General features: G+C 49.3%; 1 protein-coding gene across 2 annotated transcripts; it reads right to left on the reverse strand.

Moving 5' to 3' along the window:
- Window positions 1-10,790: 10,790 nt before the first annotated feature.
- Window positions 10,791-33,283, reverse strand: PPM1G (protein phosphatase, Mg2+/Mn2+ dependent 1G). 2 transcript variants are annotated; one of them, XM_066594335.1, is made up of 10 exons: window positions 32,992-33,283; window positions 28,247-28,316; window positions 27,988-28,073; window positions 27,482-27,614; window positions 24,074-24,486; window positions 22,786-22,914; window positions 22,057-22,291; window positions 21,840-21,969; window positions 21,665-21,767; window positions 10,791-11,383 (listed from the first exon to the last, which is right to left on the reverse strand). In XM_066594335.1, the coding sequence occupies exons 1-10, from the start codon at window positions 33,100-33,102 to the stop codon at window positions 11,186-11,188; spliced, it is 1,608 nt and encodes a 535-aa protein (XP_066450432.1). In that variant the 5' UTR covers window positions 33,103-33,283; the 3' UTR covers window positions 10,791-11,185. The 2 variants fall into 2 exon arrangements, with proteins under 2 accessions (XP_066450432.1, XP_066450433.1); XM_066594336.1 differs by lacking the exon at window positions 32,992-33,283 and adding an exon at window positions 32,855-32,865.
- Window positions 33,284-72,089: the final 38,806 nt, after the last annotated feature.

Below are 72,089 nucleotides of genomic sequence, written 5' to 3' on the forward strand. Positions count from 1 at the left end.
CTTTGATGGCAGAATTTGTGGCGCTGGAGACGCCAATTCATTTTACCAGTATTGATGCTACCCCTCTCTCTACAGGCCTGGTACGATGGAGGACCCCAGGATTACAGTTCACGGTGGGGGTTCTCCACTCGGAAGAACTGTCTTTCCTGGTTATGGAAAAAATGTCGGTGGATGTGGTGCTTGGTATGCCCTGGTTGGCACTGCACAACCCCCAATTTGATTGGTCCACCCGGGAATTGACTCATTGGGGATCATCCTGTCATAATCACCTGTCTACCATAGCTGTGCTCCGCAGATACTGTGCTCATTCCGGAGTATTTGTCAGACTTTCAGGATGTATTCTCCAGAGAACTGTCTAAGGCTCTGCCTCCTCATAGGGAGTGGGACTGTGGTATTGATCTGATTCCCGACAGTCCCATCCCTAAGGGAGCCATTTTCAATTTGTCAGGCCGTGAGCATGAAGCCCTCAAGTCCTATATCTCGGAGGCTCTGGCCAACCGACATATCCGGCCGTCCAGGTCCCCTGCTGGGGCAGGTCTCTTCTTTGTAGAGAAGAAGGACGGGCCACTAAGGCCTTGTGTGGATTATCGGGCCTTGAATAAAATAACAGTGAAGAACCAGTGCTCCATGCCCCTAATTCCTGAGTTGTTGAATCAGGTGGTAGGGGCCCACTGGTTCTCCAAACTGGACTTGCGGGGGGCTTACAATTTAATTCGGATTAGAGAGGGAGATGAATGGAAAACGGCGTTCAACACCCCGTTAGGACACTTTGAATGTCTGGTCATGCCGTTCGGACTTTGTAACGCTCCCGCTGTGTTTCAGGGGTTTATGAACGCTGTCTTTCACGATTTCCTGGGGGTATTTATGGTCATCTATCTTGACGACATTCTGGTGTATTCTCCTGACTGGGATACACATGTGCAGCACCTGAGGTTGGTTCTGACCCGTTTGCGCGAGTATCAACTTTTTGTCAAGTCAGAGAAATGTACTTTTGGTTCTAAAAAAGTATCTTTCCTTGGTTATGTGATTTCACCCACGGAGATTCAGATGAAGTCTGATAAAGTATCGGCAATCTCCCATTGGGTCAGACCAGACAACCTTAAGGCTCTCCAGCGGTTTTTAGGTTTTGCAAATTTTTACCGCAAATTCATTAGAAACTACTCTGTTATTGCTCAACCCCTGACCGACCTGACTAAGAAGGGGGCCGACTTGGTAAAATGGTCGCCGGCAGCCCTTGAGGCCTTTAGTCAGCTAAAGAGGGCATTTACGACTGCCCCGGTGCTAATACAGCCGGACGCATGACTACCTTTTTTCATTGAGGTAGATGCGTCTGAGGTGGGGACAGGAGCAGTATTGTCGCAGGAGGTCAGTGGGAGATCTGGGTATAGTCCATACGCGTTCTTCTCGCGGAAGTTTAATTCAGCAGAACGCAACTACGACGTAGGTAACCGTGAATTACTGGCTATCAAATGGGCTTTGGAAGAGTGGCGACACCATCTTGAGGGTGCTAGACACCCAATTACCGTGTATACTGATCATAAGAATCTGGTATATCTCGCCAATGCTAAAAGACTCACAGCTCGTCAAGCCAGGTGGGCGTTGTTCTTCGCCAGGTTTAATTTCGTCGTGACATATATCCCAGAGGAGAAGAACGTGAAGGCGGACGCCCTATCACGGAGTTTCGGGGTGCCGGAAAGTGAGACTATGACTCCCGAGAATATCTTGGCACCTGGCGTGGTGGTGGCCGCTGTAGAGTCTAACTTCGTCCCCCAACTACAGAATGCCCAGCAGGACGCTCCTTCGGGGGTGCCGAAGGGCAGATGGTTTGTGCCAGAGACCTTACGTCTTCGAGTCATGGACGAATCTCACTCGTCGGTTCTCGCAGGGCATCCAGGGTTTCAGGGGACCCTGGATCTTTGTTCCAGACACTTCTGGTGGCCAGGCATGGCTCAGGAGATCCGCAACTTTGTTAGGGGATGCTCGGTCTGTGCCCGCAACAAGAGTCGACGGCGTCCTCCGGAGGGTCCCCTGAGACCGCTACTGGTTCCTTCCAGTCCATGGTCGCAGTTATCGGTAGACTTTATCACTGATCTACCAGAATCCCAGAAGTGCACCACTATCTTAATGGTGGTCGACCGGTTTTCAAAGATGGCACATTTTGTGGCGTTAAAGAAGCTACCTTCGGCAAAAGAATTTGCCAAGATTTTTGTAACAGAAATAATTCGTTTACATGGGGTTCCCCAAAATATTGTATCTGATCGCGAGGTTCAGTTTGTGTCGCAGTTTTGGCGTGCCTTCTGTAGAAACCTGGGAACGTCGCTTTCCTTCTCGTCAGCATTCCACCCGCAAACTAATGGTCAGACTGAGCGGAAGAACCAAGATTTAGTGCAATATTTATGGTTATTTGCTAGCGAAAAGGCTCATCAGTGGGCAGAGTTCCTGCCATTGGCAGAGTTTGCACTAAACAACCGCCCTTGTTCTTCCACTGGGGTATCTCCATTCTTTTGTGTATACGGTCAGCATCCTCGTTTTCTTACAGCAATACCTACTCCTTCGGTCTGTCCGGCAGCGGATGTCGCCACAGATACGCTTCGGGGAGTATGGGAAGAGGTACAGAAAAACTTGGAAGCAACGGGGACTCGTATGCAGTTGCATAGTGGGAAGAGTCTGTCTGTATCTGAACCGTACAGGGTGGGACAGAAGGTATACCTGTCTTCTAGAAATCTCAAATTGAGGGTCCCATCCTTGAAGCTAGCGCCACGTTACGTGGGTCCGTTTGTCATCACACGGGTGGTAAACCCGCTCGCCTACGAACTGGGTTTGCCAACTACATGGAGGGTACACAGGGTGTTCCATAAGTCTTTATTGAAACCTTTTGTCCCTTCAGTGAAATTCCAACCCTCATTTTAAGTGATTTTAACATCCCCACTAATGACCCCAACTCCCCATCTGCCTCTCAACTTCTATCGCTCACCTCCTCCCTTGGTCTCTCACAACTCACAGCCTCTCCCACTCACAGGGATGGAAACACTCTGGATCTGGTCTTCCTCTGTCTCTGCTTCCAACTTCGCTAACTCCATTCTCCCGCTCTCGGATCATAACCTCCTCTCTTTCTCTGTCATGCTCCCTAACATCTCTCCAGACCGACCTACCTACCGTACCTACAGGAACCTTAAGGCCATTCACACCCAGGACTTTGCTGAATCCCTACAGTCCTCCCTGTCCCCTATCTCTCTCCTCTCCTGCCCCAACCTGGCTGCCGCTCACTACAACACCGCTCTCAAACATGCCCTGGATGAAGCGGCGCCCCCCATGACCCGAGCCATCTCTAGAAGTGCTGAACGGCTGTGGAGGAAGTTGCAAACATCCGCAGACTTCCTCCACTACAAATTCATGCTCAGAACCTACAACCTCGCCCTCCACCACGCCAAACAAGTCTACTTCACCTCTCTCGTCTCCTCACTATCACACAACCCTAAACGGCTCTTTGATACTTTTTACTCCCTTCTCAGCCCAAAACCGCAGCCCCCTGTGACGGATCTCAGTGCTAAAGAGTTGTCTGCTTACTTCAAAAAGAAAATTGATGACATCCGTCAGGAAATAACTTCCCAATCCCAGACCAGCCCTGACCCTAGTCTTGTCAGCACTGCATCTAGCTCCTGCTCACCGTCTGTACTCAGACCAATGAGAGGAAGTCTCCAAATTGCTCTTCTCTGCTCACCCCACCACCTGCGCTAGCGACCCTCTCCCCTCACACCTCCTCCGATCCCTCTCCCCAGTGGTCATCTCCCATCTCACCACTATATTCAACCTCTCTCGGACCTCTGGCTTCTTTCCCTTTTCTTTCAAACACGCCATCATATCCCCACTGCTAAAGAAGCCGACTCTTGACACGACTGATGCTGCCAACTACCAACCCATCTCTAATCTCCAAACTACTAGAACGCCTGGTTTACTCCCGCCTTGTAAGCTATGTATTAGAGACCTCTCCTTGACCCCCTACAGTCTGGCTTCCGACCTTAAAACTCCACAGAAACTACCCTTACAAGGGTATCCAATGACCTACTGACAGCCAAATCGAGGGGCAATTACTCCCTACTGATCCTCCTCAACCTCTTCGCAGCATTTGACACTGTTGACCACAAACTCCTCCTCAGTATGCTTCGCTCCATCAGCCTAAAGGACACTGCTCTCTCCTGGTTCTCCTCCTACCTATCTGACCGCTCTTTCAGCGTCTCCTTTGCTGGCTCTACCTTCCCTCCTCTTCCCCTTGCTGTTGGGGTCCCCCAGGGCTCGGTCCTCGGCCCCCTCCTTTTCTCTATCTACACAGCCCCTATTGGACAAACTATCAGGAGATTTGGCCTCCAATACCACCTGTATGCTGACAACACCCAGCTATACACCTCTTCCCGTGACATTTCTGCACCTTCCCTTCTCCAAAACATCACTGACTGTCTGTCTGCTGTCTATGTCCTCTCTCTACCTAAAACTAAACCTCTCTAAAACTGACCTACTGGTGTTTCCACCCTCCACTAATCGACCTCATCCTGACATCTCCATCGCAGTGTGTGGCGCCACCATAACTCCCAGCATGCCGCTGCCTTGGGGTCATATTCGACTCTGATCTATCATTTACCCCCTACATCCAATCTCTGGCCCGAACATGTCATCTGCACCTCAAAAACATCGCAAGAATCCGCTCTTTTCTCACTGTAGGCACGCTAAAAACGCTTACTGTGGCCCTCATCCACTCCCGGCTTGATTATTGTAACTCGTTGCTGATCAGCCTCCCCTGCACCAGACTCTACCCCCTCCAATCCATCCTGAATGTGGCAGCCAGGCTCATCTTCCTGTGTAGGCACTACTCGGACGCCTTTGCCCTGTGCCGGTGACTGCACTGGCTGCCCGTTAAATACAGAATTCAATTTAAACTTGCTACCTTCATCCACAAAGCCCTCCACAGTGCAGCGCCCCCCTGTATCTCACTACCTTCATCCACAAAGCCCTCCACATCGAAGCGCCCCCCCTAATCTCAATCCATCACCCAGCCCGGGCTCTCCGCTCTTCTAATGAAACCAGACTGAGTGCCCCTTTAATTCGAACTTCTCATTCCCGCCTCCGAGACTTCTCCAGAGCAGCACCGGTCCTCTGGAACGCACTACCAAAGGCTACCCGAGCAATCCAGGACTCGCAGAACTTCAGGTGTGCTCTAAAAACGTCACATGGCCAAATGTCTGACCATTGTCTATGTGTATAGAATCCCTCACTCTCCATCTCGCCATACCCTGCACATCTCTAGCCCCATTACCTTCTGTATCCCCCCCATTACTTGTAGTATGTAAGCTGGTTGGAGCAGGACCCTCACCCCTATTGTTTCCATTACTGATTACTATGTAACTGTGGTTCTGTAATGTTTGTACTTTTGTCTTTCTGTATTCCCCCTCTCTATGTAAGCGCTGCGGGATATGTTGGCGCTATACAAATAAAGTTTATTATTATATACCCAGTTCGGGAATAAAAGTGTAATCAAAGGGGGGGGATTAGATTTGAAAGCAGTAGGGTGCTCTAAAACAGGCGTTTTTCTCTTGCACACCACAAGCGTGTGTCCCGCGCGGGGAGCACGCAGCAGTACACAATACATTGCGTACTGACAGATCCCCGTACACCACCTTGGTGTGTATGCACATGTAATACGTGCTATGTCCTATTTTTTCCTGCACATTTCACACACTGTGTGAGAGCCCTAATTGGATGCTATACTTGTCATTCATCTTCTCACTGAGGCACTCAACGTCTATATGACCAATATATTAAGCCCGTCACAGGTATAGACAATTCTAAAATACAATTCTTTATTGAATTTATATTAAAACAAAATTAGGGCCGGCACGGACTAACATAAATAAGACCTGTCATAGCAACTGTGGCTTCACCACCCAGCCCACCGCTGTTAGATAGCCTGTGTCAATGGCAGGTCCCCGTTCCTGCAGATAGTAACTATCTGTAATAAGGACTTCCTACTTAAAGGTCTAGATCTAGCATTCACAGATAAATCTATTTGCCTTCGATGACCCACAATCATTACCCCACTCCCCTTTAAGTTTTCAGAAAGGCACAAAAAATAATAAAAAGATGAGATAGATCATAACCTCCGATCTACCATCAAGGCCGGAGGCTCTATCTCTAATCTCAGCTTATAGTTGTATTAACTCGAATGACATGGACACTTGTCATTCAAGTTAATACAACTATAAGTTTAAAACTTAAACTAGTTATTGCGTCTTGCAACACAGGCCAAAAGCAATAAAAAAGGATTTGGGGGGTCAAAAGCAAAAGAAAAGTCAAAGATGCTATTGGATGCTTACAAGATGAAAATGGTGAGTTGGCTAACAATGATGTTGAGAAGGATGAACTTTTTAATTCCTATTTTGTATCTGTTTTCTCTCAGAAAGTAGATGTAACATCAACTGGTCTTCCTGGTGCTATTGTGGGAATAAAATGCAGGCTATCTGTAAGCAGAGAGATGGTGAGGGAACACTTAGCTAACGTACATGAATCCAAGTCTCAAGGTCCAGATGAATTACATCCTAGGATATTAAAGGAAGCAGCAGAGGTAATTGCTGAACCACTGGCCATAATCTGTGAAAATTCCAGGAAAACAGGAGAAGTCCCACAAGATTGGAAAAGGGCAAATGTCCCTATCTTCAAAAAAGGGGAGAAGGTGGATCCAGGAAACTACAGGCCTGTGAGCCTAACTTCTATACCGGGAAAGATCTTTGAGCAAATTATTAAACAGCATGTATGAAAGTACTTGGATGAGAATGGAGTAATTAACCAGAGCCAGCATGGGTTTGTAACAAACAAGTCATGCCAGACTAATCTAATTTCTTTCTATGACAGAATCACCGACTGGGTTGATCAGGGAAATGCGGTGGATATAGTATATCTTGACCTTAGTAAAGCATTTGACAAAGTATCTCATACCATACTTATTGATGAAATGACCAAATCTGGGATTGACAAGGCAACTGTTAGGGGGATTCACAACTGGCTGAGTGATCGTACTCAGAGTGGTCATAAATGGCTGCACATCCCAGTGGGAGAATGTATCAAGTGGGACCACAAGGCTCTGTCCTAGGCCCAGTGGTGGCCAACATTGTTATAAATGATCTGGAGGAGGGAATTGCTGGTGAACTGATCAAAATTGCCGATGACACAAAGCTAGGAGGGATAGCTAACACTAGGGCAGAGAGAGAGAGTATTCAAAAAGATCTAGAAAAGCTTGCACAGTGGGCGGCGACTAACAGAATGGTATTTAACAAGGAGAAATGCAAAGTCCTACATCTGGGCAAGAAACATGAAAAAAGCACATACAGAATGGGAGGAATTGGGCTAAGCAGCAGCAAATGTGAAAAAGACTTGGGTATACTAATAGATCATAGACTGAACACGAGTCAACAATGTGATGCAGCAGCCAAAAAGGCAAACACAATTCTGGGATGTATGAAGAGAAGCATAGAGTCTAGATCATGTGAGGTCATTATCCCCTCTACTCTTCCTAAGTCAGACCTCATCTGGAATACTGGGTCCAGTTCTGGGATGTACTAAGAGAAGCACAGAGTCTAGATCACGTGAGGTCATTATCCCCTCTACTCTTTCTTAGTCAGACCTCATCTGGAATACTGGGTCCAGTTCTGGGCACCCTACTTTAAAAAAAGACACAGACAAACTGGAGCAAGTTCAGAGAAGAGTTACCAAGATGGTGAGCGGTCTGCAAATCATGTCCTATGAGGAACGGTTAAAGGATCTGGGAATGTTTAGCAGAAGAGAAGGCTGAGAGGAGACTTAATAGTGGTCTACAAATATCTGAAGGGCTGTCACAGTGCAGAGGGATCAGCCCTATTCTCATCTGTACAAGGAAAGACTAGAAGCAATGGGATGAAACTGAGAGGGAGGAGACACGGATTAGATATTAGACAGTGAGGGGGATCCATGAGTGAAACAGGTTGCCACGGGAGGTGCTGAGTTCTCCTTCAATGGAAGTGTTCAAACAAAGGCTGGACAAATATCTGTCTGGGATGATTTAGTGGTCCTGCACTGAGCAGGGGGTTGGACCAGATGCCTCTGGAGGTCCCTTCCAACTCTACCATTCTATGATTCTATGAACAAGCCACATTACTATTCATTACAGCCTGTCATGATTTGTTACATTCAGGAAGGTGGTCCGCCATGATTGGCCACTAGCCGGTCTGCTCGCACCATAAATAAGGCTAAAACTGGGCTAGGCTCTTTAGAAAGAACACAGCGGTGACTTCACACGGTTGATGTCACTTGTTCTGTCTCCAATGATCATTGTTAATTATTTTGCACACATGAGAAAACCAACATCCTGGTAGCCTTACTGCCGATTCTAAAGTTAAAGAAGTACTCTAACAACGGTGAACCTTCTGTCCAGTCTTAGCTCCCTTGCACACTGGATCAGGTTTTCGTTATCTCCATATTTTGCGCTATTCAGCTTTTCATCAGCCTTGACTGGTCTTCGCTGTGCCTGCCTCCCCCTACCTCCCCAGTGTGATGCTGCCACCACGCTTCCCTGTAGGGATGGTATTGGGCAGGTGATGAGTGGCGCCTGGTTTCCATCCACTCTGACCAGTCTCCCCTCCCCCACCTGATGCCCCACCACCAGGCTTCACTGTAGGGATGGTATTAGGCAGGTGATGAGCGGCGCCTGGTTTCCATCCACCCTGACCGGCCACCTTCTTTCCCCCAGCATGATGCTGCCACCACCAGGCTTCACTGCAGGCATGGTACTGGGGAGGTGATGAGCAGCACCTAGTTTCCTTCCACCCTGACTGGTCTCCCCTTCCCCCCCAGCATGATGCTGCCACCACCAGGCTTCACTGTAGGGATGGTATTGGGCTGGTGATGAGCGGCGCCTGGTTTCCTCCAGGCAGAACACTCAAAGGCCAAAAAGTCCCATCTTAGTTTTATCAGAGAATCTTGTTTCTTGCAGTCCGAGGAACCTTTAGGGTCTTTTTGGAAACTCCAGGCAGCTCCTATGTGTCTTACTGAGGTGACTTCTTTCTGGTCCCTCCACCATAAAGCCCAGATTGGTGGAGGCTGCAGGGATGGTTGACCTTCTGGAAGTTTCTCCCATCTGCATACAATAACCATTGGGTTCTTAAGTCACCTTTCTCACTAAAGCGCTTTTTCTTTGATGACTTAGTTTGGGGGTCAGCGGCTCTAGGAAGAGTCCTGGTTATTCTTCCATGTAAGTATTATGGGGGCTGCTGGACTCTTGGTCACCTCTCTTACAAGACCCTTCTCCTCCTTCGTTTGGGGGTCGGTGACTTTAGGAAGAGTCCTGGTTATTCTTCCATGTAAGTATTATGGGGGCTGCTGGGCTTTTGGTCTCCTCTCTTACAAATCTCTTCTCCCCTTAGCGTGGGGGGGTCGGCAGCTCTAGGAAGAGTCCTGGTTGTTCTTCCATGTATTATGGGGGGCGCTGGGCTCTTGGGAACTTTCAGGGCAGCAGAAATGTGTTTGTAGCTTCTCCAGATCTGAGCCTCCACACAATCCTGTCTCTGAGCTCCTCATAGCTTGGTTTTGGCTCTAAGATGCATTGTGAGACCTTATTTAGACAGGAGGGGGGGAGGTGGCATCTTTTACAATCAACTGACTCCAATCAAGGTGTAGAAACATGTCAGATGACCAAAAGAGGAACGGAATGCCACTAGAGCAACACATGTCATACCAAAGGGTGTGAATACTTATGTCAGTGCAGAATAGTAGTTTTTTTTCTTCCTTTGTATGATGGGAAAAACACAAGGCCACAAGATGTAAACAAGTGAAAGGCTCTGCAGCCCGACAGCCACAGAGCAGAAGGTTAATGTCAGGAGTCAGATGGCTAAACACACAGCTCAGGGTGCTGGCAGCAATGACCACGGAGGAGACCCATCCTACTGCTGCTGTTTTACCCACCACGACAACGGGCATCACTGGTGGAAGCGGCGAGAAAGTATAGTAAGAATACTTATTGATCGTATTACAATCATCATCAACCTGAGCGGTGAGCCGGTGTGTGAGAGGCTTATAAAGTCACCACTAATTACATGGTACTCATTTTATGGCCAAAACCTCTCATTCTCCTAGTTTCTTCTTCTATCTCCTCTGCCCAAGGTACATGGGTCACCATCTGTCAAAAAGTTAGGTTTTCTCTTCTCACTGACAATCTTTAAGGCTTGTGGTTGAGTGGATAGAAAAAATTAGGATAATGAGCGATTTTAGGCATCAGTTTAATGCCCTCTGATCACTGGCGTATTTATAAGCCTATCAGAAATACCCCCACCGCTGAGGCTGATCATTATAATACGAAACAATGGGCAGCGGAGAGCAGGCAGCGCCAGGCTGCAGCATGCTCCCTACTCCGTAGTACCTGAAGACTCAATAACCCAAAGAAGTGGTTTTTAATTTGCACATGGCGATAACATGTTAAAAAAAAAAAGTGAGTGCAGCCCTGGAGTATAATGCCACAAGAGGAGGAGACGGATGTGGAGGGCACAGTAGGGGAGTATAGAGAGTTTAGGGCAGGCAACGGTCATAGAAGACATGGTTATATGGAGAGCAGAAGTTCATACGGACTAGGCGAGGTAGTGGTCACACTATAGAAGAGTATATAAAAATCTATCTCCGTGTCTCCGCCCCTCTCCTGGATCCAGCAGACATATGAAGTTGGATTTTAGAGTCTCCCCTGCAAGTTTTAGGTTATGAAAGGTTGTAAACACAACAGGTCTCATTAACTATTTAATATCTACTACAGTCCCAGCCCAGGAGCTCACACCCAAAATCAGGAGGACAGTAGATAGTGCAAACCAGTGACTGCTCCACCCAGCGCTCCACCACACCACAGTGAGCCAGGCCACACGCTTCATTATAAAAAAAAAAAACCTTGTTAAAATTCTTCCACAGGTTCCAGGGACCAAAGGGAAGGGGTCATGGAATGATTACAAAATTATACACAAAGTGAGAGCTCTCCTCCCCCCACGAGCACCATCCCGCAGCTACAACTCAACAGGTTCATACATAGGTCGGCAATAAAAAAGAAACAAAAAAAAAAATGACAATACTCGTAAAAGTCTGAAGACCGCTAGGTCAAAGTTCAATGTGGGCAGTAGTGGGTCCGCCACTAATCCGTCTTTGCCTTCTTGCTGCTGTCGCTGCTGTCGCTGCAGTTCTCCATCGTTGCCTCCTCTACATCCAGTTTCCGCTTGTTGGCCTCAGTGTTACTGTGAGCAGCTGGTTGGAAGCGGACGATGATGCAAGTCATGTTGTCACATCCAGTCCCATCGCCAGAGGTGTCGGGAGCCAAGCACTGGTCCAAGAGCTGTGAACGAGAACCAGAGCGAGAACCTCAGGATCTACAGAACCAAGACATTCTACCAACAGCAGCAGGTAACAAAGGAATCCTTCATTTGTATATGGCACATCATCGAAGAACAAATAACCTACAGATCTATGGTCCAGACTTCACCCTAAACATACAGTACAAGTGCATGATGGGCCCCGTCCTCAACCATCATCCCACCTACACAGTATAACCACCTCCATGACCCAAGCATCAACCCATCTATACAGTATAACCACCTCCATGACCCAACCATCAACCCATCTATACAGTATAACCACCTCCATGACCCAACCATCAACCCATCTATACAGTATAACCACCTCCATGACCCAACCATCAACCCATCTATACAGTACAAGCAACTTCATGACCCAAACAGTCAACCATAACCCCGCCTACACAACAGAGCCAACTTCATGACCCAAACAGTCAACCATAACCCCGCCTACACAACAGAGCCAACTTCATGACCCAAACAGTCAACCATAACCCCGCCTACACAACAGAGCCAACTTCATGACCCAAACAGTCAACCATAACCCCACCTACACAACAGAGCCAACTTCATGACCCAAACAGTCAACCATAACCCCACCTACACAACAGAGCCAACTTCATGACCCAAACAGTCAACCATAACCCCACCTACACAACAGAGCCAACTTCATGACCCAAACAGTCAACCATAACCCCACCTACACAACAGAGCCAACTTCATGACCCAAACAGTCAACCATAACCCCACCTACACAACAGAGCCACCTCCATGACCCAAACAGTCAACCATAACCCCACCTACACAACAGAGCCAACTTCATGACCCAAACAGTCAACCATAACCCCACCTACACAACAGAGCCAACTTCATGACCCAAACAGTCAACCATAACCCCACCTACACAACAGTCAACCATAACCCCACCTACACAACAGAGCCAACTTCATGACCCAAACAGTCAACCATAACCCCACCTACACAACAGAGCCAACTTCATGACCCAAACAGTCAACCATAACCCCACCTACACAACAGAGCCAACTTCATGACCCAAACAGTCAACCATAACCCCACCTACACAACAGAGCCAACTTCATGACCCAAACAGTCAACCATAACCCCACCTACACAGTATAGCCACCTCCATGACCCAAGCATCAACCCATCTATACGGTTCAAGCAACTGCATGGTACCTGCACTTTTACATTTAGAGTACTTCTGATCTGTTGGCGTTTTTCAACTCCGTTGCACAGTTGAAGACGGCCCCATATAGCGCTACATGGGCCATTTTCAGCTGCTGGAAGGAGCTGAAAGAGGCCATTGGAGAAGCACTCAAGGTGAATATGCAGGTACTAACTATAACCCGACCTAAACCATACAGCCAACTCCACATGACCCAGTCGTCCACCATCTGTTCCACAAAGTCCAGCTAACTCCATGACTGACTAGTCCATCAGTCCATCCAGTACAGCCAAGTTCAAAACCTCATCATCATCCGGTTTACATTACAGTAAGCTCCCAAGATGCTTGGATCATGGATAACAGCAGACACTTATGAATTACAGGCAAGAACCTTGAAGGCTTATTAGAAGTCTTCAGCTGTAGACCAGGCAGCATTCTGTCCTTTACCAAACTGGAGAGGAGGATGCAGGACCAGCAGTCACCACCGGAGGTGCTCTTACTTGCTTCATGAAGGGCTTCAGCCTAATTACCACTCTGGCACCAGTGTGAGCGACCGCCTCCCCCCGGAGAGGAAACTCAAACCTTCCATAGCTCCTTAACCCCTTAGAGACTACTTATTTTGGCATTCATTTTGGGGAGTTTTCATTGTCACTTTTCAAAAGCCCTAGTCTTCTGTCTCCCCTGGCCACGGCCGTAGGAGGGATGTTTGCGCGGCGAGCTGGAGTCTTATGGTGGCCATTTGGGTGTATATGCAGTACGGAGGAGCTCTTCATGTTATTATGAGAGCGGGGAGAGAACACGTTTGTTACATTGATCGCGCAGCACCAATGAGAGGATACATTCTTGCTGCAGGTCGGCGCGTTCACAACGCTAACTATATATTTTTTAAGGTTTTTCCATTCACAACCATTTTTATTTTCTTACATTGCTGCATGTAAAGTCCATTACCGTTTACTTCTGCGCGGCCGCGAGGGATGTTATGCAGAACGAGCGATAGATTTTATTGGTACCATTCTGATCACTTGTATTGCTTATTTTGGCCCCCGTTTTTACAATTTATCGCCCGTCACTGAGGATATGAGGGTAATTATGTGGAGGCGGAGAATTTTATATTAAATTCTTTAATATAAAACAGGAAAGTTTTTGTTTTTTTAACTCCTTTTTCTTCCCCTTTGTATGTCCCTGCAGGGGCTTCAGCCATAGCAGCTATGATTGCTGTGATAATGCACTGCAGAACCTCTGTACTGCAATGTGTTATTGCTCACAATAGCGATCACAGGCCATGACACACGGACCAATGACGCTCCCTCTGTGAACCCTTTACATGCCATGATGTACATTGATGGTGGCATGTAAGGTGTTAAGAGCGAGGATCGGTGGTCATGGATGCAGGAGGCCGGCTCCCGCTGCATTAACTACCAGCCTGCCAGGACATAAACTTACATCCTGTGGCGTTAAGGGATTAAAGGCGGGAACACCCTTCACATCCGCAGATCTGTAGCGAGATCCAGGCACCAGTTGAGGACTACTCCTATTTAAACTTAATCCCTTAACGCCACAGGACATCCATTGACGATGTGGCTGGGGGTACTTACTGCAACAAGATGTAAGCTTAGACCCTCAGAAGTGAGCCCATGCCATCTGCAATGAGAGTCGGCTGTGACTAACAGTCAGCTCCCTGCTGCAGCAGCCAGGAATCTGAGAGTTCTGATCGCCGCTGTTAAGCCCTTACATCAATATAGATCACAGCATGCAAAGGGTTCGCAGAGGGAGTGTGCTCCCTCTGACGTCATCGGCCCTCCTCTATGTAATCGTGGAAGGCCAACGGGTTGCCATGACAAGTGGATGCCAGTCAATGGCGTCCAGGTCGGCTGTGGCTTGTAGTCGCTGTTGTAAGTGATAATGCATTGCAGTAAAGACGTACTGCAATACATCATAGCGATCAGAGTTGCTACAGGGGCATAAAAAAGTACGAAAAGAAAAGTCAAAAAATAAAAGAACCTAATTTCCCAGGGAGTCTCCATGACAGCACCACCTGAGAGATTGCCTCCTCCTGATAGGACAGGAACACACCGAGAGGTTAAAGTCCCCCCCATCCTCCCCTCCTCAGTGTTTTCCTGTCCTGCCAGGAGGCAGGGTCACCGAGAGGGGCTGGTGGAGACGCCAGCCCGGAAAGAAGCATACCGGCAGATCGGAGGGCAGTGGTCCAACCTGTCCTCCCTTCTTGCAGAGCGACTCCCGGGACGCCACATGGGGTGGTCCCCCCGGGCCAGGTTCCTCCTGCAGCGGCCCATGGGGGGTGCAATGCGGGGCTCCAGCTCTCCCACGCGCCGGCTTAGGAACGTGCGCGGCGCCTCCGGCTTCCCCTTAACGAGCAGGGGAGGGGGCGGGGCGCCGCGGCAAGCATGATGACGTCATCGCGCAGCACGGCCGGCGCTCGGAGGGGGCGGGGCTAAAATTTAAAGGCGCCAAAATTCAAAAAAAAAAAAAAAAAAAAAAAAGAAAAAAAAGAAAGAAAGGATTCAAAAGGAACCTGACCTGAGAGAAGATGGCGCCGAGCAAGGAAGCCACTCAGTGAGTATTGGCTTAAACGCCCCAAGAGTGTCTGCAGCACCAGTAATAAAGCAATGAGTGCTCCAGCATCGGAGGTCGCGGAATGTTCCACCGCGGCGGCAACCGTAAGTAGCCAGTGGGGCAAACAAGGCATGCATATTCGTGTACGTTATTGGTGAATGTTGCATCCTTACACGCAAATTTTGTTGTCTGCCAGGGGGATAGAAGAGATGCCCCTCCCAGAGCCAAAGCTAAAAAGTGCGCAGAATGCGGCGCAAGACTATCGGCTTCGCATGCCAGGCCATTATGCAAAGCATGCATAGCCAAGTTGGTCAAGGAGGAATCGGCGGGATTCCTCGAGGACGTCAGAAAACTCGTCCAAGAGGAAGTGCGGTCAGCGCTGTCGACCCCTAAAACTCCACCCAGAGGGGCATCGGGGACAAAGCGCCGAAGAAAGGCGCATACCCCGCAGGAGCTCTCAGACTCTGAGGAGAGTTCGGGATCTGAACCGGAAGAGCTGATGCTTGAGGAGTCCTCAGAGGAAGAGGAATACAAAAAGTACCTCTTCCATAGAGAAGATTTAACGGAGCTGATTAAATCCGTTAGAGCTACACTGAAAATGGAGGAACCCAATTCAATGCAGGACGAGGTCTTTGGGGGTTTAGGAGAGAGGAAGAAACATACCTTCCCGGTCCATAGCAACGTAACAAAATTAATACTTAAGGAGTGGGAGAAGCCCGACACGGGATCCTTCTCGTCTAAGGGGGTGAAGAGGCGCTACCCGTTTGAGGAGGGGGTATGTGCGAATTGGGAGGAAATACCCAAAGTGGACGTCCCAGTGGCTAAGGTGGCTAGGAGGACAACATTGCCCTTCGAAGACGCCACACAGCTTAGAGACCCAATGGATCGCAAGGCGGAGGGCCTACTAAGAAGATCCTGGGAGGCAGCGGCCAGTACGCTCAGGCCAGGTGTGGCAGCCACGTGCGTCGCCAGAACCCTGGGTGTGTGGCTCGAACAACTGGAGCTGCACATCTCGAGCAAAACACCGAGGGAGCAGATCATAGATTCCCTCCCTATGCTAAAGATGGCCACTAACTTCCTGGCAGACGCAGCAGCGGAGTCAGTGAAGCTTTCAGCAAAAGCAACGGCCCTAACCAACTCGGCCAGGAGGGTCCTCTGGCTGAAGTCATGGTCGGGCGACCTAACATCCAAGAATAAACTGTGCTCGCTACCCTTTCACGGCCAATTCCTCTTTGGTCCGGATCTAGATAAAATACTAGAGAAAGCGTCGGATAAGAAGGGATTCCCGGAAGAAAAACAACGTAAGGGGAGGACCTTCTTCCGAACCCCAGCACAACAACCGGAACCCTATAAAGGCAAAGGCAAGATGGGCCGATGGAGTTACCCCAAGGGAGGCAGAGGGCGAAGCTTCCTCTTCAACCCGCACCAGGGGGACCCAGCCAAGCAGAAGCCCTGACGCCATCCCAGTGGGGGCGAGGCTGCAGGGCTTTGCGGATCGGTGGGCCTCGATTTGCAGGAGCCGGTGGATCCCGGAGATCCTGCAGCAGGGATACAGAATCGAGTTAGTATCCCCCCCCAGGAGAAAATATATCATCACGCGAGGTCCAGTACAACAACTGTACCCGCTTCAGCAGGCGGTACAGGACCTAAGACGTCTAAAGGCAGTGTCCCTCGTGCCACAGGAAGAGGAGACCTGGGGGCATTACTCCAGACTCTTTCTAGTAAAAAAACCCGGGGGAGGTTCACGCCTGATAATAAATCTAAAACCCCTGAACGTTTTCATAAAATATCGAAAATTCAGGATGGAGTCCATCACATCAGCGGTAAAGTTGATCCCCAGGGGGCCTACATGGCCTCGATCGACCTGAAAGACGCCTATCTGCATGTACCGATCCACAGGGACTCAAGGAAGTACCTAAGGTTCGCGTTGGAAATGGGCAGGAAGACAAGACATCTTCAATTCAGATGCCTGCCCTTTGGAATCTCCTCAGCACCCCGCATCTTCACGAAGATCATGGCGGAGGTTGCAGCCTACCTAAGGCAGAGGTCGATCCTAATAATCCCATACCTGGACGACATACTAATCATAGCCGAGTCCAGGGAACGTCTAGTAGAGAACTTGGCAACAGTGCTCAGCCTGTTACAGTTCCTAGGTTGGATCATAAATTGGGAGAAGTCCAGCCTAAACCCCAGCACGGACAAGGTGTTTTTGGGCATAACACTCGACTCAGAGGCCCAATGCTCCTTCCTCCCCGAGGCAAAGGGGCAGAAAATTCGGCACATGGTAGAATCCTTTATGCAGAGACGGTCATGCACAATCCGGGAGGCTATGTCCCTCCTGGGAAGTCTAACATCATGCATCCCGGGGGTAGCATGGGCACAGGCACATACCAGACCCCTGCAAGCAGCAGTCCTCGCAGCATGGGACGGCAGGCAGGCTTCGTTAGAAAACAGAATACAGGTCAGGAACTCGGTAAAGGTATCCTTACGCTGGTGGACGTCCCCAGGAAATCTAAGAAAAGGAGTCCACTGGATATTGCACCCAGCAGTACAGATCACGACAGATGCAAGCTCCTGGGGGTGGGGGGCGCACGTCGGAGACCAGCTCCTACAGGGCCCATGGCCACCGCAGACGAAGCATCAATCCTCAAACTACAGGGAGCTACAAGCAATCTGGAAGGCCCTGCAGCACCTGGGGGAGACGGTAAGAAACCAACATATACGAGTACTGTCGGACAACACCACGGCAGTGGCCCATATCCGACACCAGGGGGGACACGAGGTCACCAGCTCTGCAAAGTATCGCGCAAAGGATATTTCGCTGGGCGGAGGGCCGCATCATCTCACTGTCAGCGGTACACTTAAAGGGATCTCTGAATCAAAGAGCAGACTTCCTCAGCCGGGGGCGCTTAGACCCAGGGGAATGGTCCTTATCCCAGGAGGCATTCCGGATTGTGACGGACAAATGGGGTCTCCCGCAACTAGACCTATTCGCGTCAAAACAAAATGCCAAGGTGAAGAACTTCTCCTCCCTCAGACGGGAAGACCGACCGACAGCGGTGGACGCCCTGAGCCAGGACTGGGGAGGAGAACTGGCGTACGCATTTCCCCCGATCCCACTAATCCCAAGGGTACTACAGCACTTCAGGTCACAACCGTGCACCCTGATCCTGGTGGCTCCCTTTTGGCCAAGAAGGAGCTGGTTCAGCCTCCTAAGAAACCTGAGCATCCAGGAGCCAGTTACCCTTCCGGCTCAAGAGAATCTCCTAACGCAGGGACCCCTGAACTACCCCGACGTAAGCAGACTTCATCTAACAGCTTGGTTACTGAAGAATCCATACTGAGGGGCAGGGGATTCTCAAACAAGGTAGTCAGAATGCTAATGGCAAGCAGGAAAGAGACTACCAACCGCATATACCAGAGAATCTGGAGGAGGTTTACATCTTGGAGACGAGAGAGGCTCCTCAAGCAGCAGTACGGACGTCCCTTTGATCCTGGACTTTCTACAGGACGGCCTGGATATGGGCCTTGCCCCAAGCACCCTAAGAGTCCAAACGGCAGCCCTTAGCGCCCTATTTGACACTAAGTTATCCAGGGACAGGTGGATCAATAGATTCCTGGCAGCGGCAGATAGGCTACGACCCAGGTCCACCAATATATGCCCAGACTGGAACCTTAATTTAGTCTTGAGGGCCATGACAGGGGAACCCTTCGAACCAATTGAGGGGCTCTCATTAAAAATGCTCACAGTAAAAACTATCTTCCTAGTGGCAATTTCCTCAGCCAGACGGGTCAGCGAGCTACAGGCCCTATCCATACGCCACCCGCTCCTCAAGATTACAGATACCAAGTTAGTCTTTAAAACAGACCCGACCTTTTTGCCTAAGGTGGTATCCCCATTCCATAGGGCCCATGACATAATACCCTCGTTCTATAATCACCCAAAAGACGAGAGCGAGCGAACCCTAAGCTGTTTGGACGTCAGAAGGGCAGTCTTGACGTACATCGAGGCCACAGGCCCATGGAGGCAGGACGACAACCTGTTCGTCCAATATTCAGGCCCTAATAAGGGAAAGAAAGCAGCCAAAAGCTCTATAGCCAGGTGGATTCGCCTGGCCATTAGCGAGTCATATAAGGCTTTGGGGAAGGAGGCCCCCTCGGCTCTTAAAGCCCATTCCACAAGGGCAGTAGCGACCTCATGGGCCGAGCATGGCTCGGCATCAGTAGAGCAAATATGTAAGGCAGCAGTATGGAAAAAGCCCCATACTTTCGTCAAACATTACAGGGTAAAGGTGCAGCTAGATGAGGACATGTCCTTCGGTCGTAAGGTCCTCTCAGCGGCAATCCCACCCTAGAATTACTTTAGTTGATACGTCTCAGGTGGTGCTGTCGTGGAGACTCCCTGGGAAAGGTAGGATTATACCTACCCGATAATCAGGTTTCCAGGAGTCTCCACGACAGCACCCGTACATTCCCTCCCCAAGAAAGAATAATGTATATATGTATATAAAAATAATTAAATAAATAAAAAATAATCAAATAAAAAATCTACCAGATAGGAAAAAAATTTAGGTTGGCTCCTACCCCGGCAGTTTCATTATAATACACTGAGGAGGGGAGGACGGGGGGGGAACTTTAACCTCTCGGTGTGTTCCTGTCCTATCAGGAGGAGGCGATCTCAGGTGGTGCTGTCGTGGAGACTCCTGGAAACCTGATTATCGGGTAGGTATAATCCTACCTTTTTCCCGTGGCCCTCGGTGACAGAGTGACACCCTTGAAACAGACGACGTAAGTTAGAGAATATATAAGCTCCAGTACTGGTTTCTCCGTTACAGCCCACCAGACTGCAGAATACGCTTGGATGAATGAGGTAAGACCCCCAGAAAGCAGGACGGCCCGACATCACACAATACAAGCTGGACCCACCGGCCAGCAAGCAGAGATGTGGAGGAGGAGAGGCAGCCAAGCAGCAGCTCCATCAGCATCCTCCACCCTCCCCCATGGACAGGAGCTGAGACGAAGGCTCCCCACGGGCCCTGAATTTTAAGTTTTTTTTCCCTGTTTGAGGAAGCGATATGAACAGAAAACGGCCCATTTTACACTATTTACCGCGCTTGACAATGTAATATTTTATAGCATCGGTTGTTACGGATGTAGCGATACTAATCGTGTCGTTTTTTTATTCTTTAATTATTTCAAGCCTCGTGTAACTAAAAAAAAAAAAAAAAAAAGTCATCATTTCACTCCTTTTCTGGGGAAAACCCAACATGTGACAATCAGAGAGCAAATATTGTTCCTAACTGATGAGGGGAGAATCGCAGATCTCCTCTGCTCTGTACACACCCTGACAATTGAGACCTGTATATTCATTATTCCCAACCCCACTTCAAACGGGTGCAGCGCCAGTTCTGCTAGAGCTACTGATGTGCTATTGGTGAAGAATTTTAGCCATGAAAAGGACAGTGAAAGCATGTTGGTCACCCCGATAGAACTGGAGATAGACGAGCTCTTCATCCAAAGTTAAGGGGTGTGTGTGTGGTTAAAGGGGTCTTCCAGGATACAGATTAGATATTGATGACTTGTGCTGAGAACAAGCAGTCAGGAGGGGTCAACCACCCAGTACCAGCTGTTGGAAGAGTCCGCAGCGCTCAGGTGGGTATGGCCGCCCCTTCTCAGGCCACTGATGTCACATTCTTTCACCACATAGCCCGAGTGCAGCTTTGTCTCATTCAGGTGCATAGGGTTGGGCTGCTATATCCGGCGCCACACATGGCATGCAGTACTCAGATGATCAGCAGGGGTCCCAGGCAGCAAACTCCCACCCATTGGCTACTGATGACCCCTACCGAGGCTAGGTCTCAGTGCTAGAAAGCTCCATATTGCTATGCATTACAGAGGACGAGGCTCTAGTACCCCCAGTCATCACAGCCCCCCACCTACCATCACCCCCTTCTCTGCGGCGCTCTACACTGCTGGGGACGGTGCAGTATACGGCATTGGCAGGCTGCTCAGCTTGATTTCTGCCTTACTGTCCAGCCCCTAAGCATGCAGCGCACTATCCCGCTCGCCGGCCGCCTACAAAGGGGCAGAGCTAATGTTAATTTCACAATTCTGATAACAAACAGGATCAGAATTCACTAAAGTATCAAAACAAATTGAAGACATTCTCCAGACGTTTACTATTGCTGAGGGATCCTGTGGGTAGGTCATCAATAGATGATTTGCAGAGCTCCGCTGCGCTGGCCCTAACCAATCAGCCAATTGATGAGCCGCTGTCATTGCTGGAAGTTTTCAGCGCTGTCGGTGCTGCAGTGGCCAGGGTTGGTACTGCAGGCATAGCTACCATTAAATTCAACGCAACACCAACCCAGGCCACTGCACTGTCCAGTGCTGTCCACACCAACGCCGGCCTAGGGATCCCAAGTGGTGGACCCCCGCCCATCATCTATCGATTAGCGATGTCCCAGACAACCCTACTGTCGAGTCTCAGGTCCCCCCTCACCTCCTCCACTACAGACGAGAGCCTCACTTGCTCCCCACTCCGATCCTGCTGACCGATCCTCTCTTGGACGAAGTCCACAACTTCCTGGCTGCTCATGACGTTCCTGAAACGAAGACGAAACGTTAGTCTGAGCCGACATTGACCGCTCCTGTCCCGCTGGAGTCTGTACACCCACCAGATCCCGTCGCAAGCGATGACCATGAACTCATGCTCCTCATTCAGGGTCAGCACCTTGATGTCAGGCAGAGCCGAGATCATCTGCTCCTCGGGCGGAAGGTTCCGATTCCTCTTATAGAAGTGATCGCCTGTAACAGAAGAATCTGTTATATAGCGGGTGTCAGGGCAGGAGCCACGCGGCGCCTACCAGCTAGCCAGCTGCACGCGGCGCCTACCGATTGCCCGGGACAGGTTCAGGCCTCCGTTTACTCTGCCGTCCATGGTGACCTTCCCGCCTGCATTCTTAATCCGTGCCAGCTCCAGCTCATCCTCCGGTTTGTGGTCGTAGGACATGTCCACGGCTTTTCCGCCCTCCGACACCACACATCGCGAGTCGCCAGCATTCGCCACAATCAGCTGCTTGCCCCTGATGAGTGCCACAACGGCCGTGGTGCCGCTGTCAGATCCGGGCTGGGGAGACAGAGGGGGTGAGTTATATCGTCCCTGTTCTGCTGAAGGTCTACCCTTCGGGAGTCCGGAGACATCCAGCAGTCGCTTTAACCCTTTCAGGACCACACTAAGAATTTCCTACTGAAAAGGGTTAAACCGGATGCAGACACGTGGCATACAGAAGGGCAAAACCGTGGCAGGGATTCGCTGGTAAGCCAATGCAGATTGTGCCATGTGACCAGAGTCAGCCTGCAGTAAGGGCAGATCTGTATTGTGATCCCGCCGCTACATCCGAGCCGCCACTTGAATTCTCAGGCACTTCACCCTTTTGATACGGAGAATCCAAAGATCTGCACCATGTAGATTACAGCACAGCCGCTCGTTAAGAGCAATATGGCGCAAATTGGAGGAGGAATTCGCAGTTAAACAAAACCCGCTGTATGAATGTGCACCATATATACAACCGTAAGGAGTGCAGCGCACGTGGAGTATGATAAACCCCAGAGGGAACCGACCTCCTCCTTCCCGTCCATGCCCGGCAGCATCTCCTCCTCATCATCCTCTTCCTCCGCCTCCTCGCTGTCGTCCTCTTCCTCATTCTCCACCTCCTCGCTGCTGTACTCCTCCTCCTCCTCGCTACACTCCTGAGGGACAAGTTAAGTTAATGAGTCAGGTAACATCAGAGCCCCGGGGGTCGCACTTTGTAATCATGGCCGACTCCCCACAGGATGGCCCAGAGACGAGCTAGGAACGCAAGCATGAAATCCAAAACCAAGCACTGCGAAACGCGTCTACCCTTATGTCTGGCGGGCCGGAGCCAACACCTTCATGCCTGCAGCAAGCCTCACATCCCTGGGGTCAGCCGACTCACTCCCATCACCAGTCTGAACCCCTAAAGACCTAGAGGGCCATCTGATGGCCGCAATGTAGACCGGTCTCATCTCTATATGTCGGGCCGGAGCCAACACCTTCATGCCTGCAGTAAGCCTCACATCCCTGGGGTCAGCCGACCCACTCCCATCACCAGTCTGTACCCCTAAAGACCTAGAGGGCCATCTGATGGCCGCAATGGAGACCGGTCTCATCTCTATATGTCGGGCCGCAGCCAACGCATTCATGCCTGCAGTAAGCCTCACATCCCTGGGGTCAGCCGACTCACTCCCATCACCAGTCTGTACCCCTAAAGACCTGGAGTGCCATCTGATGGCCGCAATGTAGACCGGTCCCATCTCTATATGTCGGGCCGCAGCCAACACCTTCATGCCTGCAGCAAGCCACACGTCCCCGGTGGTCAGCCGACTCACTCCCATCACCAGTCTGAACCCCTAAAGACCTAGAGGGCCATCTGATGGCCGCAATGTAGACCGGTCCCATCTCTATATGTCGGGCCGCAGCCAACACCTTCATGCCTGCAGCAAGCCACACGTCCCCGGTGGTCAGCCGACTCACTCCCATCACCAGTCTGAACCCCTAAAGACCTGGAGTGCCATCTGATGGCCGCAATGGAGACCGGTCTCATCTCTATGTGTCGGGCCGGAGCCAACACATTCATGCCTGCAGCAAGCCTCACGTCCCCGGTGGTCAGCCGACTCACTCCCATCACCAGTCTGTACCCCTAAAGACCTGGAGTGCCGTCTGATGGCCGCAATGGAGACCGGTCTCAGGCGTGTGGTCAACTTGCCACACAGAAAATTGTGTAGGGACCAATGTGGGCCACATCCTGCCAAACACCCAGAAGGCACCCGGGCACATCGCCACCAGTGCTCCCCTCCCACTCTGCATCCCCAGTCCTCCCAGCTTCACCTCGCTGTCGTCCTCTTCCTCATCTTCAGCCTCGGACTCATCGCTGTCCTCAAAAAACTTGGACTTGTCTGTGGCTGGAGGCTGCATGGGGCAGGAGGAGCAGGACGGTCCTGCCTCCCCGGTGGAGGACGACACCGCCTCGCTGGACACCTTGCAGTGGGAGGAGCTTCCTGAGCTGCTGCCCCCTTCATCCGATGAGGAGATGGTGGAGGTGTCTTTCTTGCCGTTCTTGCACTGGACATCGGGCTCCAGTTCCCCGTTAACGCTTGCGGCCTTGTCCTCGGTCTTATCTGTGTTGTGTGTACAGGGCTTATTCCGAGCCCCCTTCCCGCAGTTCTGGCCGTAACGTGTGAGCAGCTCCTCGATGGTCATGGTGGCCTCCTCGTGTAGCAGCACGGCCTCCTCGTTGTCCACTGAAATACAGGATGGCAGAGAACGTCAGAAGAATCACCTCCCCCCCCCCCCCAGGTCAAAGGGCGTCACAACCCTCTCATATTAGGAGTGAAGCCTGTTACGTGTCTGCAGCCCCTGTACAGAACTATGCGTCTCCATGGTAACTGAAGCCTAGTGCAGCCCAATCCTCCAGTCACAAGTTCTGCCATCTTTATGGAGGGAGGGGGTGCGGTCACATTGCGGCAGAAGTGACATAAGTGTTCTGCGCATCGGTACGATTACGAGGTCACATTTACAGTTTTGCTGGTTCTTCTTTTAACCCCCTTTAAACACATTGTACCTCCTTTATGCCCCCACCGCTGTGTGAGGCTCGCTGCTCTTTGCCGGACCTTCCTCCATCTGTCGGGGCGACATACCTGACCTGGCTGTATCCCGCAGCACGATTACTGCCCGACCAAACGTGGAGAGGCTTTTTTTGCTGTATTTTTATAACGTATTTTCTGAGCGCCGTCCCTTTATTTCCCGCCGCCGTGGTTGTGCGCGGCTCATTTCCTGCGGGACGTCCTGTACTTTCCGTTAGTACTAATTCCGAATACATACGGCTGATTTTTTTTTTATTGCATTTTTTCTGGGAGACGGGGTGACTGAAAAAGCGCATTTCTGGCTTCTTTATGTTTTCCCGGACGGCGTTCACCGTGCGGGGTAAATAATGCGCAGCTTTGATAGATCGGGCTTTTACGGACGCGGCGAAACCAAATGTGTGTTTTCTTTTAGGATTTAGATTTTTTTTATCATAGATATGGCAAAAGGGGGATTTAAACTGTTCATACTTTTTTTTCCCACAATCAGTAAAAACTTTATTGATCTGATTTTCCCTTTCTTTTTTTAGCCCCCCTGGGGGACCACAGCCAGCAATGCCTTAAACGCTCCTGCAGTATGACAGGCAGTCTATACAGTCACCCCATGGGGATGGCTTGATAGGCAGTCTGCTGAGGCAGCCCTGGGGACTTTCAGAAGACCCCCGGCAGCCATGACACCTGCACGGCTCCCCCTGATCTCACTGTGGTGGGCCCGTACGGGACCCCCGAATCGGTCGGGGGATTCAAATGCCCTTGTCAGAATTGACAGCAGCATTTAAAGGGTTAATAGCCACAATCGGCCGCACAGCAGATCGCAGCTATTGCTCGCAAGTGTGAGCTGTAATAAGCAGCTGACGCCCGCGCTGTATGAAGTGGTCGCTGCGCCGCCTCTCCTCATATATACCCCGACGCTCCAGGATGTGAATGTACGCTCTGGAGCGGGAGGGGTTAAAAGGAAAACAGATTTTGATAAAGCCAGCATTGGTGTCTTTCTGATCCCTCTTTAACCCCTTAATGACACGGCCTATTTTGGCGTTGAGGACCAAGCGATTTTTTGGTATTTTTCCATCTCCATTTTTCAAAAGCCATAACTTTATTTTTCCGTGGACGCGGCCGTATGAGGGCTTGTTTTTTGCGTGGCGAGCTGTAGTTTTTATCGGTGCCACTTTTGGGTACATAGACTATATGGTAAAATTTTTAAATTTTTTTTTATGATAACGGGGAGAGAAAACGCATCAATTCTGCCATAGATTTCTTTTTTTTTACAGCGTTAATCATGCAGCATAAATGACGCACTAAATTTTTTCTGCGGGTCGGTACGGTTACAACGATACCAAAATTGTTATATTTTTAGGTTTTTACACTTTTTTGCAATAAAACCCCCTTTTTTTTGGAAATCTTTTTTTTCCTCTATAGCTGCATTCAAAGTCCTGTAACTTTTTTATTTTTCTATGTACGGAGCTCTATGAGGGCTTATTTTTTGTGAGACGAGCTGTAGATTTTATTGGTACCATTTTGGGGAATGTACGGATTTTTTGATCACTTTTATTGCATTTTTTGTGAGACAAAATGCTAAAAATTAGCATTTTGCCTCTGTTTTTTAGCTTTTTTTTTTAACGCTTTTTGTCGTACAAAATGAAAAGTGTGTTCAACTTTTTGTAGACATCGTTACGGACGCGTCAATACCCAATATGTGGGGTTTTAATTTTTTTCCCCTTTTTTTATGCTAATATTAGAAAAAGCATAAAAAAAGGGGTTTTTACATTTTTTTTTACACTTTTCTTTTCTTTTTTTAATACTATTTGAGTCCCTCTGAGGGACTTTAACCACTGCCCTGATGATCGCTGGTATAAGGCATGGCAGAGCTACTGCTCTGTCATGCCTTATCGCTTGTACAGCGATTATAGGCACAGGCAATACAGGACACCAGTGTCTGGCATCCTGTTGCTATGGTGACAGGCCGGGCTCTCACGATGACATCGCGAGAGCCGGCCGGAGACAGAGGGAGCGCGATCCCTCTGTGAACTCTTTCCCTGCCGCGATCTACTTAGATCGCGGCAGGGAAGAGGTTAACAGCGGGGGGCGCATCTCTGATGTCCCCCCGCTGTTGCAGCGGGACGCCGGCTGTGACTGACAGCCGGCTCCCGCTGCGGGATCTTATGTGATCTCGCGCTATCCCCAGGACGTACCGGTACGTCCTGTTGTGGGAAATACCAGGCTCCCAGGACAAACCGGTACGTCCCGGAGCGGGAAGGGGTTAAATGGTTTCCTGGAGACGCGCGGCCACAAACCCTGCGGTTGTTTTTTCGGGCAGCGTTCGGCGCGGGTAACCAGCGCGTTACTTGGAGAGAGCCGACACCAATGTACCAAAACATTCAGGATAGAGACACGGGGGAGGGGTTTTTGTAACCGGTTTTCCTCCCAGTTTTTAGCTGGAGCCTGTGAGGGCCACACTACAATGCAGTACCACGGCGTTACATCATACTGCCGGCTGACAGGCATTCACCGCCCCCTCGCCCCGCGCCACAGACACCGCACATGTCCAGGACGTAACTGTACCACTTGGGGGTGAAGGGGTTAAAGACAAGCCTGTAGTGGGAAGGCACCAGGGGCATTAACCCTCCCATCACCTCATCTGTGGCGCGGCTCTACTCACAGTCATCCTCGTCCGCCACTTTGTTCTTGTCCTCCTGGTCACTGACAGGCCGCCCCGCCATCTGCGACAGCTCCTTGATGATGCTCTCCTGCGTCAGCCTCTCATCAATGGCGAGGAAGGCGTCCTCCAGAGCCTGAAGAAGAAACAGGAGGACGTCAGCGGCAAGGGGGCGGGACTATGCCCACTGATCAACTTCCACAAGAGTGTTGTGAGCATGCTCAGTTATCAGCAGGGGAGGAGGTGAGCTGTGACCATCGTCATAAAAAGTACAAGCTGTATGACCCGACATCCAGTCTGCGGCGAGGGTACGTCCCCCCATGAGGCCACTTGTGGGGTATCCCTGCTGGAGTTACGACCCCACAGATGAGAAGGGTATCTGTACAGCGCTGGAGGGGCCGGGGCCGTCCGGAGCCCTAGTGTGCCAACCACAGATACAGAGCCCCCCCAGCGTGCGCCGCCTCCAGGTGCAGGACACGGCAGCGCCAGGTACACGAGGCGGCCCTCACCTTCTGCAGCTTGCCCTCCTTGTACGCCTTCTGCTCCTTTATAATGTCCGGCAGGTACTTGGCACAATATAAAGCCACTTCTTCACCTGCAACACCAAAAAGATCCATCAGGGGGCGCCAACATGACTACACGCAGAGCATGCGCCGCTAACCCACATCCCATCAGGAACCGCGACAAGTGGCCAGACTGCGCAGTTGTAAGCCACTAAGTGAGCGCTCCGGGCCATAACCGTGCAGGAAGCCCCTCCCCCGCACTCACCTCCATGACCGTCGTACACGGAGAACATGTCCGTCTCGCCGTCCAGCCCGGGGATGCAGTTATGGGCGTCCTGGAAGAGAGAACATGAGATTACTGCGGGGACTGACTGCCCCCCGCCGGAGCGAGGAGACCCCCAGCAACCAGATAACGGCTGCCACACTGACCGCTTACTGGAAACTGACCCTACTGGATGTTGTGGCCCCGCCCCCGGCACTACAAGAGGTGCCGCGCAGCAGTGAAATCCACAGCGCCGATTCACTGCGCCAACTCAATGTGTTCTTCACATGAAGCCAGGCAGCGAATCCACGTAGCGGGCGCACGGACGCAATGCCCACTTACATGAGCGCTGTCAGTCCGGGATGCTCTGGCATTATCTCCATGCCTGGCTGAATGCCCCGATGCCAATCAGTGGGTCCGTCTGTGTGTACTACGGGGCAGAGATCCGCCTGCCTGACTGCGGCGCCCCCTGGCTGCGGGGCCGGGCGCCCCCTGACTGGCGGGCCGGGCGCCCCCTGACTGGCGGGCCGGGCGCCCCCTGACTGGTGGGCCGGGCGCCCCCTGACTGGCGGGCCGGGGTAGGAGTGCTGCCTGGAGAACCGTTCAGTTCAGCAAATGCAAACAACCCCCATTCCGCGTGAGGACGCCCGCGTGAGCAGCGATAGTCGGCGCCGCTCGTTCCAGCTAACCTAGAAGTAGTCGCCGGTCCATCGAAAGCCGTGTGGTGTAAAACCCCAGCCGCTCGTACGAGACCGCGAATAACCCCGAGCGACGCCGCCGCGAATCACTGACCATCAGCGCTCCGTGGAAAACCAAACACACCTCCACTGCCCATGGGGGGGCGCCACACAAACTGGTTCTCTAGTCCCTCATACGCACGCGGCCGCCGCGGACCGGTCGTTTACACGCGCACATTCTGACTGACGGATGACACAGAAGGCGTTGAATCCGTTGATGCGCGGCGATTCGACTCGGACCGGCGCTCTGTCGTAGGAAGATCACAGCTTCCCCTGTTCTGGGCGGCGACCGTTCAAGGACCGCCCGTTTCCTGCGGAGCCGAAAACAATTGCGTCGGACGATGAGCTTGCACCAATGTCACGCGGTTTGTGGGCGGGGCCACCGCTGCGCACGTAGTTTTCACACATGTGAAAAAAAAAAAGTCACACATTTAACGTGAAACTTGTAAACCGCAGCGAGGCGGGCACGATCTGTAACCCACCCGTCGCAGAGCGGTCTGTGATGTCACTGACCAGCCGCGGCGCTCACCTGGGAACAGCTGACCGCACCAACACGCCCCGCGTGCCGATACCGGGCGGGACGACAGAAGTCCATTTGTAACTTTTGGAAAGACGCGCCCCGACAACCGCGTGGGACTGCCCCGCGGACGGAACAGCGGACCGATACGTTTGTCAGCGGCCGCCATGTTTCCCCTCTCCTGTGCGTATTCGCAGCCGGCCCCCTGGACACCCAGTAATCCGCACGTTTGTCAGCGGCCGCCATGTTTCCCCTCTCCTGTGGGTATTCGCGCACGGCCCCCCTGGACACCCAGTAATCCGCACGTTTGTCGGCGGCCACCATGTTTCCGCGCTCCTCTGGGTATTCGCGCACGGCCCCCCTGGACACCCAGTAATCCACACGTTTGTCATCAGCCGCCATGTTTCTGCGCCCCTGTGGGTATTCGCGCACGGCCCCCTGGACACCAAGTAATCCGCACGTTTGTCATCAGCCGCCATGTTTCTGCGCCCCTGTGGGTATTCGCGCACGGCCCTCCTGGACACCCAGTAATTCGCACGTTTGTCATCAGCCGCCATGTTTCTGCGCCCCTGTGGGTATTCGCGCACGGCCCTCCTGGACACCCAGTAATTCGCACGTTTGTCATCAGCCGCCATGTTTCTGCGCCCCTGTGGGTATTCGCGCACGGCCCCCCTGGACACCCAGTAATCCGCACGTTTGTCATCAGCCGCCATGTTTCTGCGCCCCTGTGGGTATTCGCGCACGGCCCCCTGAACACCCAGTAATTCGCACGTTTGTCGGCAGCCGCCACGTTTCTGCGCCCCTGTGGGTATTCACACTTGGCCCGCGTACACGCAGTAATCCGCACGTTTGTCAGCGGCCGCCATGTTTCCCCTCTCCTGTGTGTAATCGCGCACGGCCCCCTGGACACCCAGTAATTTGCACGTTTGTCGGCGGCCGCCATGTTTCTGCGCCCCTGTGGGTATTCGCGCACGGCCCCCCTGGACACCCAGTAATTCGCACGTTTGTCGGCAGCCGCCATGTTTCTGCGCCCCTGTGGGTATTCACACTTGGCCCGCGTACACGCAGTAATCCGCACGTTTGTCGGCGGCCGCCATGTTTCCGCGCTCCTGTGGGTATTCGCTCACGGCCCCCCTGGACACCCTGCAGCGCGCCCCGTATCCAGTCACACAGTCTGCCAGGGAGGGCGACCCTCCAGTACAGCCCCCCTCGCCTCCATGGCCACCCTCCAGTACAGCCCCCCTCGCCTCCATGGCCACCCTCCAGTACAGCCCCCCTCGCCTCCATGGCCACCCTCCAGTACAGCCCCCCTCGCCTCCATGGCCACCCTCCAGTACAGCCCCCCTCGCCTCCATGGCCACCCTCCAGTACAGCCCCCCTCGCCTCCATGGCCACCCTCCAGTACAGCCCCCCTCGCCTCCATGGCCACCCTCCAGTACAGCCCCCCTCACCTCCATGGCCACCCTCCAGTACAGCCCCCCTCGCCTCCATAGCCCCCCTCGCCTCCATAGCCCCCCTCGCCTCCATGGCCACCCTCCAGTACAGCCCCCCTCGCCTCCATAGCCCCCCTCGCCTCCATGGCCACCCTCCAGTACAGCCCCCCTCGCCTCCATAGCCCCCCTCGCCTCCATGGCCACCCTCCAGTACAGCCCCCCTCGCCTCCATGGCCACCCTCCAGTACAGCCCCCCTCGCCTCCATAGCCCCCCTCGCCTCCATAGCCCCCCTCGCCTCCATGGCCACCCTCCAGTACAGCCCCCCTCGCCTCCATAGCCCCCCTCGCCTCCATGGCCACCCTCCAGTACAGCCCCCCCCTCACCTCCATGGCCACCCTCCAGTACAGCCCCCCCTCACCTCCATGGCCACCCTCCAGTACAGCCCCCCCTCACCTCCATGGCCACCCTCCAGTACAGCCCCCCCTCACCTCCATGGCCACCCTCCAGTACAGCCCCCCCCTCACCTCCATGGCCACCCTCCAGTACAGCCCCCCCCTCACCTCCATGGCCACCCTCCAGTACAGCCCCCCCCCTCACCTCCATGGCCACCCTCCAGTACAGCCCCCCCTCACCTCCATGGCCACCCTCCAGTACAGCCCCCCCTCACCTCCATGGCCACCCTCCAGTACAGCCCCCCCTCACCTCCATGGCCACCCTCCAGTACAGCCCCCCCTCACCTCCATGGCCACCCTCCAGTACAGCCCCCCCTCACCTCCATGGCCACCCTCCAGTACAGCCCCCCCTCACCTCCATGGCCACCCTCCAGTACAGCCCCCCCTCACCTCCATGGCCACCCTCCAGTACAGCCCCCCCTCACCTCCATGGCCACCCTCCAGTACAGCCCCCCCTCACCTCCATGGCCACCCTCCAGTACAGCCCCCCCTCACCTCCATGGCCACCCTCCAGTACAGCCCCCCCTCACCTCCATGGCCACCCTCCAGTACAGCCCCCCCTCACCTCCATGGCCACCCTCCAGTACAGCCCCCCCTCACCTCCATGGCCACCCTCCAGTACAGCCCCCCCTCACCTCCATGGCCACCCTCCAGTACAGCCCCCCCCTCACCTCCATGGCCACCCTCCAGTACAGCCCCCCCCTCACCTCCATGGCCACCCTCCAGTACAGCCCCCCCTCACCTCCATGGCCACCCTCCAGTACAGCCCCCCCTCACCTCCATGGCCACCCTCCAGTACAGCCCCCCCTCACCTCCATGGCCACCCTCCAGTACAGCCCCCCCTCACCTCCATGGCCACCCTCCAGTACAGCCCCCCCTCACCTCCATGGCCACCCTCCAGTACAGCCCCCCCTCACCTCCATGGCCACCCTCCAGTACAGCCCTCCCTCACCTCCATGGCCACCCTCCAGTACAGCCCCCCCTCACCTCCATGGCCACCCTCCAGCACAGCCCCCCTCACCTCCATGGCCACCCTCCAGCACAGCCCCCCTCACCTCCATGGCCACCCTCCAGCACAGCCCCCCTCACCTCCATGGCCACCCTCCAGCACAGCCCCCCTCACCTCCATGGCCACCCTCCGGCACAGCCCCCCTCACCTCCATGGCCACCCTCCGGCACAGCCCCCCTCACCTCCATGGCCACCCTCCGGCACAGCCCCCCCTCACCTCCATGGCCACCCTCCGGCACAGCCCCCCCTCACCTCCATGGCCACCCTCCGGCACAGCCCCCCCCCTCACCTCCATGGCCACCCTCCGGCACAGCCCCCCCTCACCTCCATGGCCACCCTCCGGCACAGCCCCCCCTCACCTCCATGGCCACCCTCCGGTACAGCCCCCCCTCACCTCCATGGCCACCCTCCGGTACAGCCCCCCTCACCTCCATGGCCACCCTCCGGTACAGCCCCCCTCACCTCCATGGACACCCTCCGGTACAGCCCCCCCTCACCTCCATGGACACCCTCCGGTACAGCCCCCCTCACCTCCATGGACACCCTCCGGTACAGCCCCCCTCACCTCCATGGCCACCCTCCAGTACAGCCCCCCTCACCTCCATGGACACCCTCCAGCCCTGCATGGCCGAGTAGCCGTAGTGCAGGCGCCCGTTGCCGCCCCCGCCGGAGCTCTTGCTGGTGTTGGGCTGGGACAGATAGGCTCCCATGTCCGGACACGTGCGGCCTCTCAGCGGCTCCGGAGAATCCAGCCGAGCGGAAGCGGAAGTGGCGGCGGAGACAAGGGGAGCCGGGGAGTCACGTGACCGGAAGCCGGGAGCCCGGCGGCCATGCTGGATGTGGGTCAACGGGAGAGGCGCTGCGCTCCTTGTAGGAGAGAAGGGGCGACGCAGCGGCCTCTCAGCGGCACACAGTCCTCATAGCACACCCTGACGGGTCACCTGAGCCCGGAAGGAGGCCACAGTGACCCGAAATAGGCGGGGAGCCTTAGTAAAGATGGCGGGAGCGTCTGCTGGCATGCCGTCACGTGATGATGACGTCACTTCCCTGGTAACGTCGCCACTAGAGACCGCGTTCTGCGCCTCATAGGATTATTAGACCCCCAGCATCATCCTTATGACATGTACTATGTGGTAACCTCTGACTATCCATGTTATAATATCTACTATATAATAACTCTTACATCAGCCTCTCATTATTAGCCCTATAGTACCTAATAACCTCATGTAATATCAGCCTCTTATCATCAGTCCTGTAATATTTACTATATAATAACCTCACTATAATATCAGCCCTATAGTATCTACTATATAATAACTACACTATAATATCAGCCCTATAGTATCTACTATATAATAACTACACTATAATATCAGCCCTATAGTATCTACTATATAATAACTACACTATAATATCAGCCCTATAGTATCTACTATATAATAACTACACTATAATATCAGCCCTATAGTATCTACTATATAGTAACCGCACTGTAGTATCAGCCTCTTATCTATAAGCAGCCTCTTATCTATTTACTAGCAGCTCCATAATATCCACTATGTAATAACTCCCTTACTAATAGCACTATAGTATTTACTATATAATAACCTTACTATAATATCAGCCCTATAGTATCTACTATATAGTAACCGCACTGTAATATCAGCCTCTTATCACCCCTGTAGTATTTACTAGCAGCTCCATAATATCCACTATGTAATAACTCCCTTATTATTATCACTATAGTATTTACTGTATAATAACCACATTATGATATCAGCCTCTTATTATCAGCCCTATAATATTTACTATATAATAACCTTACTATAATATCAGCCCTATAGTATCTACTATATAGTAACCGCACTGTAATATCAGCCTCTTATCACCCCTGTAGTATTTACTAGCAGCTCCATAATAGCCACTATGTAATAACTCCCTTATTATTAGTACTATAGTATTTACTGTATAATAACCACATTATGATATCAGCCTCTTATTATCAACCCTATAGAAGTGTTAAAGGGGTTGTCCCGCGGCAGCAAGTGGGTCTATACACTTCTGTATGGCCATATTAATGCACTTTGTAATGTACATTGTGCATTAATTATGAGCCATACAGAAGTTTTATACTTACCTGCTCCGTTGCTAGCGTCCTCGTTCCCATGGAGCCGACTAATTTTCGCCCTCCGATGGCCAAATTAGCCGCGCTTGCGCAGTCCGGGTCTTCTGCTCTCTTCAATGGAGCCGCTCGTGCAGAATGCCGGCTCCGTGTAGCTCCGCCCCGTCACGTGCCGATTCCAGCCAATCAGGAGGCTGGAATCGGCAATGGACCGCACAGAAGAGCTGCGGTCCACGGAGGGAGCAGACCCCGGCGGCCATCTTCAGCAGGTAAGTATGAAGACGCCGGACCGCCGGGATTCAGGTAAGCGCTGAGCGGTTTGTTTTTTTAACCCCTGCATCGGGGTTGTCTCGCGCCAAACGGGGGGGGGGGGGGGGGGTTAAAAAAAAAAAAAAACCCGTTTCGGCGCGGGACAACCCCTTTAAGGTTGTCAGGGTTATTTTCTGCGTACAGCACCAATCAGGCCCACCCCAATGCCTCGCTGCCGGCGGTAAAGAAGAGACACCACACACGGAGGTCTGGTATAGTTCCTCACACGGGGACATAGCTGCGCACTTTATTACAGATTACATGGGATCTTATACCCTTTGGTCTCATCACTAGGAATGGGTGATGGGCTCATTGGCTCAAATTCACCGCATAACCATATATATGATGTCCGCATTTCCGCCTGAGGCACTGATAGTCATATACGGAGTTAAACAGTCGTTATCTAGATACGGCGCTTCTGGGAAAACAGCCAAGTACGCGGCCTTCGTGTCCGGTTCTGTATCATCTCTGAATTTCTGGACACATATCTCTCAGCCTTGCAAACCTTTGGAATATCTGATGTAAGGCGACATATAAGTTTTTCTCATTTTAACTTTGAATAGAACTTGCATATAGGTATAAAAGTATAAAAAACATATGGCAATATATACATATACCCTCACAAACCCCCCTAAAAACTTATATGGAGATCAAGCACCAGACCTTGCACTCTTCCTCGGTCGCCTCTCCCTTGCGTCAGGGTTTCCCCACTGCCCGTAAGGCCCTACTCCTAAAAGGGGGGATCCCTACCTCACCTCAGAAGGAGGCCATGGATTCCCTGGGCTTATTTCCGGGCATCCATACCCTCTCTCTGTACAAGTTAACACCCCACAGGGTGCGCCCTCGCCGGAACCTAAGGTCTTCTGCACAATCCCTAGACAAATGGGAAGTCCACTGACAATCCATCTTAGGAGATCGGGGCAGGCGCAGTACTAGTCTATCTCTCCATTCTTCTGGTAACGTACCTGGTTGGCATTATCGGAACTGGCTCTTCATCTTTTTCAAACAAGGGCATGTTGGTGTCACATTATCCAGTCCCTTACTCATACTCTTTTTGGTCAAAGGGATAATACACATACAGGAAGTTACATACCCCACCTCTTTCTGCTAAAATCATATCCAGGGCCACTCTATTTTGGAACGCCATGGATGCAGTGGGCCCTAACTGGTCAGCTAACCCTTGTAAAGCATCTCTGGTGTAGTTTACAAACCTCTGCTGATTGTAATAGATATAATTCATCCAATCTACATTATTATTAACAGTGACAAAAGCAAATAAGGACTCAAAACCTGCTTTAACCTGATCTCTAGAATTAAATTCATCTGGCACCCCCCTTGGCACTCCTATTGCATCTATGTGTAAATGTGGATCAAAGTTACCACCTGGAGCGCCAACGTCCCACTTAGCACAATGCGGTGTTGGATTCTCACCCTCAGTGTAGGCTTCATATTGCACATTTCATTGTATTAATTTGGTCTGATCCCTGAAACAGGGGGCTAGTGTACAGTAGTCAAAGGTGTGTGTGGCTATGGCTGTTAGAGGAATTGTACCACAATGTCACCTCCCCTTCGTATTCTCCGGACCATTGGTTCCAGTTTCCCTCTTTCCTGCCCCTGAATGTGTGATGGCCACGTCCGCCCAGGTCCCCACCCCTGCCCATAGCATGTAAAGGATATGCAGGATCATGAGTTCTGTGTTCCGGGACCCAGGGCCTTTTTGCAGTGCGAAGCGTGGAGCCAAGTGGGCTTTCCTTCGAGTTTGACTGCAGCTGGGGTAGTGAGCAACACCTGGTAGGGACCTTCAAACCGGGTTTCTAGTCCTTCTCTCTCAAACTTTTTCACATAGACCCGGTCACCTGGTTTCAGATAGTGACACTCATCTGTAGGACCTGAGAGAGAAGCAGAAACTACAGAATACATTACTGACAATTCCTTGGAGAGGCCTATGACAAAATTAACAAGTGAATCATTCCCCAAACTCAGCTGCTGTGGTGTGGACTTAACTGAGGAAAAACTATTGGAAGGCACTCAATCCAAGATTTTCCCATTTCCTCCATTGCCTTTTGCATCTTAAATTTCTGGGTACCGTTTATCCTTTCTACTTTCCCCTACTCCGTGGATGGTAGGGTGTATATAAGGCCTGGAATATACCCAAAGCAGACATGATGTGTTGCATTATTTCACCTGTGAAGTGTGTACCTTTGTTTGACTCAATCACTTCCGGTGCCCCATATCTGCAGATTACCTCATTCATGAGCTTCTGTGCGGTTACCTGCTCCTTTACCTTGGTAACAGAGTAGGTCTCCAACCTGAAAAGAAATCAACAACAACAAGCACATATTCATACTTCCCAACAAGTGGGAGCTGAGTGTAGCCAATTTGCAATCCCTGAAATGGGTAGAGTGGTCCCAGCAAGTGGGATGTGGCAAATTTACTTCTGCCCTGTCTCACCTATGGCATATATCATGCAAGACTGGACAAATGATGCAGCAGCTACAGAGAACCCAGGAGCCACTCGTCCTCGATCAAGCACTGACATCATTGCTGCTTTGATAGGTGTGTCTTTCCGTGCATCAGCTGGGCCATCATGGGGCACAGGGACCGTGGTAGGCAAGTTCTGTTGACTGTTCGCCATACGCCGTCCTGTTCTGTTGCCCCCTTTTTAGTCCATTTTTGCTTTTCTTCCTTGCTGGCTTGTAACTGTAAAGTCCTTATTATATCAATGTCCAAAGTTTTTATCAATGTTCAAAGTTCTGTCAATGTCCAAAATTTAGTCAATGTCCAAAGTTTTTGACAATGTCCTCTTTTCTTCCACGGCTTGAGGGCTGCTGCCTTTGCTTCTCCAGTGTAGGAATCTGTGTGAGCACTCAACTTTGTCAGGTAGAAGTAGGGCCTCCATGAGACTCTGCACCGCTGCACCATTCTCAATTGGTTGTCCTGCTAAGGTAAAAAACTATCTGGCCTTCCATATTGGGCCATAATCATGAGCTATGCCAGATGCATACCAGGAGTCAGTGTAAAGGGTTGCCGTCTTACCTTTCGCCACTCTACTTGCCTCAGTGAGGGCCTTCAGTTCCACTTCTTGCACTGAGACATGCGGAGGCAGAGCTTCTGCTTCTAGGACATCTTGTTGTGTGACCACTGCATATCCGGTGTGGAGTTGCCAATCTTCACCCTGGTACCATCTACAGAAAGCTCAAAATATGCATTGCCAACAGGGGGTTTCAGTAACTTTTTTAAAACTTAAATTTTCTTGTTGCATCACTGCTGGACAATCAGGCTGATATTCTATTTCAAATAGATCAGAATCTTGTTGCAAAAAATTAAAAAATAGCTGATCTGCAATACCAAGATCACCTATGCCTTCTCCTTCCCCCCTTTGAACCAGGATACTCAATTGGAAGAAGAGTAGCCGGGTTCAAAGTAGTACAACACTGGAAAAAGATGCTATGAGGCACGAAGAGGGCTGGATCTGACAGGCCAGAGATAAGTGCTTGGGTTGCACTTGTGTGCATATGCTCTGGATATCATGAGGGGTGAGGACCACTAGGGGGTAGTCCAGAGCTGTAACCTTGTTCCCCTCACAGAAATCATGGACCGTGCGGTAGGTGTCCACATGGACACCTCTGTCTTTTCTTGGAAAAGAAAGGTGTTTGCTGGAGGACATATCTTGCGCTAAACCTCATTGGAACCAAGTCTCCCACAAGGTGACCTGTGTTACACTTGTTATTCAGGGGTTAATACAGCCTGCCCTCGTTGTGGGGCGTGAGCGTTTCCTGGAGACCATAACTACTCATTGTATCCGCATTCCTTACTCTTCAAAAGTCGTAATGATTTGCCACTTTTAAGGAGTTGTCTCCCGTGATTGGACACTACACCTTTCTTAGTTCTACTTGGCACTATTAATACCGCTAACACTGAATTGGTTCCTCAGAAGGCGGACAGCGGTGACTGCACATTGTTGACGTTCTTTCTGCAGCAATCATTATTAATTCATTTGGATGCACGAGAGAATGCAGATCCCAGGAACCTTAGTATCAATGTAAAGTTAAGGGTTACTCCAACAGTTTTTGGTGGAGAATGCGGGCTGACTAAGAAATCTAGGGAATTGCTAAATGCAGACAGAGCCTTAGCGACAGTAAAATAACAGCCGTGGCAAGTAACAGCCTTTGTTACAACGATTCACCATTGCTTTGGCTAATGTCATGGGATAATTCATGGCTTCACAGTTATTTTTCTCGTGTATGAATCAGATGTATCGTTTATACTCAGGAGATCCTCTGATTGGGAATATAGGCCCGGCATATATCTGGTCATAATATTATCTACTCAGCGATACCAAGCATGACCTGGAAATTATACCCATGACATGGATACTCTATTTGGGGGTGTTCTGGGACCCGCACCTCAATGTCTGTAGATGCGTTTTAATCGGCTGTTCGCCCGATTCCAAAAATATAATTCATATTGGGCTAGGCCCTTCACACGACCGATAATCCTTGTTAACAGATTTTCTTCTGCTTTCAGTCTTGGAGCCAGGATGTCTGTGGGGAATACCAGATGTCACATCTTGCTGGCAGGGGGTAATTAACATCCCCCTGTCCCTGGCTAACTTTATTGCCTTCATGATCAAAGACTTCCTGAAGCCAAATGCATATCAGAGACCTCTCAGATGTGAGTGAGGGAGGGGAATTTAAAAATATGAGGAGTTCAACTTTCCCAGTATCCTGATGGGCAGCTGGTTGATACTGCATCACTCTGTCAGGGAAATTTCTGCGTACAGCACCAATCAGGCCCACCCCAATGCCCCGCTGCCGGCGGTAAAGAAGAGACACCACACACGGAGGTCTGGTATAGTTCCTCACACGGGGACATAACTGCGCACTTTATTACAGATTACATGGGGTCTTATACCCTTTGGTCTCATCACTAGGAATGGGTGATGGGCTCATTGGCTCAAATTCACCGCATAACCATATATGTAAAGTCCGGATTTCCGGCCTGAGACAGTGAAAGTTATATACGTAGTTGAACAGTCGTTATCTACATATACCCTCACAACTCCTTATACCACACATCCCCTTTTAGAGTGGGTCTAGTAGGTTGATCCCCCAGATCCCCTACAAAGCCCATCTTCACTTCCCCCCGCGGGACAACCCATCGGCGTTACTATGCTCACTGCCCTTTTTGTGGTGAATTGTGAAATCATACTGCTGCAGCACCAAGCTCTAGCGGAGCAGTTTACCATTGGCGCCTGCGGCACTATGCAGCCAATTGAGCGGGTGAGGATCCCTCACTGTGGTGAAATTCCGCCCATAGAGATATGGCTGCAGCTCCTGCAGAGGCCACATGATGGCTAAGCACTCTTTTTCTATGGTGGCTTATGCCACCTTTCTGGGCAAAAGCTTGCGGCTCAGATATAGCACTGGGTGCTCCTCCCACCTGGGTTTGCTTGGCTTAGGACAGCATCTGGGCCGTATGCACTCAGGTCGGTCTGTACTACAAACCTCTGGGTGAAGTCTGGTGCCTGTAGAACCAGAGCGCTGGGCAGAGCAGTCTTCTGGGCTATGAAGGAACATTCACAATTAGTGGTCCAGTTCACTATGGGAGGCAGCTTTTTCTTAGGTCAGTGAGAGGCTTGGCCAGGGCACTGTAGTGGGGAACAAATTTGCAGTAGTACCCAAGAAGGGCATAACCTGTTTCTTAGCTTTGGAGGTAGGTCAGGCCAGGATGGCGTTCGCCGGCCCGGGCTCTGGCTTTAGTGTTCCCCCTCCTACTCGGTGCCCTAGGTACTGCACTTCCAGCATGTCGATCTGGCACTTTCCAGGTTTGATGGTCAGACCTGCATCTTGGATCCACCTGAGCACCTCTGGCAGGTTCTCTAGGTGTTCCTGCCAAGTGGAGCTGAAGACGGCAATACCATCCAATTACATAACTTCACACTCTCCAAGCCCCTCAAGCAGCTGATCTACCAAGCATTAAAAAGTGTCTGAAGCATTCTTCAGACCAGAGTGCTGTAGGCGTTAGACCAGATCAGGGGGTGATTTGAGCTTTCATTCTGCATGTGTGCAGAAGGCTGGGAAAGCTGGGTACAAATCTGCCTGTATTCTAATGTTTTTGCGCTTGCAACCCCGCTAGAGTGATTGATCGAGGCTCTGCCGTGACAAGCGGTCATAGTGGCAAGTGCGCTTCGAGTAGTCGATCCGTGACAAATCGTCGACAGAGGCGGCATCGGTTGGGTTCCCCCTCTCTCTATCTGACAATTTGGTGGGATTAGGACCCACACCTTTTGACCCACCTCATAGGTCCTTTCTCTGTACTCATTACCGGAGGCAGGGGAGGAGCCTCAGTGACATCACACATGGGTGTGACACCACTGAGCTCCGACGTGCCGCCACTGAGCTCCGAGTGAGCTGGAGGGGAGTGCACACTACATTCTCATTATTGTCACTACACCCCTTAGAGCATCACTGACCTCCTTGCCCTGCATCTTATAAGCAGCAGCCATCTCCACAGTTGCTTGCCAAGCAAAAGATATAATAGAGAAACAAGAAGAATGTGATGGTGGGGGGGGGGGACTGTCTGAGGGTACACAGTATCCTTACATGCATATGTTCAATTAAGATGATCACATTAAGGGTGCCTTCACACTTGCAAGAAAATTGTGTGTTTTTTGAGTGACGCGAGAGTGAGTGAAAACACAGAATTTATGAAACCAGTGCTTTTCAATGTTTTCATTCCCATCTGTGATGTTTTCATTCATGCGATGTGGCATTAAAAGTCGCAGCATTCTCTATCTTTTTGTGATTTTTTTTCTAGCCCATGTATCCCTATGGAGCCTCCTTTTTATTGTATCACAACGAACGAACTTGCAATTTCTCTGCAATGCGTTTTTAACATTAGAAACTCCTATTGGCTTTTGCGCAATTAAATTGCGGGCAGCAGAGATGCAATCCACAATTTTTCACAAGAAAAAGCATTGCAGATGCTCAAAAATTGGCAGAACACAATTGCGATGTTGCTGTGATTGCCAGTGTGAAGGAGCCCTAAGAGACTCTTGCAGACTTGTCTGTCTATGTGTTTATAACATCCCCCCCTTCCTTTCCATAAGTTACGCTGCCAAGATAATGACGTCAAGTGGAAAGTACTGTCTGTTCTTAGTAAAACCCTTTCTGTCCTCACAGACAGAAAGCTAGAATAGGGAGAAATTCCTTTTGTCTGGTGAATCTGGGTCATAATTAGTGGAGCCCATGCTTCAGGTTGGACTTGTTATTGCATGTGAGTAACCTGTACAAATGAATGTGACACATTGTGAAGTTGGTCTTTGCTGGATAGAGGTTGATAGATGTACGCTAACACAGACTTACACTGGTAGTTTTGTGTTTATTCAGTCTATTGGTTGCCGGATTGCTGTATTTGAGTCTGGGACTAATTGATTAAAAGATTTCAGGGAAGTTTCAGTTACCTAGTCACGCTGGGAATGACAATTGCCGCAGGCATTGCGAATTAGTTGAATTCCAAATTAGTGGATTAAAATACTTTGGGGAAGTGTCTGTTAAGTAATAATAATTTGGGGAAATGAGTAAATACATGTATGAGGAACAAAGGAGATGACTCACTGGAGATCATGCTCAAATGAAATGTGCACTTCAGTAGTGCCAAAAGATGGGTACCCCAAAGACTGGATGTTTGGACGTGGATAGATAACATTTACAAGTGATTGTAGAGGCAGAATGAATTGCTTCATACAGAAGTCTCTTTTTGTAAAGATGCAGGCTTATGGTCAGAGCATGTAGAAATAAGAAAAAAATCTTATACAACTCCACTGCTGGTCTAGAAGGAGTTAATTTTTTCTCTTCAATGTCCTAAGTGATGATGTACATTCCACTCGAAGTGGTGTGTTCTGGTCAAGCTGCAGAGTGTAGTTTGAAGGAACTGTATACTAAGAATCTGATATCACTGCACAAACGATGGGATACAAGTTTTGTCAAATCTGATCTTGTAATTTGATCATTAAAGGAGATGTCCCGAGGCAGCAAGTGGGGTTATACACTTCTGTATGGCCATAATAATGCACTTTGTAATATACATTGTGCATTAATTATGAGCCATACAGAAGTTATAAAAAGTTTTTTACTTACCTGCTCCGTTGCTAGCGTCCTGGTCTCCATGGTGCCGACTAATTTTTGGCCTCCGATGGCCAAATTAGCCGCGCTTGCGCAGTCCGGGTCTTCTGCTGTTCTCTATGGGGCTCCGTGTAGCTCCGTGTAGCTCCGCCCCGTCACGTGCCGATTCCAGCCAATCAGGAGGCTGGAATCGGCAGTGGACCGCACAGAAGAGCTGCGGTCCACGAAGATAGAGGATCCCGGCGGCCATCTTCAGCGGTAAGTATTGAAGTCACCGGACCGCCGGGATTCAGGTAAGCGCTGTGCGGGTGGTTTTTTTAACCCCTGCATCGGGGTTGTCTCGCGCCGAACGGGGGGGGGGTTTAAAAAAAAAAAAACCCGTTTCGGCGCGGGACATCTCCTTTAATAATGTGGAGTCATGATTTTTCAGAATTTTCTTGTGTATGTATGAAGAGTCCGTATTTGCTGTTTGTCTGTTTGTATAAGTTATATGGTTCATGTGTAGCATTGGACGGCTGAGCATAGACCGAGAGAGACACGCCAAAACAGCCAGACCAGAAGGGGTTGAGCTAGGTAATGTAAGGGGAGGGAGGAAACAGGTAGGTCTTCTCTGATGTGATAGTTTTGTCCCTCCTTAACACAGACCAATCTAGGAGAGAAGTGTATCTCCATTTGATTGGAATCTATCTATCTATGTGTCTGTCTGTCTATACACACATATATATAGTGTCAATGTCTGCCTGGGGGGTGGGTTCGGTGACAACACAGCGGCATGCTCAGTCCATGTAAAAGTCTGAATAGCTTTATTTTTTTCAGTATTCAGCAATGAATTAAGGCACTAACTAAATTGTAGTTCCCTCAGTACTAACACCATGGCCTAGCGCCTCTGCACATACCCAACAGGGTGTCAGTCTGGAGGCGTCCTTCCCTGTCAGACTCGTGGCCGTACCGCAGCCTGGTCTTCCACAGATGTCAGGCTTTGAGCCTCTCTCTCTCAGAATCTGGTCTAGCTCTGGATTGTGGCAGCAGCGCTGCTTCGGCATCAAGCTCTGCTCTCTCAGCTCTGGCTTCCAGCTTTTCAGCTCCAGTTTGCAGCAAGGAATTGAATTTGTCTAGAGATTTTAGCTCCTTCAGACTCACCCGCAAGGCTGTTCCTGCTGATTAGACACCTGGTTACAGCTCCCTGCTGGCCATTCTATGTACTGCCACATAATATATACACATATACCTACATATATTCGCATTCTTGATGCGTGTGTATTCAATATATCGGGTTTTACTTATTTGAATACTATTGAGTTTTGATGCTAAATCAGTAATGAGATAATTGTTACTTGACGAGCCTGATAAGTATATTACAAGCAGAAGTAAATTAATGACAAAGGTTTACTTAAAGTGTATTACATTTACAATCTATGTAATAAAAATGAGTGTTTGAAACATTTGTATCGTATACATGTCAATAAGGTTATTTGTATATACTGTGCATCACATTAGATGTAAGTAACTAACACTGCTTGCTTGGATTGAATGTCTAATGACAAATAAGGACCTGTGTCATCTTTTCCAAGTATGATGTCTACACTACAAAGTAATATGCTCGAACTGTAACATAGTTTGTTATTTTGAAGGTGTCATGGTCCAAGCCATAGATAGGTGGAACTATTGTCTATGCCTGTCATAGCCCAGGTTAAATGTTGTATGACCATCCGACCCATTTCAGAGACTGCAAGTGGGCCCCATCCAACTGCCAGCGGCGGGCCAATCTGAGTGTATCTTTGTCTATTTGCTCTCTTTTTAGGTTGTGATCACAGTTACAGAAAAGAATATGGCTAAGAAGCCGTTGTCTGAGGTAATATGTCAATATGGAGTCCCCTGAAGTAATGGAGGGTGATAGGGGACCACATTTTGTTAATAGAGTTCTTGAGAGGATTCAGAATGTCTTGATGATTGTCCAAGTGTCTCACACTTCACGGACCACAAAGTAGTGCCAAGGAAGATGGACTCAATGGGAGCCTCAACCTTTAAGATTAGCGAGGTCAAAGATGAGAAACAACACAAAGATAATGCCTACTCATTATTGTATACTCCATCTGGAACCCTGTTACGGTACTAGTGGGGTGCACAGGTACGCACAGCCCAAGTCTCCCTGACTCTCACCCATGCCAATGTCCCTTCCTGGAGATAGCCCTGATGGTGGACACATCCAGGCCGCCAGCTCTGACCCTACTCTTCCTAGGGAGGACAGGCAGGGACTGCCGTACCTATGCAAGAGAATACTACCCACTAGCACCGACAGGAAAGGCAGATGACAAAACCAACACGAACAATACAAACAGGACAGGCAGATGGTAAAGCCTGGCTGATAACAGAACATGAAGCAGACAATAGCAAGGTCAAATGGACAAGCTGCAAGAGGCAGGATACCAAACGAGGCAGACTGGAAACCCTGGCTGTTAACAGCGAGGACTAGCGGACAAGCTGACAGAAGCAGGATAAAAACAAAGGCAGACTGGCTAGCACACTGAGGGAAAGGCACAAGGTATCAGGGCCAGACTACCAGCAGGTCAGAGTAGCTGGGCTACAGAGCGGACACTGAAAAGTACCACAAAGTACAGGACTGACACTCAGCAGGTCAGAGCCACTGGACTACTCAGAGGACACTGCAACCTGAACACTGAACAGTAATCCAAAGTACGGGACCAGACTGAACAATAATTGGCAATTCCCAAGCAGCCAGAGCTGGATCTTATAAGGAGGCGGGAGGAGCCGATAGACCTGTCTATAACCAGCACACCTATCAGACACTTAGCAGGGTAATTAACCTGACTGGAAGGCACAGGAGCTGTTAACCCTGGCTAGTCTGGACCGAACAAGGTGTGCTGGCAAAATTAACTATGAGCTCACAGGCGAAACAAACCCGATGGAAAGATGTCACTTCATCCTTGGAGATGTGGTTTGGCCGGACCCCGGGTATAGAGCTGTGCCCCCCACAACAGACACAAGCCATGCACAGAAGAAGGGTACAAAGCTCCAGCATCTGATGGGGATTTATAGCCGAACCCTATAGAGTTGGGTCGGGGCATTGTGAGATGATTATGTGTCTACATATTAGTTCAGACATTGATAACGGCGCGCGTCTGCTGCACATTTATGGGTAGTTTATCAGATGTATACCGGAAATATTTACAGCTTGTTTTGCTCCTCATAGCAGTAGACCTGTCAATAATGCCAGTCTGATACTTACAAGCACCTCCCCTCTTTGTAAGACCATTCATCTCAGAGACACGCCCAAATATACATTATGTCTTAAGGCGCAGCCTAAGATGGTCTGAGAGTGTGACTGATATGGCAATATGCAAATAAGGGAGGTGGAGCAATACCTCCACAGTACCACCTATTGGAAGGCAGCATTCCTTCAAGCCAATGTTAGACTCTTTTTACAAGCCTTGTAACAATGACTGGGAATTGAAAGCAAAGCCAGACTCCATACACAGACAGCTGTTTCACGGCATTGTAAGATGGTTTTTGTTTCTGGAATTCTATATATTAGTTTAGACACTGATAACAGTACAAGTGTCAGGTTGTGCTGCTAGGATCCTTCTAAATGGGTTTCCAGCAGCGGAGCCCCACAGTTGGGGGTTGATTGAGCTGGCCGGGTGCGGTGTTTTCCAGCCAGTCAAACCCCAGTGGTCTGCTGCTCATATACACCAGCCCCTGAGGCTAGAGGATGCCGGTTTCCCTTCACTTTAGGGCTTTGCTTTCTTGCATGTCTGTTCTTTGTTGTGTGTCTCTGTGCAGATGGCCAGACATATGTGTGAACAGTGATGTGTTCTGTGTGTCTGCGCGGGTGGCCAGACATGAGGTATTAACAATCCTGTGGTGTGTTGCATACAATCCCTAGTGTGTTGGTGTGAACTGCGACCTATCCTGCTTTGGATTGTTCTCCATCCTGGGCAAGTTGGGTCCATAGATTTTAGCGTGGGGTCATCCCTATTGGGATGATCGTCCTGCATGCAGGCAGTTTTCAAGTGGAAGTTGTCCTGTGAAAGTAGGGACCCATGGGCTTAAGCTTAAGCTTCTTGGTCAAAATACAAACTAATACCTAGTACATTTTATAGCGATTCCATCTAGTTATGCATGCAGGTATGCTGGTGAGTGTTTTGAGCGCTTGTCAGTCGTTGGTGTTATGGGAATAAATCATATTCCAGTGATTTCACTGGTCTGCTCCAGATTGGTGATAATTGGAAGCTTCATGCATGAATATATGTATTTGAACTTAGGGGTATTCCCCGTGAGCCCCCATACCCTTCTGGGTTATTGTAAGGAAGTACAATACAGTTATACTGAATGTGACGCCCCAATTACATGCATACCCCTCCCAACATCACAACGACTCCTGATTGGCCGAGTATGTAACGACGCTGCTGATTAACATATGTTTACCCCCCAGGTGTATGTCGCTATGTGAACACGTAATTCCTATATACCCAAGTAGCATAGACTTTATGAATATATCCAATCTGGACCAAGGAATCCAAGGGAAGAGATAAGGAGCAGCCCCCCCTCTTATGAGCGGTGGGCATCGCTGGTCTTTCTCATGAGAAACATCTCAGGACCTTGTAGAACTTGCGTAGGAGTGCATTTCAGGATACCAGCACAAGAATGGACCAGTTAACCATTTCACTGCTAGCTATTTTCTATGAAGGTGAATATATAAATAAATATATATATATATATATATATATATACATATACACCATATATATATGTTTGCATAGGCTGATTGCTGATTTAAGGGACACATCTATATTATTATTGCTACAACATTGGTTTATGTCTGTGAGTGCTGTTTGCAGTTCTATAGTTCATGGATGAAGGAGACATGACGAGTCTGCTTCATGGTTATTGGTAATTTGTTCTTCAGATGTATACTGGAAATATTTACATCTTGTTTTGCTCCTCATAGCAGTAGACCTGTCAATAATGCCAGTCTGATACTTACAAGCACCTCCCCTCTTTGAAAGACCATTCATCTCAGAGACACGCCCATATGTACATTATGTCTTAAAGGGGTGGTCTCGCGAAACCAAGTGGGTCTATACACTTCTGTATGGCCATATTAATGCACTTTGTAATGTACATCGTGCATTAAATATGAGCCATACAGAAGTTATTCCACTTACCTGCTCCGTTGCTAGCGTCCCCATCTCCATGGTTCCGTCTAAATTCGCCGGCAGCTTGCTTTTTTAGACGCGCTTGCGCAGTCCGGTCTTCTCCATTCAGCACGAGCCGCTTCAGTGTGCTCCGCGCTACAGCTCTTCTGCGCATGCGCAGACGAGCTGTCACTGCTCGGGAGCGCGCTGGAGCGGCCATTCTGTACCTTCCTCTGTTAGAGGAAGGTGCAGAGCTGCCGAGCTGTCCGGAGAAGCCGCCCAGCTGTCCCGCCGTCCAGCTGTCCTGGTAAGTGATGGGCCGGGGGGGGGGGGGGGCTGCCGCTGCGCCGGGCTGCGCCGGGGGAACTAGCGCTGGGCCGGGGGGGGGGGGGGGGTCTGTCGCTGCGGCGGGGGAACTAGCGCTGGGCCGGGGGGGGGGCTGTCGCTGGCCCGGGGGGGCTGCCGCTGTGATGGGGGAACTAGCGCTGGGCGCCGGAACCTAGCGCTGGGCTCCGGGGCCTTCACCTGGGCTGAGGGTCTAGCGCTGGGGAGCCGGGAGCGTAGCGCTGGGGAGCCGGGGGCTAGCGCCGGTTACCTGCTGCCTGGCGGTGGGTGACTGGTCGGCGTCTGGTCGGCGGCTGCGGGGCGTCCGGTTGCCATGGAGACACAGCTGGCAGCGTCTCGGGAGCGCGCACGTCGGGCTGCAGCGAGCGACGGGGAAAGAGCCGGCGGCCATCTTGGGGAAACTTTTATAAGTTGCTGAAACGCTGGAACGGTAAGTAGAAACCAGCTAGGAAAGTAATTTACAGGGGTAATTAGTAATGTATGTTTAATTAGGGGGACTGGGCAAAAAAAAAAAATCACTGCTTCCTCGAGACATCTCCTTTAAGGTGCAGCCCAAGACGGTCCGAGAGTGTGACTGATATGACTGATATGGCAATCTTATGAACATCCATTAGAGCTCTATCCTCTCTTGGTGGTGGATGGAGGTCATCTGGCCCACCGTTACTCATCAGAGGGGCTGCCGCTGCAGGAATGATTGCACCAGGACTGAGGCATTTATTAGAATTAGATGTCAAGTAAACAAGGTTAAAATATCTTTGCTTTCTCTTGGTTCTGAATCCTCTCCAATGCTTCTACAGCCGTGGGGTGAGTAAGTAGAAGCCGCTGATTATCTAGGCCACCAGTTTTTATGGTGCTGGATATAGTTCATGCTTTATTCTATTATTGCTATGCTTCGCTGTTTATATTGCACTAGCTCGTTTAACCATGGCTTTGTCCACATGGAATTTGTATTTTTTTTTAATCTAATCTGCCTTTTGCTGTATATTAAAATGTAAAAAGTTGACACAGTGAAAGGAATGTAACTGCAATATGCCATGTCAGCAGAGTTCTGTACGTTTGTGGTCTTTCATCTTTTGTCAGGATATAAAGGTTTTGTGGGCTGTATACACATGAGCCGTCGCTTACAGTTGCCCAGGAGAAAAACATGTTTTCTCTAAATGTACACCTGCTGCCTTAGGTGTTTGCCCTTGAGCCTTACGATTGGTTGCTATGGGCAACACAGATTTTCTTTAAAATCTCAATCCATGTTCATGTGTCTTTCATTCACGTTTAATCCCTAGCATAATCTCGTATGTGCGACAGTGACGTCTGCCCTCACGCGTCTGTCCGATTGTGTAGGCATAGGTTATGATGTGCACTGCCTCAGCCTCACCTGATGGAGCGGTGGCGGAGCGGAGGTGCGTCTGCACATTACCAAATAAATCTGTCTTGTCACGCTCCCTAGAGAATTCAATACATTTTTGGGATAAAACATAACCCATATCCTTTCTCAAGGTGCAATCTATCTCCCTGCCAGATTTCATCAAAATTGCTTCAGCGGTTTTGCCGTGAAAGGGTAACAGACCGACAGACTTACCTTCGCATTCATAATATTAGTTTGGTTTTAGGATTTTACTGGTTTATAGATCTTATTGGCTTACAATGTGTAAGAAATCCAATGAGTTACCAAAGTTATATGTTCTAGCGAATGCTCATGTGAAGATGACCATCCCCTGTCACAACTTTAATCTGTGTCATTCAGCGCTCAAGCTTTCTCTATCCCAGAGATTTCAGAAATTGGAGAACAGAGTGAAGATAAGTCGGCCTTGGAGGCTCCAGTAGAGTGAAGCACTGAGGTCTTCCCTGTGGGAGTAGCCCATGGGATATACCTAGATTGGGAATGAAAGTGCAATCAAAGGGGGGGGGGGGGAGATATGAAAGTATGAAGGTGATCTGCTGCACTTGTTCTTTAAGGGTTAATATTTAGTCTCACTGAGCTGTTCTTGAAACTAGTAGAAGCAGCGTTTCCTACAGACCATGTTTGGTCATTGGATCCACATTCCTTTGCTAGGATGGGGTGGGTAACGAATAATTATTCATTAAACTTTGTCATGATTGGTGCATTTCACATACTCTCTTTGTCTGCTCTCACTGTAAAGTACAAGAGCATCGCCGTGACTTCACACCATGGATGTCTCTTATTCTTTCTTTGCTGATCATCGTTTAGACACGTGAGAGAACCCAGATCCTGGTAACCTTAATACCAAATCTATATTTAACCCCTTCCCGCTCCAGGGCATAGGTTTACATCCTGGTAGCAGGGTACTTCCCGCAACAGGGCATAAACTTACGTCCTGGGGATAGCGTGAGATCATAAGCGATCTGGCAGCAGGAGCCGGCTGTCAGTGATAGCCGGCCTCCTGCTGTAACAGTGGGGGGCACACCTCTGATCTAACATTTTGCCTCCCAAAAAAAGGCAATAAAAGTGATTAAAAAAAGCCGGATGTACCCAGAAATGGTACCAATAAAAACTACAGCTTGTCTTGCAAAAAATAAGCCCTCACGGAGCTCTGTGCATAGAAAAATAAAAAAGTTTTGGGACTTTGAATGCAGCGATAGAGAAAAAAAAAGAAAATTCCAAAAAAAGGGTTTATATTGCAGAAAAGTGGAAAAACCTAAAAAATATATATATAAATTTTGGTATCGTTGTAACCGTACCGACCCGCAGAAAAATGGATTGTGTCATTTATGCTGCATGATTAACGCTTTAAAAAAAAAACAACCAAAAATCTATGGCAGAATTGATGCGTTTTCTCTCCCTGTTATCATTAAAAAAATAATAAAAGTTTTACAATGTAGTCTACGTACCCAAAAGTGGCACCGATAAAAACTACAGCTCGCCACGCAAAAAACAAGCCCTTACACGGCTGCGCCGACAGAAAAGTTAAAAGGTTATGGCTTTTGCAAAATGGAGATGAAAATCCTCCAAAAATCTTTATGTCCTTAAGCCCAAAGTAGGCCGTGTCCTTAAGGGGTTAAAGGGCTACTCCAACAGCAACAACGTTTGTTTGTTACAACATTTTACTGCTGCTTTAGCTTCTGTCATTGTGCAATTCATGGATGCACAATGTAGCATCCTACCGGCGCTGGATAGGAGCCGCAGGTGTAGTAGCCATGCAAGTCACTAAAGAGTAGTCAGAATAGCCAGTAGTCATTAATGGCAAGTCTCAGTTTGCATTACAGAGGGAAAAGGTGGGAAATGTAGTTGTCATGGCTTGTTGGTCGCTACAGCGTCGCGGCATGGTGGCCATGACACAGGATCAGACCTGTCACCCTGTTGCTATGCAAGACAAGGGTTAATGCACTTTGTGCAGAGATTGCTTGTTGTTATCTCTCTCTGTATGCTGCATAGTTGCATGCTGATTATTAGTCATACCTGGGAGAGGGTTGGGGGTGTGGTTCTCTAGTGGCTCTTCCTATTAGCAGGGCTTTATATTCATACCCCTCCCTTTCCTCCTTGCTGTTCATTGCAGTTCTTTACAGGAGAGGTTGGAGTTGGTTGAGTCGCTAGCCTGGAGGAATAGCTTCCATAACAGATAAGTGCTGCTATATCCTTTCTGTTGTTTTTGGTTACCTTTTTGTTTTGCATTGCTGTGTCAGTCCATCTCTCCAGGGTTTTTATAGAGATAGTCAGTTCCCAGAATAAGACAGCAGGAGTGTCCTTATCAAGACAATAACTCTGCTTGCAGTCAGGGGCTCCTCACTTCCCTGTTTGGTAATGGACAGGTTTTTTCACCTCCTGGAGAGGTGCTTGCTGTCTTGCATTGCGTGGTGTATTATACTTTCATTCAGTGTGAACGTCACCCGGCGCCAGTGCTGAGCGTGGTGCTCTTGTTCTGCACTGACGTGACAGTAGTCAGATGGAAAGTGAGTAGTCAGTATCAGGAGGTCTTGCAACATTATCAGAGGAGCAGGCAGAAGTGGAGCTGATCAATGCTGTGGAGCAGAATAATTACACACTGGAGGAATGTCATGGTCAGGTTTTTAAAGTTAGCCGGATTAGAAGCAGGGTGGGGCCAGGATAGGGAGACAGGAACTAGAATACACAGGATCATGGAACAAGGATAGGTTCAGTAGGGGAGATTTGTTCAGCAAGCTGGATAGCTCAGCAGGGAGAGCTACTGACTGAAACGCAGGAGATCCCCGATTCGAATCCTGATACACAGTCTGCTTAAAGGGGTTGTCCCGAGGCAGCAAGTGGGTCTGTACACTTCTGCATGGCCATAATAATGCACTTTGTAATGTACATTGTGCATTAATTATGAGCCATACAGAAGTTATAAAAAGTTTTATACTTACCTGTTCCGTTGCTGGCGTCCTCGTCTCCATGGTGCCGACTAATTTTCGCCCTCCGATGGCCAAATTAGCCGCGCTTGCGCAGTCCGGGTCTTCTGCAGTCTTCTATGGGGCTCCGTGTAGCTCCGTGTAGCTCCGCCCCGTCACGTGCCGATTCCAGCCAATCAGGAGGCTGGAATCGGCAGTGGACCGCACAGAAGAGCTGCGGTCCACGGAGGAAGAGGCCATCTTCAGCGGTGAGTAGAGAAGTCACCGGAGCGCGGGGATTCAGGTAAGCGCTCCGGTGAGCTTTCTTTACCTCCCTGCATCGGGGTTGTCTCGCGCCGAACGGGGGGGGGGTTGAAAAAAAAAAAAACCCGTTTCGGCGCGGGACAACCCCTTTAAGTGATTTCTCTCATGTATGAATCAAATGTCTCATTTTTCTTCTGAGTGTTTATTTTCTATTAAAGGAGATGTCCCGCGCCGAAACGGGTTTTTTTTTTTTTAAACCCCCCCCCCCGTTCGGCGCGAGACAACCCCGATGCAGGGGTTAAAAAAACAAACAGCACAGCGCTTACCTGAATCCCGGCGGTCCGGCGTCTTCAATACTTACCGCTGAAGATGGCCGCCGGGATCTTCTACCTCCGTGGACCGCAGCTCTTCTGTGCGGTCCACTGCCGATTCCAGCCTCCTGATTGGCTGGAATCGGCACGTGACGGGGCGGAGCTACACGGAGCCGCTCTCTGGCACGAGCGGCTCCATAGAAGACTGCTGAAGACCCGGACTGCGCAAGCGCGGCTAATTTGGCCATCGGAGGCCAAAAATTAGTCGGCTCCATGGGAACGAGGACGCCAGCAACGGAGCAGGTAAGTATAAAACTTTTTATAACTTCTGTATGGCTCATAATTAATGCACAATGTACATTACAAAGTGCATTATTATGGCCATACAGAAGTGTATAGACCCACTTGCTGCCTCGGGACATCTCCTTTAAGGTGGAGACAGTAAGAAACTTTATTAAACTTATGTGTGTTTATAACATCCCATCTGTTGTTAGAGGATTTACAGACAAACAGAATAAAGAATTTATGGCCTACAATTGCCGCACTGTTCCCCTCTCTGAGCTACGATATAGAAATATATAGACTAAAGCTGGAATGTAGTGGCTGTTCTCATTGACCCTGTGTGCCCTGACAAACAAACTGCTAGAATGGGAAGAAATCTCTTTTGTCTGGTGAATAACCTGTACAAATGAATGTATCAGGTTGTGAGATTGATCTGTGCTGCATAGATGTACATTGAGTCGAAGGTTTCAGTCTCATACTGGTAGCTTCATGTTTATTCAATCTAATGGCAACTGGACTGCAAGATTTCTGCAACCAGAGTCTGGAACTCTGGACTAACGGATTAAAAGATTTCAGGGAAGTTTCTGTTTGGTTAGTCATTTGACATTGTTGCAAGAATTCTGAATTAGCGGATTAACTACTAAAGTGATGCATTTTTAAGTTATTTACGGGATAAAAAAGTCACTTTTTTATTAGCAATTTTAATTCTATAATTTTTTTCTGAACTTAGGAGTGTAATGTTTTTAAAAATATTTAGTATTGTTTAGAAATATGATACTACAGCCATTGGCCCCATTGAAAGCAATGGGATGCAGGCAACCCCAGCAGTGATTTTTGGGGAAGGGCTTGAAATATAAGCCCTTCCCTGAAAATCATCCCTAGCTTGTGTAAAAAATATATATATACTCACCTCTCTGCCGCTGTCGGGGCCCTGTGTGTCTTGGCGCTTAGGTTCCCGGCTCCCCCGGCTAGCTTGTGTGAAAAATAAAAAATATATATATACTCACCTCTCCGTCGCTGTCGGTTTCCTGTGGGTCTTGCCGCTTTGCTCCCCGGCTCTCCCAGCTAGCTTGTGTAAAATAAAATTATATATATATATATATATATATATATATATATATATATACTCACCTCTCCAAATGGTACCCTACAAATCCTCCCTAGCTTGTGTAAAAAATAAAAAAATATATATATACTCACCTCTCCATCGCTGTCTGGGTCTGGCGGGACTTGCCACTTAACATCCCATCTCTGTACTTAAGATCTTTCAGTTGGTGGGGTTTTATAATCCCCACCGGCTGAAAGCACTGTGTCTGATTGGCTGAGCGCTTAGCTAATTTAATGAATGGCTGAGCACTGCCTGTGATTGGTTGAGCGCTGTGACCAATCACATGCAGCGTTTAGCTGTCATTCAATGAATGGCTGAGCGCTGCCTGTGATTGGCAGTGAGTTCTTAGCCAATCAGACACAGCGCTTTCAGCCGACTGAAAGATCTTTAGTACAGAGCTGGGATGCCAAGCGGCAAGACCTGCAGGCCCCCAACAGCAGCAGTGAGGTAAGTATACATATTTTTTTATTCTTTACACATGTTTGGGATGATTTTCGGGGAAGGACTTATATTTCAAGCTTTTCCCCTCAGAAAATCATTACCGTGCATTTATTTGGCATTTTAGATGTTAATTTCTTGCATATTCATATTTGTGGTTAAAATTTATTGACCAATAGTAATAAATGAATTATAATACATTTGGATTATTGTAATCAGAGCATGTGCCTCTATAAAACTGCTGCCTGTCAATAAAAGATTGATGACTTCTCGAGTTCAGCTATCCTCTAACTGCATTTGGACCCCAGAAGCATACCACATAGCAAATAGATTTATTTGCACTAACAGTTGGAGCCCAACGTGGGGCGTTGGATTTGCTCCAGACCTCAGCGAAGAATTCAGTGATTTTCTGTTTTCCATTAAAGGGTAGATACATTGAGCGCTCACAGTGAGGGAGTTTATCCCTGTCTTTCCCCTGAGACTGAGATTATCCCTTGTTGCTGGCGAAAGAGGGCAACTGTCATCCTTTGATCCATGCAAAGAAACAGACAGATCCGCATGCTTTTTGGTAATTTTGGAATCTGTACGTGAATGAAGTCTGGACTTTTGTGAGGTGAGTGCTGTGAAGTGCATTATTGCCCTGGGATTGAGTTAAAGAATAGGAAAGTTGGACGGGATTGAAAGGAAGAGTTATCTACGAAGCCCGGTTTCTTAGGAATACGTGGTAATGCATGCGTCTTGGTGACGTTTCAACCCTCCCTTTCTTCCCTCTTTTGAATGACAGTGAACTAGATAATGTGCAGTTACTATGTTGTAAATTTTCAGACAATTGTGACGATTTAACACTGGAGAGGAACGCAATTAAATTTGGTAAAATTTGGCAAATATTAATGTATTTGAAACATTGTATCTGACCAAAGAAAGAGTTTCTTCAGACTGAAAATATCTTAATTTGACATAGAGGCATCAGGGTGAAGTGTTTGTGTGTTTTCCCTGCCCTCCTCTCAGGTGTGCTTCCTTTTGACTGCTGAATTGGTGGAGATAGAAGGGGTCAGCTGTTTTTTTGCGTGGGTATAGTATCAGGATAGAACAATTAAGAACACGCTGCCAGGTGAGTGCTGTGTTGTTCCCCAGGTGTACTACTGGGAGAGTAGTATCACCTTGTGCTACCTGGTGTGTGGCATGTGCGGCCAGCAAAATCCTTGTTCTGAAGTATTTGGGTGAAATAAAGCAGGAAATTACTGGGAACGTTCTAAGTAATGGCGCTGACCAGGATATTGTTCGAAAGAAGAGGAGAAGGAGTGAAAACAGTTTTACTGACATGGCTAACAAGGGGAAGAAGGTGTCAGAGAATGTGACGAGATGTGGTTTTACTGACAGCTGTGACAGAAAGAATCCTGACTATATTCTGACAGCACCTTTAAGCAATGCACCAGATTGGACATGCAAGCATCATTTATGGACTCTTCAATCTCCTTATCAGTATATATGTCCAGCACACATTCTGACATGATACAGAAAGACGAGACAATAGAGAATTTCTTTGCCTTGCTACCAATGGGGTATAACCAACATAATCTTTCAGATCAGCATCTGCTTGCTTCAGGTTATGGGCTTGGGGAGCCATTGAGGGAGGAGCTTATCACGGGACATCCGACATGTTATGTGGCCGTTTCCTTTCGATTGTTATGTATGGCTAAAGGAGGAAAACACAGAGCATTAGGACTTTGATTTGTTACAATTGCAGAATAGAGGAGCATATTGGAAGGACCTGTCAAGCCCCCGCGCTCTTCTCCGTGGTAAAGAGGGGGAAAAAAAAGGTGGCAGCTATTACAAGCAATGTTAAAGAAGCTGCTAGCTGCCCCAATGTCTGTTCCTTTTGTGCTTTACCCATTCCATGTAATTATGCTGTTAAACTGTTAATACATTTTGTGGGTTCAGATTGAATTAGTTGTGGCTTTAGTACTACGCAGTATTGTGTGCACAATCACAGAGCTGACCAATGCTCCATGTATATGACGAGGCTGTCATTTAATGTAGTATCACTGTAGGGGAAGATATTGCAATAGATATGAGAAAAAGCATGTAATACGGGTGGATTGCGGAGGTGAGATGTTGGATTAAAAAACTGGTAAATTAAATGGTTTCAGCAGGGATGTGTGTTAATCTTTAGCAGAAGGCAAAAAGAAAGTGGACTGGGAAAGATCTAAGAAGGTGATTTAAAAGGTGTCTGCAGGTGGGATTCAGAAGGTCTGTGTGATGTGAATAAGATTCTTTGCTGATTCCTCCAAAGGGAGGTAAGTTTTCTTATACACAGTAGGAGTATACATGTTGTATAGGAGATAGACACAATAGAACTTTCAACACCCGGAATCCAACAATGAAGTAGATGGGTTTACTGTTCTGCCTTCTACATTCTGCAGTGTGGAGTATCGTCACTGGGAACAGTCCTTATAAAGGTCCCCATACAGTACGCTGACCACAGGTTGTCCATCCGCGGTGAGCCCCGGGGCCAGCTGTAATCTGTTGATACCAACAACACATCCTCCATTTTTAATTTTGATGTGAATGTTCCTGCAGAGTAAAGTCTGTTCACACGGCAGAGTTGGAATAAGTGAGGGGATTCGTGAAAAATGTGTTTAAACTCTAAGGCCCACGGGCAGATCGGATCCTTTGTGGGAGATCGCGGATGTAATGGTTTTTCCCTGCAGATGTACGCGGATCATTCACACAGAATAAAATCAGTGACCCCGCCCCCCAGCCTTCCCATCTCCTTAAATGATTTTAACCTTCAAATCCGCAGGTGCATCATGATTGTATTTGCGGATGCACTGTGGATCGTCCGCACACATTGACTTCTATTGAGCCCGTCCGTATGGAATCTGCACTGAAGTGGAGCATGCCGCGATTTGTTTTCCGCACCAAACAGTCTGCAAATCCACATGCTTAACCTCTTCCCTCCCCATGACGTAAGGGTACATCCTGGGGGCGGGGTACTTCCCACAACTGGAGGTACCCTTACATCATAGGAATAGCACGAGATCATAAGAGATCTATCCGGGGATCTATCCGTGGGAGCCGGCAGTCAGTGATAGCAGGCCTCCTGCTGCCTCCTGCTGCAATAGCAGGGGTGCATCGGAGATGTGCCCCCCGCTGTTAACCCCTTTCATGCCGCGATCTATGTAGATCGCGGCATGGGAAGGGTTCACAGAGGGAGCGCGCTCCCTCTGTGATGTTAACCGGCTCTCGCGATATAATCGCACAGAGCCTGTCAGCTTGCCATGGTAACAGGACGCCACCTACAGGCGTCCTGTATTACCATTGCCTGTGATTGCTCTAATAAGCGTTAAGGCATTGCAGGAGAGAAGTCCTGCAATGCCTTCTCATAGCGATCATCAGTGGTATGGCTGTAAGTCTCCCAGAGGGACACAAATGGTGTAAAAAAAAAGATAATAAAAATGTACAAAAAATGTTAAAAAATCCCACTTTTTTGGGACTTTTTCTCATATTCGCATAAAAAAAAAATAATACCCCACATATTTGGTATCGTTGCGTCCATAATGATACGTACAATAAGTTGAACATGCTTTTTATCCTGCGCGGCAAAAAGCGTTAAAAAAATGCTAAAAAACTGAGGCGAAATGCTAATTTCTAGCATTTTGCCTCCCAAAAAACGCAGAAGAAGTGATCAAAAACGCCGCATGTACCCCAAAATGGTACCAATAAAAACTATAGCTCATCTCACAAAAAATAAGCCCTCGCAGAGCTCCGTCCGTGGAAGATAAAAAGTTACAGGACTTTGAATGCAGCGATTTAGAAAAAAAAAGATTTCTAAAAAACGTTTTTATTTCAAAAAGTGGAAAAACCTAAGAAAAAATAAGAATTTTTGTTGTAACCGTACCGACCGCAGAAAAAATGTGTTGTGTCATTTATGCTGCATGATGAACGCTTTAAAAAAAAATAACCCAAAAATCTATGGCAGAATTGATGCGTTTTCTCTCCCTACGATCATAAAAAAAATAATAAAAGTTTTCCAATATAGTCCATGTACCCAAAAATGGCACTGAGAAAAACTACAGCTCGCCACGCAAAAAGCAAGCCCTTACACGGCCGCGTCGATGGAAAAATAAAAAGTTATGGCTTTTGATAAATGGAGATGAAAATCCGCCAAAAACCGTTGCGCCCTTAAGCCCAAAATAGGCCGTGTCACTAAAGGGTTAAATTCAGTTGTGACTGCCAGTGCTCTCCTACGGGCACTCTGAATTGTGGATCCACGGATTACACCAATCACATCCGCCCGTGGACATTGGGCTGAAGGCAGATACCACCTACGGTTGTAGAATCGTCTCCCTGATGCATAAGATCCGGCCGCAGTTCCCAGTCAGCAGCGCTGCAGATGGGCTACAGGTTGGCCACTTCTCACCTGACGGCACTGTAACCCTCGCCTCTTAGGTGGGTGAACGGCTAATGACCTCGTTAGAAGCGGGTATGGCCCATATAGGATGATAGGGCAGGCAGATATGAGGAGGACATACAAAGGACAGATCTACAAAAGGATCTGCTGATCTATCTCCAGGTTGTCTTGATCTCAGGGGTGATACAAGTAGGTGACAAGGTTGATGGAAGCCATTGCCGTGCCTATGGAGGCTATGACCCACCGACACAGACCACTGGAAGGTCTCTGGGTGCGGCCTCTAAATTCTGGATTATCGGACATTTCTGGAATGACATAATTTTATAGGAGTATAGATCATTCCAGAAGAGTCGGAGCCCAGAAAGGGATTGGCATCTGGAATCATCCCATGGTAGTCACTCCTCCAGATACCTCCATGGTGCGCAGGGATGGGGCAAACACATGGCGTACATGGAATACAGCAGGGTTAGAGATTCCCCGGTCATGTTCATGCTTCATATGAGGATTTCTCATACGTGAGCCCCTTAGGCACATCCCCTTTAAGAGGGTAGTACATAATAGACCGAAGACCCGATGGTAAGCTCCATGTATTATCCATGGGGGCAGACAAAGCGTTTCTCCGTATATTTCTCATTTATCCTATGTGAATGTATGATGAAGAAGCGGGAGATCAAACACCGGCCGACATGATCCTAATAGCAGCCCTGATGTAGATCCAGAGATCCTGCACTGGGTCCAGGGGAATTGCAGGGTGATTTATGGGAAGGATTCCAATAACCTTCAGATATCACTGCTCTGTTTTATCATAGTTCCACACTCTGACCCCGTCACTTTTATTTTTGCAGACATTCCCCTAGGACCCTGGGGTGATCACACCGCTTCTGCTTCCTCTTGTCTATGCTTGTGCATATTTTAAATGTCAGTCTTCACTGCAGCTCTGGCATTCTATTCATGAATAAGCAGTGTTAGAGGTTTGTCTAGAAAAGATAGAGCTTTAGTGCATTTATCTGTAGCAAAAAGCACAAAAAGTGAGTTTTTCTTGGTATTATATTGTTTTTTTTAATAAACATTGCAGTACACGATGAAACGTCAGAGCTGTTTAATCCCTTGATCCCAGCAGTATAATGTTACTCAGCGGTGGGGACACAATGAAGGACTGATGGGCCATGTAGCACCACTTCTGTTAATATGTATTCGGCTCGCAGTCCCAAGCTGGGCCATTACAATCTGGCAGAATACCGGAGTGAAGCGGCCCGGGGAACGGCTGGCCTACCCTGAGGGGGAGCCATTAGTGGTCCATAACGGACAACCCCCTTGGTACTCCTCGCTCCCAGTTCTTCTTGACCGTTGGGACTACTGGCTATACATGGGATCCTTATATAACTCTGTGTGCGGTGGTGCCTGGAAATGGGGAGAACGTGGGAGCAGGAAGCGACATTCGCTAATAGATGTTGCAAAGGGACAACATTGGGCCCCTTGTGTCCGGGGGGGGCGGGTACTCAGGGCCCATGAATGCTATGGGCGACTGGTTGGACAGAAATTGGGAAGCTTCCGGCCCCACCTGCCTTGGTCATAAAAAAGGGGGCTGCCTTACTACAGGTCGGGGCCATAAAAGCAGCCATGATGGATCCCGCTATATTATAATGGGGATTCAAAGAGGGGAGGAAATGGGAGCAGTGACCACTGAGTGACCCCCGAGTGACCCCTGAGTGACCACCAAGTGACCCCCGAGTGACCCCTAAGTGACCCCTGAGTGACCACCGAGTGACCCCCGAGTGATCCCTGAGTGACCCCCGAGTAACCCCCAAGTGACCTGAGATACTCCGTGATTAAATCACTAGATCCCGTGGAATTACGTGGCATCTGATCATGTTAAAGATAATCCAGTTATAATGTAGATTGTTGGAGAAGCAGAACAGGTTGTGCACTGATGGCCAATATTGGTAAGAGGGAGGAATAACCCCTCCTTTCCTGGGACATATCCGAGGAGGTCAGAGGTGATGGCACTCGCTGCAATGTGTGGGCCTGCTGGCAGGTGAGCATCTACCTGAGGTACACATCTGGAATCGCACTTGATTTCACACCCTGGTGGCGCAGTGGAACATTTTGTTGGGTCATTAGGTAAACCAATCCTGAACGCAGAAGCAGTGTCTTTGTTGTACAAGGCTTTACATCTTCCCACACAGATTGTTGTTATTGTGGTCCGCCAAGCTCACAGCAAGGATGTAAGGTGTGCATTGGTGACCAATCCTGGTAATTAGGAGGAAAAACCACTCCTCTCCTGGGACATATCTGAGGAGGTCAGAGGTGATGGCACTCGCTGCAATGGGTGGACCTGCTGGCAGGTGAGCACCAACTTGAGGTACTGCTATGTTGTGCTTCTGGGACTTGTAGCACAGGTAGGGGTTAATTGAGCTGGCTGGGTGTGGTGGTTCTGGTCAGCCAACCCCCTGGGTTTGGGGGTAGATAAATACTCCAGCCCCTCTGCAAGAGGAAGCGTTATCTCCTCAGTCTCGTCTGCCTGTGTTTGTGTCATGTCAGCTTGCTGTGTGTGTAGTGTCTGGTCAGCTTGCTGGGTGTTTTGTGTCCTGTGCTGTTTATGTCAGGTCAGCTTGCAGCTTGCTGTGTGTGTAGTTCTGGTCAGCTTGCTGGGTGTTTGGTGTCCTGTGCTATTTATGTCAGGTCAGCTTGCAGCTTGCTGTGTGTGTAGTGTCTTGTCAGCTTGTAGCTTGCTGGGTGTTTGGTGTCCACGAGGAGCCTTGATCGTGGCCTTGCACCTTAAGTTCCTTGGTCAATGTAGAATCCAATCCCTCGCTTTTATATTCAGCTTTACCATCTGCTTCAGTGTGTGAGGTTGTGTGGTGTGTTTATCGTCTGTCAGTGACCGGTTTGTGCATTGGGTTTGTCTGTACTTGTCCTCGTTCCATTTACCACCTATTCTGGGAGAGCAGGGCCGAGGCTCCAGTGTGGGGCCGCCCTTATTGAGGCGATCGCTCTGCTTGTTAGGTCGTGTCTCGCCATCTTCCCTTCAGCACGGGGTTAGTTTTCCCTTCCATGTTTCGTATTCCAGTTCTTTCGTTTTCCCCAGTCTGTGGGTATGTCAGTTGTTCCCATTCTCTGTCCTTTGGTCACGTTCGTATGGGCCTGGTGCTTATTTGCCCACACAAATGTAACACTTTCCCTCCGGGTCTTATAGGATTCAGGACGTCTCTGTTTGTTCCTCTTGCCGTCCAGGGTATACGCAGCAGCGTTCGCCAGCACCGCAGCTCCAATGCATCACTGCCCCTTCTATCAGCTTCCCTCGCAGTCCAGCTCTCACATCCATACATGGCTCTGGGGACAACGGTGGTTTGTACTGTCCACGTATATCCCTACTTTTCCACATTTTGTCCGTGTTTAGCCTCGCGCTTCGCCCCAACGCCATCCTGCGTTTTATCTCTGGCATAGATTCTCCAGCCGGGTCAATTTACGCATTCTACGGCCTCGTTGTCGATTTTAACTTGAATTTGTCCATTTTTTGCAGTTGTCATAATTTTAGCCTTCCGTAAATTCAGATAGAGGCCCCTTTTTTCACTTTCAGTTTTTTTTTAAATTCCAATATTTTTTATTGATTGGATATGTCCGAAGACGTGCTACCAGACAATCCAAACAAAAACACGCAGCCAAACATACCCCTCTCTTATACTGTGTGGATAGATCCTCTGTAGTCCTCATCCTTCACCGTAGGTGTTTTCTTCATGTCGTGGTGTTTGTTGCATCCTGAAATCCAACGGTTAACACTGTATACTCTCTCCCTTCCCTCTTCCCTCCCCCTCGGTCTACTCCTCACCCAAAATACAGTTCCCTATTGAGCACATAACATCCTCCTCTGAGCAAATCTGTATTAAGGAGACCCAAAGTCTGCAGCCATTCGAGCCATTTGTTGTAGTACCTCTGTGCAGTTTTCCTTTTACAATAAACGCTTTTCCCCACATTAGTATTTGGTTGCCTTTATTGTAACATTACTCATATGCCTAAAATACGAGGAGCCGCTCTTCGTATAATGTGAAAAGTGAAGGTGTCTGTATGAATGAATGATTGGGAACGGCATGACGAGTCCAATGAAGTCGACCCGGTTTTTTATGAATGGGTGTGTAATGACGTGGTTAACCACGTGATGAGTGTGACGTGGTGAGTCACATGGATCGACCTGTCCAACCCTGTGACACCAAGATGGCACCCACACTGGCGTTCTCCAGAAGCAGGAAAGGGTGTGTAAGTAGATTTTACCTCTACCTATTTATAGATGGATTGTATTTGATGATTGTAATTGTGTAAATGTATGGACTTTAGAACGGATTGTTGACTTTTCTGGGCTCCGAGACGACTCTCCAGAGGGCTGGATCAGGAACCCAAATTGTTATACAAGGCTATCATGGATATTTGGTGCCAGTGGTTTCTCTATCCAGAGAGCTCCACTGAGCTCCAGGTGAGTTCCCACTCACTTATTACATGAGGCGCTGATTGATTGATTTATACATTTAGTCTTTCCGGTATAATTTTGAGAAGGATCTTGCTTGCATGCGGAATGAGGACTATTGTTCAGTAGTTAGAGCAATTCTGGGAGTCACCTTTCTTTGGTAGACAGATGCAGATAGATCTTTTCCAGTCCTGCTGCCATTGTGTGGATGCCCATACTGCCTGGCACAGCGCTGTGATGGTTTTCACTGGTACTGGCAGCAATAGCTCTGCCGGTAGGTTATCTATGCCTGTTGCTTTATTTTTGGCTAGTTGTTTCATTTCCATAACCACTTCTGACTCCATAATGGAGGCTCCAAGCCCACCGGCTCCACCTCATGCAGTGGTCCAGATATGTGGTTGCAAGCATATAGTTCCTGTGAGTATTTCCTCCACTGATATTATGTTGGTCATTCAGTTCCTTCCCATTTTTGCCTTTGATTGTGCCGTTGCCATGAAAGGTTTTCGGGCCATCTTGACCTGTGAGAATAGGCCTTGCATATGGCCTTTCTTTGCAATGCTCATTCAGTTCATTTCCTTATCTTTCCTTGCCACTTGCTGATAATCAGCATTTAGTTGCCGAGCTTTGTCTTTGTTGGTGGCCAACTTTGCTGCTCTTCTTATATCAGCTATTCTGAGGGTTTGCTCGGATAACCAATAGCGTCATTTTTCCTGCTTCTCATAGGGGAGATGCTTACTGACTGTTTCCATAATTGTGGACTGTATATCATGCCATGGTTCCTCTGGATGCATCTTCATCTAGGGCATGTTTGAGAGTGGTTGTTAGAGCATTCTGTGGGGATCTGTTGTTCTACATGATTTCCCAGCAGCTCAGCATCACAGATGTGGTTGATTGTGCTGGCTGGGTGTGGTTTGCATATACATATCAGCCCTCTTACCCCTTCTCATTCCCATTGTGTTTGCATTTTTGCTGGTTACTCTGTTTTAGTGTGAATTGTGTCATGTGCTGCTTGGATCATTTACTAGGGTGAGTTAGATCCTTAGGTTCAAGTGTGGAACTGTCTCTCTCTCGAGGCAATTGCCCTGCTTGCAGGCAGGTATTCTGTGGTAAGAGTAGGGACTGCGAGACAAGGACCCTTGAACTGGGCTTGCGGCTTAAATGACTTGGCCAACGCACAAACTAATTCCTCCTTCTTATTATAGCAATTCCATGCATTTATTCACGTGGGTATGCTGGTGAGTGTTTTGGTTTTTTGGCAGTCTGTCCTGCCTCTGCCTGTCCATGAGTGTGTGGTCTGTCATTCTATTTTGAGTTCTGTCTGTATTCCTGAATCTTGAGTTTGTTCTGAATTTCTGACAACAGTCCCTCTATCTGGGGAGTCGGCTGCCAACCACACAAGGACCTGTCTAGGCTTAGTTGGTTGGTCCAGTGGATCCACATTTCGTAATCCATAACAGTGGTATTGTAATGTACAGAGGGGACTGTAGAGACTCAGCAAAGTTTTGGGTGTGAATGGCCTGAAGGTTGCTGTACATATGGTGGGTAGGAGGGTCTGGGGAGATGCTAGAGAGCCTGACAGAGAAAGAGAGGAGGTTATGGTCCGACTGCAGGAGCGGGGAATTGGTGAAGTGGAAAACAGAGCAGAGACGGAAGAAGACCAAATCCAGAGTATTGCCATCTCTGTGAGTGGGAGAAGCTGTGAGTTGTGAGAGACCAAGGGAGGAGGTGAGCGAAAGAAGCTGAGAGGCAGATGGGCTAATTGGTGGAGATGTTAAGGTCACCTAAAATGAGGGTTGGAATTTTGCAGGAGAGGAGGTGCAGAGCCAGGTGGCAAAGTGATCCAGAAACAGGCAAGGAGCACCTGAGGGGCGGTAAATAACTGCTACTCACATGGACAGCGGATGGAAAAGCCATAGGGTATGTACCACGAATGATGGGAAAGTGAGTGAGGGTCCCGGGGCAATGACCTTGAAGGTACATTGCGGGGAGAGAAGAGACCCCTACTCCTTCACCACGCCTGTTTTCCGGTCTTGGAGTATGGGAGAACTGCAAGCCATTGTAAGACAATGCAGCAGGTGAAGCAGTGTTAGACTGCTGTATGGTTGTTTCTGTGAGAGCTAGCAGGTTTAGGGATTTAGCAGTGAAAAAGTTGTGGATCATGTTGTTGTGGATGGTGGGGAGTTTGTTCCATGCAGACTGGCAGTTCCAGAGTGCATATTAAAAGGAAACGGGAGGGTATGCATAGACTAGTGGTTGTCTTGAAGGGTGTCTGACTGAGGCAGGTGGGGGGTAACAGGAGCACTAAAGGGTGGACCAGGATTGGGAGAAATATCCACCACTGCTAGTAACAGCAGGATAGTGAGGGTGAGCAGGTGGTTACGAGATTTGCGAGGGCAGCTGTAATGTTTCTCTGTGGCTTCAGGGGAATTGAGGCGTCTTAGGAAAGTGAACAGTGCACATGAGCTGTACATGGGTAAAGAAAGGAGAGAGGGCTGATATGGATAGAATGCACCAAAGGTCGGCGTTGGAGGTAGGTTTGAAATAAAACAGTAAAGATGAGAATAGAAGCTACAGTAGTAGTGATGGTGATGAGATGCAAGGTGTTAAGGCAACTTTATTGGCAACTTATGCGGCATACCTGTCTCTTGCCCTGTCGAACTGCCCTGTTTAACTGCATAAAAGTACACTTGATCCCAGTCATACTTCATCCAGGGAACACACATGCGTGTCAGTAAATGAAAACTACTTTAAAATCAAGCAACAGACAACATCTGGGAGGGACTAGTTTAATTAGATTCATTAAGCAACTAGCCCGTGACCCAGCCAGTAGTTATATGGCTCTCTTAGATAAACAACACCTCCACGTTAAAACTGGACACAGAGGTGGGGGTTGAAGCTATATGGGGGAGCGTGCACCACAAAATGCATAAAATGAGAGCAATATCTAGGCAAGATACACGGACCATACACATAACAGTTGAAATGTACAAGGTAGCAATGGTGCCGATTAAGCAGAGGTTCGCTGCACAGTGTTTCAGCAGTTCAGTTGGAGCAAGAGACACGGATCATACACATAACAGTCCCAGATTACACGGTAGTAGTCAATTCCGTGTCACCACATAATGGTCAGTCATACATGGTGAGCTCTGAGTGCGCACTGTCCAGGGGAGCTGAGGACAATAGTAAGCCTCATGGGATGTTTATGGACATGGCCTACTAGATGATTACAGTAGTAGTCCTGCTAAATGTCATGGTACCACATAATGGTCAGTCATACATGGTGAGCTCTGGTCCAAACTGGACTTGCGGGGGCTTACAATCTAATTCGCATTAGAGAGGGAGATGAATAGAAGACGGCGTTCAACACCCCGTTCGGACATTTTGAATGTCTGGTCATGCCTTTCGGGCTCTGTAACGCCCCCGCTGTGTTTCAGGGTTTTATGAACGCAGTCTTCCACGACTTCCTGGGGGTATTTCTGGTCATCTATCTGGATGACATTCTGGTGTACTCGCCTGGCTGGGACTCACATGTGCAGCACCTGAGGTTGGTCCTGACCCGTTTGCGCGAGTGCCAACTTTTTGTCAAGTTAGAGAAATGTACATTTGGTTCTAAACAAGTATCCTTCCTTGGTTATGTAATCTCACCCACAGAGATTCAGATGGAGTCTGATAAAGTAGCGGCAATCTCCCAATGGGTCAGACCAGACAACCTCAAGGCTCTCCAGCGGTTCTTAGGTTTTGCAAATTTTTACCGCAAATTCATTAAGAATTACTCGGTTATTGCTCAACCTCTGACCGACCTGACTAAGAAGGGGGCCGACTTGGTAAAATGGTCACCTGCAGCCCTTGAGGCCTTTAGTCATCTAAAGAGGGCATTCACGACTGCCCCAGTGTTAATACAGCTGGACGCACGACTACCCTTTTTTATTGGGGTAGATGCGTCTGAAGTGGGGACAGGAGCAGTATTGTCACAGGAAGTCAGTGGGAGGTCTGGGTATAGCCCATGTGCATTCTTTTTGCGGAAGTTCAATTCAGCAGAGCGCAACTACGACATGGGTAACCACGAATTATTGGCTATCAAATGGGCTTTGGAAGAGTGGCGACACCATCTTGAGGGGGCTAGACACCCAATTACCGTATATACTGATCACAAGAACCTGGTATATCTCGCCAATGCGAAAAGACTTACAGCTCGTCAAGCCAGGTGGGCGTTGTTCTTCGCCAGGTTTAATTTCGTCGTGACATATATCCCAGGAGAGAAAAACGTGAAGGCGGACGCCCTGTCACGGAGTTTCGGGGTACCGGATAGTGAGACCATGACTCCCGAGAATATCTTAGCCCCTAGCGTGGTGGTGGCAGCTGTGGAGTTTAACTTCGTCCCTCAACTACAGAATGCTCAGCAGGACGCTCCTTCGGGGGTGCCGGAGGGCAGATAGTTTGTGCCAGAGACCCTACGCCCTAGAGTCATGGATGAGTCTCACTCGTCGGTTCTCGCAGGGCATCCAGGGTTTCAGGGAACCCTGGATCTTTTTTCCAGACACTTCTGGTGGCCAGGCATGTCTCAGGAGATCCGCAACTTTGTGAGGGGATGCTCGGTCTGTGCTCGGAATAAGAGTCGGCGGCGTCCTCCGGAGGGTGCTCTGAGACCGCTACCGGTTCCTTCCAGTCCATGGTCGCACTTATCGGTAGATTTCATCACTGATCTACCAGAATCCCAGAAGTGCACTACTATCTTAGTGGTGGTCGACCGGTTCTCAAAGATGGCACATTTTGTGGCGTTAAAAATGCTACCCTCGGCAAAAGAATTTGCTAAGATTTTTGTAAAAGAAATCATTCATCTACATGGGGTTCCCGAGAACATCGTATCTGATCACGGGGTTCAGTTTGTGTCGCAGTTTTGGCGTGCCTTCTGTAGAAACCTGGGAACGTCGCTTTCTTTCTCTTCAGCGTTCCACCCGCAAACTAATGGTCAGACTGAGCGGAAGAACCAAGATTTGGTGCAATATTTACGGTTGTTTGCTAGCGAAAAGGCTCATCAGTGGGCAGAGTTCCTGCCGTTGGCAGAGTTTGCACTCTTTTGTGTATACAGTCAGCATCCTCGCTTCCTTACAGCAATCCCTACTCCTTCGGTCTGTCCTGCAGCTGATGTTGCCACAGATACGCTTTGGGGAGTATGGAAAGAGGTACAGAGAAACTTGGAGGCAGCGGGGGCTCGTATGCAGTTGCGTAGTGGGAGGAGTCTGTCAGTATCTGAACCTTACAGGGTGGGACAGAAGGTATACCTGTCTTCTAAAAATCTCAAATTGCGGGTCCCATCCTTGAAGCTGGCGCCACGTTACGTGGGGCCGTTTGCCATCACACGTGTGGTGAACCCACTCGCCTACGAGCTGGGGTTGCCAGCTACATGGAGGGTTCACAGGGTGTTCCATAAGTCTTTATTGAAACCTTTTGTCCCTTCGGTGATACATGGTGAGCTCTGGGTGCGCACTGTCCAGGGGAGCTGAGGACAATAGTAAGCCTCATGGGATGTTTATGGACATGACCTACTAGATGATTACGGTAGTAGTCATGCTAAGTGTCCTGTTACCACATAATGGTCAGTCATACATGGTGAGCTCTGGGTGTGCACTGTTCAGGGGAGCTGAGGACAATAGTAAGCCTCATGTAAGGTTTATGGGCATGGCCTACTAGATGATTACGGTAGTAGTCATGCTAAGTGTCATGGTACCACATAATGGTCAGTCATACATGGTGAGCTCTGGGTGCGCACTGTCCAGGGGAGCTGAGGACAATAGTAAGCCTCATGGGATGTTTATGGACATGGCCTACTAGATGATTACGGTAGTAGTCATGCTAAGTGTCCTGTTACCACATAATGGTCAGTCATACATGGTGAGCTCTGGGTGCGCACTGTTCAGGGGAGCTGAGGACAATAGTAAGCCTCATGGGATGTTCATGGACATGGCCTACTAGATGATTACGGTAGTAGTCCTGCTAAATGTCATGGTACCACATAATGGTCAGTCATACATGGTGAGCTCTGGGTGCGCACTGTCCAGGGGAGCTGAGGACAATAGTAAGCCTCATGGGATGTTTATGGACATGGCCTACTAGATGATTATGGTAGGAGTCCTGCTAAATGTCATGGTACCACATAATAGTCAGTCATACATGGTGAGCTCTGGGTGCCCACTGTCCAGGGGAGCTGAGGACAATAGTAAGCCTCATGTAAGGTTTATGGACATGGCCTACTAGATGATTACGGTAGTAGTCATGCTAAGTGTCCTGTTACCACATAATGGTCAGTCATACATGGTGAGCTCTGAGTGCGCACTGTCCAGGGGAGCTGAGGACAATAGTAAGCCTCATGGGATGTTTATGGACATGGCCTACTAGATGATTATGGTAGTAGTCATGCTAAGTGTCCTGTTACCACATAATGGTCAGTCATACATGGTGAGCTCTGGGTGCGCACTGTCCAGGGGAGCTGAGGACAACAGTAAGCCTAATGGGATGTTTATGGTGGTCTGGGGAATGGCTATAACTAGTGGTAGGGTAATAAATTATATATCATGTGATATGGCAGGAACCCTTAATGCTGCCTTATATACCCCCACACTGCTGAGTAATAGTGCAGTAATAGCTGGGAGCATCACTAGTGGGGGGGACTGGCTATAACTAGTGGCAGGGTAATAAATAGAGATGAGCGAGCGTACTCGGAAAAGCACTACTCGCTCGAGTAATTGGCTTTATCCGAGTATCGCTGTGCTCGGGTCTGAAGATTCGGGTGCCGCTGCGGCTGACAGGTGAGTAGCAGCCGGGAGCAGGGGAGAGCGGGGGGGAGAGAGGGAGAGAAAGATCTTACCTCCGTTCCTCCCCGCTCTCCCCTGCAGCTCCCCGCTCCGTGCCGGCACCCAAATCTTCAGGGACGAGCACAGCGATACTCGGATAAAGCAAATTACTCGAGCGAGTGGTGCTTTTCCGAGTACGCTCGCTCATCTCTAGTAATAAATGGTATATCATGTGACATGGCAGGAGCCCTTAATGCTGCCTTATAGACCCCCACACTGCTGAGTAATAGTGCAGTAATAGCTGGGAGCATCACTAGTGGGGGGGGGGACTGGCTATAACTAGTGGCAGGGTAATAAATGATATATCATGTGATATGGCAGGAGCCCTTAATGCTGCCTTATAGACCCCCACACTGCGGAGTAATAGTGCAGTAATAGCTGGGAGCATCACTAGTGGGGGGGGACTGGCTATAACTAGTGGCAGGGTAATAAATGGTATATCATGTGACATGGCAGGAGCCCTTAATGCTGCCTTATAGAACGTCCACACTGCTGAGTAATAGTGCAGTAATAGCTGGGAGCATCACTAGTGGGGGGGGGGGGGGTGGCTATAACTAGTGGTAGGGTAATAAATGGTATATCATGTGATATGGCAGGAGCCCTTAATGCTGCCTTATAGACCCCCACACTGCGGAGTAATAGTGCAGTAATAGCTGGGAGCATCACTAGTGGGGGGGGGGGGGTTGGCTATAACTAGTGGTAGGGTAATAAATAGAGATGAGCGAGCGTACTCGGAAAAGCACTACTCGCTCGAGTAATTTGCTTTATCCGAGTATCGCTGTGCTCGGGTCTGAAGATTCGGGTGCCGCTGCGGCTGACAGGTGAGTCGCAGCGGGGAGCAGGGGAGAGCGGGCGGGAGAGAGGGAGAGAAAGATCTTACCTCCGTTCCTCCCCGCTCTCCCCTGCAGCTCCCCGCTCCGTGCCGGCACCCGAATCTTCAGACCCGAGCACAGCGATACTCGGATAAAGCCAATTACTCGAGCGAGTGGTGCTTTTCTGAGTACGCTCGCTCATCTCTAGTAATAAATGGTATATCATGTGACATGGCAGGAGCCCTTAATGCTGCCTTATAGACCCCCACACTGCCGAGTAATAGTGCAGTAATAGCTGGGAGCATCACTAGTGGGGGGGGGGGGGGGGGACTGGCTATAACTAGTGGTAGGGTAATAAATGGTATATCCTGTGACATGGCAGGAGCCCTTAATGCTGC

Source organism: Eleutherodactylus coqui, chromosome 1 (genome assembly GCF_035609145.1).
Source record: "Eleutherodactylus coqui strain aEleCoq1 chromosome 1, aEleCoq1.hap1, whole genome shotgun sequence".
NCBI classification, from domain to species: domain Eukaryota; kingdom Metazoa; phylum Chordata; class Amphibia; order Anura; family Eleutherodactylidae; genus Eleutherodactylus; species Eleutherodactylus coqui.

What these genes read in the sequence shown, in the direction of transcription:
- PPM1G (XM_066594335.1), bottom strand. Translation starts at nt 33,102, where the DNA reads ATGGGAGCCTATCTGTCCCAGCCCAACACCAGCAAGAGCTCCGGCGGG. An exon ending in AGGAGGGCAAGCTGCAGAAG is followed by an intron (nt 27,615 to 27,987) that starts GTGAGGGCCGCC and finishes TTTCTTCTTCAG; the next exon opens with GCTCTGGAGGACGCCTTCCT. An exon ending in GAACCTGTCCCGGGCAATCG is followed by an intron (nt 21,970 to 22,056) that starts GTAGGCGCCGCG and finishes CTTCTGTTACAG; the next exon opens with GCGATCACTTCTATAAGAGG.